The 72,089-nt window shown below is 40.4% G+C and overlaps 1 pseudogene; it reads right to left on the reverse strand.

Annotated features, from left to right (window-relative positions):
- On the reverse strand, window positions 29,352-56,608 carry LOC102185997 (annotated as a pseudogene).

The following is a 72,089-nucleotide window of genomic DNA, read 5'->3' on the forward strand; positions in this document are numbered from 1 at the left end:
CAGCCTCTCTCAGAGAGCTTTGGAAAGGCTTACTGAAGGCAGAACTGAGGTTCCAGCTCAGATGAGGTACCTTTCTCCAGAATACACTGCACGTACTATTGGGAGAGCTCTAGATGGTATAGTGACTTCAACAGGGAGCACGTTTGGACTGGGAGCCAAGAATTGGAAGCAGAAATGGCTTCACTCATCATCATCTCCAATATCTCACTAGGGAACATGATGCATCTTATCCTCACAAATCTCATCTTCTCATCGCTCCACTATTCCAGAACTCCTGGTCTCCAAAGAAGGAGCACTCTTGCCTGATAATACAGAAAAGGTCCCAGTGATCTACAAACTATGGTGGCCACTAGGGCACAAAATTCCTGCTTGACATTACTCTCCAGTTGCCCTCAGTGGTTTCTGGCTTGATATCTGCTCTTCATTGGTTACTTTGCTTCCCTGTTTCCCTTCCCCATGGTCCTATCGTGGTTCTGTCTACCTCTTAAATGACTTGCATTCGAGCCTCCATAGTCTGCGTTGGCGGCCCCCAAATTAAGCGACCGGCCTAGAGAACACAAGAGATACTGCAATAACTTTTGCTCCTGTTTAGGAATAGTATTATGTCAGATTAAAATCATTCAAAATCTAAATAAATCTAATAGACCTAGACTCCATGAACCCTGAAACAAGAATCCCCAGATATTCTACTTATGGTTGTTCTGCTTTGAACATGAAAACGCAGTGGTCACACTAAGATGACATTCAAGTAGTGCTGATGATCTTGCGTCTCCATAAATTGTTCCATTAATCCAAAAACAAACATGGTACAGAGGAGATTCAAACTCAAGGCATCCGAATTTTACACAGGCCATGATCAGGTACCAAACATGTGGCCAAGACTCTTTCTGCTCATGATAAGATGGGGAAGATGGCACCTAGCTTGGAGCAAGAAGAATGTCTCTCTCTTTGTGTGCATGGACAGCTGATGGGGAGGGACATCTCCCTGGCAACTCTCTCAAGCAGAGACTGAATAGTGATAGAATGTTAGCGAAGCCAAGGAGATTAAGGGGCATGCTGTGAAAATACTCCAGCTATGGGACACCATTCAGCTGGGAACTGGGTTGAATGGTTAGAATGGAAGATAGCAAGGAAGCTGCCATCCACACAGGATGCTGCTCTAACCAAGTTCATTACTGCATGTATAAGTTATTACATGGACAGCTCCACTCTGGTTTCCCATTTCAATGACAGAGCCAGCCTTCTGCTCCGCCAGCCCCTCTTGAATCTATTCTTCTATTACAGAAGGGACACTCTCTCTGGAGGAGGTTGAGAAACAGCTAAAGTGACATTTAATCCATTCCTTTAGAAATGAGGATCTTTGCCTGAAATGATCTTTTGCCACTTTCCCATAGGACAGAGGTCATGGAGGGTCACTGTCCTCAAGACAGCTCTTGCCCAGGGCTGCGGACCTCTGCCTGCTGGGGTACTTGTAGAAGGAGACTCTGCTCAGGACAGTTCTCCTCCTCCAGTGTGCAACATTGCCTCCGCCTACTGAACGCCAAAAGTGCAGTCTGAGCTCCCTGGTTCCTTGTGCATAAGAGAAATTGAGAGAAGTGCCATAGCAGACCAAAGCTGGCTATCTCTCTAGGCAGAATATGGGTGTGTATAAAGAGACCTCATGGAAAAAATAAAGCAATATAAATGAACAACAACAACAACAAAAGACAAACAAGAACAAATGCATTGTTAGAGTAATGGTTACCAGAGAGGAAGGGTGTGGGAAGGGCAAAAATGGGTACAGGTGGTCAAGGGATGGTGAGGTATGGAAGCTACTAAGAAGCAGGAGTATGCAGGAGAACCCTCAGACTATCACTTGACACCTGTGAAAGGAGACAGGGAAGCAAGCATTGGTTAGGAAGAGCCTCTTAGCCTGTAGTACAGCTCTGACAAGTTGTGACCAGGCAGATGTGGTTCTGGAGCCAAAGTTGCCTGTGAAATGAAACCTGCATCCGGCAGGACTAGCTGGCTTCAGAACTCCTGATGTACCCTGTCATCGGCTTGGGAAGCCTCAGACCCCCTGATCTCTGGGTCATTCGCATGGTAGATCCAGAAGGTAGCAGCTGGGGATGCCAGTCAACTATGTTTTCTGCAGCTGGTTTCTTTCTTTTTAAAAATATTTATTTATTTGGCTGCATTGAATCTTAGTTGCAGCATGTGGGATTTTTTCTTTCCTTGTGGCCCGTGAACTCTCTAGTTGTGACTTGAGGGCTTGTTGCTCCGTGGCATGTGGGATCTTAGTTTCCCAGCTGGGGACTGAACCCACGTCCCCTGCATTGCAAGGCAGATTCTTAAGCACTGAACCACCAGGGAAGTCCCCGCAGCTGGTTTCTTGATGGAACATCAGAGTGAGGCACCTTCATGGCCATCACACCCTCCTTGCCTGGATACAATCCAGGTGACTCACAACAAAGCTGGAGTTTGTTCTCTAGATGAGTGACAGCATTTGGTGGAACCTAACAAATTATGTTTTTCTTTCCTGCCTGAATTCTTAATATAGAAACATAATAAGGTCCAGCAGGCAGTAGGCAAAATACCATCTTTCCTACTGAAAAGCCTAGTATGGGAGAAAGTGGCTTATATCTGCAGGGAAGTTAGGCATCTCAAAATGAGGCCCAGGATTAGACACTTAGCTATTCCAGCAACACTGATCACTGCTGCTGCTGCTAAGTCGCTTCAGTCGTGTCCGACTCTGTGCAACCCCATAGAAGGCAGCCCACCAGGCTCCCCTGTCCCTGGGATTCTCCAGGCTCTAAATCATGAGTTACTGCTAGAAAACAGACAGACGCAGGAGTGGGGGAGAACACGTTTCCTGAGGGCAGCCTCACTCCCAAATGGAAAGAGGAACAAGCTGGGCTACTCATCCCTAGTCTGCCCTCTCAGGGAGGAGGGAAGGAGTGGTGAGAAAAAAGTCAAGAGGGCTTGAGCTGCAGGAGACATGGAGAGATAAGGAACAAGGGAGGACCCTTCTCTTTCCTTCTGGTTCTAGTTTGATTTCCCACCAGACTGGAGTACAGGGTGGTGTGGTGTATATTTGTGGTGTCTGAAGCAGAACTGAACATGTGAGGAGGAAGATGGGGAAAATGTTGCAGATTGTTTTTTTCCTAGAAGCAGGCTCTAGGCAGAGTTTGGGGTGTAAGATGTTTCTTAGGTATCAATGTTTGCGAAAGGGAAGGGGACATGGGGTTGGGCAGTCACACTGGATGCAGGCCTAACAAAGCCAAGCCCAGCCTGGGAGGGTGTTCTGGAGCAAATGTTGCCCAAAGCCTTAGCCTGAATGGCACCAAAATGGTCACACTTTTGTACACTCATCTCAATAGTCGTCAGACTCTAGGCTTCCCAGGAAGAGCATGACCTCAAATGAGACAATTGTGAGACTAAGGTAGATCCCGAAGGTGCTGACATCTGGAGCTGCTGGTCTGACTCTCTGGCTCAGCACACTGTGTTATCTACCACAGGAGGAAAGCCATTACGGTTGAGCAGCATACTGGTGTAGCAACCATGGTTCAATTCCCCTGTGGACTCACTGAGCATCCGCCAATACTATGCCTCAGAAGTATCCTACCCAGGGATGGGAGGGCTGTAGTATTTCTCCATTGACTTCCATCTGTAATCGGTTGAGGGATACCCTTAGTATTCAGTCCTTGGTGCTTCCAGGCAAGCACCTTTAGCACTGGAGAAAACCCTCAGGCAGAGCAGCTCAGATAAGATGCTTGAGGTGGGAGGCTCAGACCACCCACAGACCAGCTTGGAAGAGATCAGGCGATGCAGAGTGGGATCTAAGACCAGCATCTGCCATATCCCTGAATATGCCTAGTAACACCATCTGTTCTAAGGTGAAGTTAAGTAGCATCCTGAGTTTCTGCTGCATTTTGGGGTTGTAACCAATGGGTCTGTCATTCTGCGATTGGTCCATTTCCATAAAATGTGAGCTCTGATATTCATTTCAGTAGCAGAGAATGAAAAGAGTGTGAATAACAACTGACTGGGCCATGGGTGATACGAGATCTTGGCCCCATTGAGGGCAGGAGTCTGGGCAATTCAGGCTGCATTGAGGAAAATCTTTGATTCTCTGTAGGCTGAATCAGGCTACTCTATAAGAACACATGTTTGACTCTGGGAGGTGTTTGGCCTCTTCCTAGTCATCTAGGAGTTCAGTATTAGCCATTTTGCACCACACAGCAAAGAAATCCTGAAAGGGACTGAACCTGAAGTGCTCAGCTCACTGGGGGTTGTCCTGCAGCAGCCCTTCTCTCCCCAACCTTGCCATGGGTGGTGTTATCCACCAAAGTGAAAGTTACATGTGCAAATGCCTATAAGTTTCCAGAAGCCGAGCTTCTTGCGTGGCCCACCACTCCTATGTCTAAGCCTCTAGAATTTCTATCCATTTAATCCACATCTCTAGTGATTGAAATATAAGTGATTGTTGGCCTATAGCTGATGCCAGCAGGATTGTTGTCTTCCCTAGTGCTGAAAGGGAACTCTTTCTTTCTTGTGAAATCAGGATACCATGGATCCAGTGGAGAGGGAGGCTTAAACAGCTGGCTGGGGAGGCAGACTGCTTGAAGTACTTCTATGTTTTGCCTAGAAAGCAGTGGTTTCTGGACTGTTTTCCAGTGTCCTTCTGCCCTGTGGGGTTAATAATGTACAAGCATCTGTGCTATCCAGGAAACTGACTGTTCTTCTTCCTGCATGAAGAGAACACGGTCAACTTGTAATTATTTTCCCATTCTTAGAATATGTACTTCCAGTAGTCTGTGCGGAATAACTTGGCTAAGAGTCAGTTTCCAACTATTTTTGTCCTGAAGAAATTGTAATTATGTAATTACATGAACTTGGGAAAGGCAACTGTGTCTTATCACTATACCTAGGAAGTAAGTGGGACAGAAAAAAAAAAATATTAACACAGGTATCTGCAGCCCACTTAACTCTCCACCTTGTGAAAGAAGTTCAGGCAGTGTCCACTGAGCTCTTGTGGTTGTTGTTGTTGTGTTAGTCACTCAGTGGTGTCAGACTCTTTGCAACCCCATGGACTGTAGCCTGCCAGGCTCCTCTGTCTATGGAATTCTCAAGGCAAGAATACTGGAGTGGGTTGCCATTCCCTTCTCCAGAGGGTCTTCCTGAGCCAGGGATTGAACCTGCGTCTCATGTCTCCTCTTTGGCAGGCAGGTTCTTTACCACTAGCACCACCTGGGAAGCCCCACTAAGCTCTTACACCCCGCCCAACTCAATCTGGCCAGAAGTTCCTGGATTCTGGACCTATTTAGGCAGAAAAGTTAAAGAATAGAGAAGAAATATTTAATCTGAAGCATACCCTGTCCCATCTTCCTCATTTAAATGAATGGCACAGTCTTTATCCCTCAGTTCTCATAACCAATCCATCAGCAAGTCCTGTAGAATTTAACTCTAAGGTATTTGGGATCAGCTCATTCTTTTCTCTCCGCTGCCACTTTTCTCACTTAAGCATCTTCATTTCTCCATAACTGGCCCTCCAGCATCCACTATTGTTCCATTGAAACAATCCTCCTCAATGCTGCCAGCATAATCTTATTTTAGAAACTTAAATTTACTCATGTCATCTGTCTATTGAAAACATATCCTGACTTCCCACTGCTCTTAGAATTAAATGCGAGCTTTTAGAACACTACAAAAAGAATGTGTACGTGTATAACTGAGTCATTTTGCTGTACAGCAGAGATTGGCACAACACTGTGAATCAAATAGAAAATGAAGTACTATACAACCCAGCACGATCCTACCTGCTTCTTCACTTCACCTCATCCCATTTCCCCTCCCTCACTGAATTCCTGACACCACGAGCTTAGTCTTAGACCGGGTGCTCCTGAAAGCAGAAGTCAGGACAAGGATTTGAAAGCTCTGGTTTATTTTGGAGGGGATCCCATCAAGCACAGTGAAGAGAGGAGAGATGAGACAGGGAAGTGAGTAAAACAAACAAACAAACAAAAGGTGCTTTAGCAAGTGGGTTACTACTGTGGGCAACTGGGGTTGAGTCCCACTGGAGACCCTCAAAGAACTGCCTGGGATGCACTTGTATTGTCTACTGAGGGACAAGGAAACTGGGGGTATTCACCCATCTGCTCCTGTTCCTCGCTGGTTGAGGACCACTGCTGGGAATGCTGACTCTCTGGTACTTTTGTCCGTCCCCATGTTACAGCCAACCTTATTCTCATGGCAATGGGATGAAGGCCCAAATCTGAATTTGCTACAGAGCCTTCTCTTGCTCTGGCTCCTGAATCATGGGCAGTACCTCCTTAGTTGAGCCATGCTGGCTCTTGATCCTCATTATTGGTCTAGAAGCCATGAGGAGAGATGGGATCAACATTTAGGAGAAGCATTATCTTGCAAGGCGTCTGCCTCAGGCGAGCCCTTTGCATGTTTCCAGCTAGTGGGGGTCCTATATGCTCCACCAGGGAGCCATGGGGCAAATCTACCATCCTGAGTTTTCAGGGGAATGCGGGGACTGGAGTTCTTAAATGCATCTGTCTAGATGTTCCTATCACAGGTCTTTTTACTTCTTTCTCATAGGACTGGACTTTAGCATATGCAATTTTCTGGGACTGTAAGTTTGTAATAGAGAAGAACCCTTGTGTTCTGTTACCAGTTAATCGCTAAGCTTTTGGGGTGTTGTCTCTAAGCTTAAATTATACATAATAGCCCATTTCTGGGAACCTTGCTTCCCAGGTAATGAGCATTAAATCAGACCCACCTGTGATCACTGCAGGCAGAGGAAACCGCCCTCCAGAGGCTGATAGGTACCAGGAATTGTTTGATTTTACTCCCTCCCTTTTTAGTACAAAAGGAGTCTGAATTCTAACTCAGGCAAGAGGGTTCTTTGGGGGCACAAGACCCCAAAGAAAGTTTGCTGCCTTTCCAGATAAGTCGTTATTTCTTATCCCAACAACTTATCTCTTGATAATTGGCCTATTGTGTGGCAAACAGTATTCTCCCTAAGAAGTTTATAATTCTGCTCTTGTATAACCAAATGTTGGATCTGGTGTTCATCACAGTTTGCTCTCAAACTGCAGGAAATGACCTTTCTTTAAAGGCTGCTTGGGGAGGCCCTTTAGCTTTCAGACTAAGTTGATAGTTAGCTGAACTGAATCTGTCATTTTCTTCCTTGAGAGCATCAGTGTCACTTAACCAACAGGTTCCATGGTCCCTAAACTTATCATTGTCCTGATATCTCTGTCCATTGCGTGAGCCAGTGCATCCCCTCTTACCTGTATCCCTGCCCAGGGGGGTCACAGATGAGAGTCTTAGTGACTGTGATGCTACAGCACAGCCATCCCACTCACCACAAGCAGTGAGGTTAGAAATCACTGCAAAACTCTGAGTCTGCTGTATTTTCTTTTTAATTTTTAAAGATTTAGAAACTGAGGTCAAACAACATGGCCAAAGTGGTCCTCCAGCTAGCTAATAGCAGAAGTAAGCCTGAAATAAGTCCTATGACTAGTACTGTTTCTGATAGTCCAGGTATAATTGTGGTGTTGGGTTAGTCACTCGGTCATGTCCAACTCTTTGCAACTCCATGGACTGTAGCCTGCCAGGCTCGTCTGTCCATGGAATTCTCCAGGCAAGAATACTGGAGTGGGTAACCATTTCCTTTTCCAGGGGATCTTCCCAATGAGGGATCGAACTCGGGTCTCCTGCATTGCAGGCAAATTCTTTACCATCTGAGCCACCAGGGAAGCTCGGGTATAATAGAAGCCCTCTGTTTCAGTCAAACAGATCATTTCTCTAAGGTGGGTGGTGTTATTGATCCTCTTGGTGCTCTGTCCTTTTACTGGCTGGTGCACCCATTCGCCAGATGCTCTGAATGTTGGCCAGCGAAGTTCCTGTCTATTCCTTCCTCAGAGAATTGCTTCTGGGCAAACAGAAACCCTCAGGAGGCTGCACTACCCCTTCTCCCTCTTTCCAGCCCCTGACCTGGGCCAGACCTTAGCCAAAAACAAGCTCAGGGCATAAAAGGCCAGTCCCCTTGCCTTGAGGTGCAACCAGTTTTACAGTGCATTTTATGCTTCAGAATTCCTGTAGGATTGCACTTAAGTGAGGCTCCAGTGAGATCGCATTCTTGCTTAGCTTTTTCATCTGCTCTATCTTGCTTCCCTCATTCTCTTTTTCTTAAGAATACTCACCCAATTAATCACATAAGAATCCCCACCATAGATCTGTTTCTAAGGAACTCAAACTAAGACAGTCGGCAGAGGAAGCAGACCCTAAGGATAAGATTCAGAAGTTGGATTGCTCACTGTCTGTATGGCACCGAGTATGTGACATGGTAATCGTTCCTGGCATGCTGGAGCTATGGGATTGCTAAAACTAACTAGAATGAGGTGGAGATGGAAGGGGATGCTCCAGTTGGCACAGTGCCTTGGGCGTTTGAGGGGTTATGGTAGAGACAGCAACAAATATTCATTCCACGTAGCTCAGTCATTAAAGAATCTGCCTGCAATGCAGGAGACCCAGGTTTGTTTCCTGGATTGGGAAGACCCCCTGGAGAAGGAAATGGCAACCCACTCCAGTATTCTTGCCTGGAGAATCCCATGGACAGAGGAGCCTGGCAGGCTACCGTCCATGGGGTTGCAAGAATCGGACACAACTTAACAACTGAAAAAAAGAGAAAGAAAGACAGATTCAGATATATTCATCAATGATTTAAAAGCAAGGTTCAAGAGTCAGATGGCCTCAACAACATTTAAAAAGACCCATATCTTCTGCAGCTGAAGGGCAGATACAGGTGAACAGGGTCAGGGCCAGGGTGGTAATAGAGGTCCACAGGGCACAAAATTTACACTCAAAGTCATTCATCAGTACTTGCATGACCTTGAGTATGAGCACCTCCTTAAATTGTATCCTAGGAGCTTCATTTGCCTCAGCCTAGTCTTGAAACTATAGCTGAAGATCAAACACAGGAGTTAATTTTATCAGAAGCAGAACTTCAGAAAAGTTTGAATTCCTGCCTAGTCAAGAATCTTATGTCAGGGACTTCCCTGGTGGTCAGTGGCTAAGTCTCCATGCTCCCAATGCAGGGGGCCAGGGTTCAATCCCTGGTCAGGGAACTAGATCCCACATGATGCAACTGAGAGTTCATGAGCCACAACTAAAAGATTCCACGTGCTGCCATAAAGATCGAAGAGCCTGTGTGCCACAACTAAGACCCAGGACAACCAAATAAATAGTTAAAATTAAAAAAAGAATCCTGCACCAAAGTTGGGCCCCTAATATGAAAGGATGATTAGTGGTGCTAGTGTTAAGAACATGCCTGCCAATGCAGGAGATGTGAGAGACACAGCTTGGATCCCTGAGTCAGGAAGATCTCCTGGAGGAGGGTCTGGCAACCCACTCCAGTATTCTTGCCTGGAGAATCCCATGGACAGAGGAGCCTGGGGGGCTATAGTCCATAGGGTCTCAAAGAGTTGGATATGAGTGAAGAGACTGAGCATGCACATAAGACTTTGAGGTTTGAAATGAGAGTATCTGTGGAGATGGACTTGAGAAACTTGAATCTTCTGTTCCCTCTGAGCCCTCTGGGCTTCCAGAAATAGTTTATGCCCTTTGTTCAAAGGTGGAATTCCCTCCCTTCCTCGAAGACTAGGCAGAAGCCTCAAATGAGATGCATGCCTGATAAGACACTTGCCCTCCTCAGCATCTGTTCCCATCTAATTTCCTGCCCACCAGACCTGTGGTGGTGTAGTCACTAAGTCATGTCTAACTCTTGTAACCCCACGGACTGTAGCCCACCAGGCTCCTCTGTTCTTGGGGATTCTCCAGGCAAGAATACTAGAATGGGTTGCCATTTCCTTCTCCAGGGGATCTTCCCAACCCAGGGATTGTGTTGCAGGCAGGATTCTTTATTGTCTGAGCCACCAGGGCCAGCTGGGGAAGAATATAAATCTGGATAAAAGGGATTTGGTCAAAATAAACAAACTCTCCCTTGACACAGGACTTAATGTCCTAGAAAGAACACTGAGTGACAGTGCTAGATGGCTTTTGGAAGCATAGAAAAAGCGATGGCCTATATTGAATGAAGTAGGGATGGCAGAACTGCCCAGAGAGCCTATTGAGGAAGCAATAGTGCTAAAACAGATCTACTTCAAAAGACTTGACAACGACAAAGGTCTGTCTAGTCAAAGTTATGGTTTTTTCCAGTAGTCGTGTATGGATGTGAGAGGTGGACCATAAAGAAAGCAGAGTGCTGAAGAATTGATGTTTTTGAACTGTGGTGTTGGAGAAGACTCTTGAGAGTCCCTTGGACTTCAAGGAAATCAAGCCAGTCAATCCTAACAGAAATCAGTCCTGAATATTCATTGGAAGGATCGATGCTGAAGCTGAAACTCCAATACTTAGGGTGTTTTGATGCAAAGAACTGACTCATTGGAAAAGACGCTGAAGCTGAGAAAGATTGAAGGCAGGAGGAGAAGGGGGCGACAGAGGATGAGATGGTTGAATGGCATCACTGACTCGATGAACATAAGTTTGAGCAAGCTCTGGGAGTTGGTGATGGACAGGGAGGCCTGGCCTGCTGCAGTCCAGGGGGTCACAAACAGTCAGATGTGACTGAGCAACTGAACTGATAAGAGTTAATCATGTTCCTAAGCCAGGTCTCCAGGACATTCTGTTTAACAAAGTGATAATGAGTGTACCAGTAAAAGGGCACCAACCTTGATGAAAATGCATGCTCTATGAGTTGGAACTGACAGTAAGAGATTCTGTTATGGATTCCTGAAAGTGATGGGGATGATAGGATCCAAGAAGAGCAGAGGTCAAGTGACCACACTTAACCCTCTAAACAAAGTGGGTATAATGACCATGATGGGCAAAAGATTGGATGACCATCAGGGAGACCTGACCCACAGTCATTTCTGGGGATGATTCAGACAAAATAGCATACCCATGAGGATACTCTTTAACATAGATAATGAAAAAGAACCAGGAACACATGAGCAAAAGTGTGATGTCAGTTGCCCTCACAGGAAACCATGATCTCTTGCTACCCTTTTCATAATTTGTTGGGTTGGCCAAAAAGTTTGTTTGGGTTTGGCCAACTGAACAATATTCTAGGGCTTCAGTTAACTTGGGAGTTGGATGTGGTACCCTAAATGATACTATCTTTTTCTTCCAGATAGAACAGTTTTTTATGCTCTTCCACCAGGGATGTACACTCACTCCTAGATGAGCCCTTTCATGTTTGGAGGAGTCCGTGTGCCCACCACTACATTTATATGGTCTCATGCAAAGAGTTTATATAGTCTAATGGGGTCCTTTTCAAGTTGCCTCGGTTTGATCGATCAATTTCTCCCGAGTATTCTACCCTATGAAATCTAATTTCTCAAAGGATTGGAAGCAACATTTACTTCTTTGCTGCTCTACATAAGTCTCTGGATAGACAATATTCAGAATGAAGATTTGGGGTAGAAACTAAGGTTATGATATGTTAATGTAATATCGTAATTTCAAATGTTTAGATAGTGACTCAAGCAAGGTTTCTTTTAAACTCATTGGGTCTCATGACAGCTAAGATGGCAGAGGAATAGGATGGGGAGACCACTTTCTCCCCCACAAATTCATCAAAAGAACATTTGAACACTGAGTAAATTCCACAAAACAACTTCTGAATGCCAGCAGAGGACATCAGGCAACCAGAAAAGCAGCCCATTGTCTTCAAAGGGAGGTAGGAAAAAATATAAAAGACAAAGAGACAAAAGAGGTAGAGACAGAGATCCATCTTGGGAAGGGAGTCTTAAAAAGGAGAGAAATTTCCAAACACCAGGAAACACTCTCACTGCTGAGTCTGTGGCAAGCCTTGGAACCACAGAGGGCAACATAACCAGGAGGAAAAATAAATATATAATTAAAACCCACAGATTACGTGCCCAGTGGTAACTCCCCCAGCAGAGAAGCAGCGCAGATGCCTTCATCCGCCACTAGCAAGCGCGGGCTAGGCAGGGAGGCGCGGGCTGCATTGCTTAGAGTAAGGACTGGGCCTGAATGCCCCGAGGGCCATCTGAGGGAACTAACTCGGGATAGCAAACCAGACTGTGGGATAGCTACCATTCGAAAAGCCCTAACCTAAGACACTGGCAGGTTCACTCACAGAACAAAGGACTGAGCAGAGCTAGCCAGCTGCAGATTGGCCCTTCCCCCTCCAGGCAGGCGAGGGCAGCCAGAGCCGGAAGTGGGCAATCACGGCCCCAGAGAGGCATTATCTACCAAACTGCAAGCAGGCTTCATTGCTAACCAAGACTTTTTGGGATTCTGGACAGTCAACATCTGCCTGAGAATGTGCGCTGGTTGTACACCCAGAAAACTGAGCGGCAGGGATGGGGGAGGTGGTAATTTGAGCAACTGCGCTTGCCAAACATCTGGTCACCTGAGCTGCTTGGATCTGGGAAGGGCAAAAAACGCAGGCCCAACTGAGTCTGTGCCTCTGAGGACTACCCGAGTACCTGAACCTGAGCGGCTTAGACCTGGTAAGTGCATATAACCCAGGGCTGGCCTCAGACAGTTCCCAGCAGAACAACCTAGAGCCTAAACAGTGTAGACAGGGAAAGCACACACGCTGTGGGTGGGGGCAAACCCAGTGTGGCTGAGACACTGCAAGCACACGCCAGTGTTACTTATTTGCAGCGTTCCTTCCTCCCCAGAGCACGACTGAACAAGTGAGCCTATAAAAGTGTCCACCACCCCCACCCCCCCCCCCCCCAAGTCAGGGCAGAAATTAGACACTGAAGAGACCAGTAAACAGAAGAAGCTAAAACAGAGGGAACCGCCTTGGAAGTGACAGGTGCAATAGATTAAAACCCTGTAGTTAGTACTGACTACCAGGAATGGGCCTATAGATCTTGAGAAATATAAGCCGGATCAAGGAACTATCTGAAAATAAACTGACCCTCCACTGCCCACAACACCACCAGAGAAAGTCCTAGTTATATTTTTACTATCATTCTTTAATTAAAAAATTTTTTTAAAGTCCTCTATTACTCCTTTAATTTTCATTTTTATAACCTACTATTACTTTGCAAAAAAAAAGACCCCATTTTAAAAAGCAAACTTCATATATACATTTTGTAATTTTTTGTGACTTTTTTTCCTTTAATATTGTTTTTTTGAAAATCCAACCTCTACTCTAGATTTTAATCTTTGCTTTTGGTATTTGTTATCAATTTTGTACCTTTAAGAACCCAATCTTCAGTACCCATTTTTACTTGGGAGCGAGATTACTGGCTTGATTGTTCTCTCCCTCTTTGGACTCTCCTTTTTCTCCACCAGGTCACCTCTATCTCCTCCTCCTCCTTCTCTTCTCTACCCAACTCTGTGACTCTCTTTGTGTGTTCCGGACTGTGGAGAACACTTAGGGAACTGATTACTGGCTGGATCTGTCTCTCTCCTTTTGGTTCCCCCCATTATCCTCCTGGCCACCTCTGTCTCCTTCCTCCTTCTTCTCTTCTCTGTATAACTGTGAACATCTCTGAGTGGTCCAGACTGTGGAGTGCACATAAAGAAGTGATTACTGGCTAGCTTGCTCTCTCCTCTTTTGAGTCTACCTCTTCTCACCCTGGTCACTTCTATCTACCTCCTCCCTCTTCTCTTCTCCATGTAACTCTGTGAACCTCTCTGGGTGTTCCTCACTGTGGAGAAACTTTTCATCTCTAACCTAGATGTTTTATCAATGGTGCTGTATAAATGGAGAAGTCTTGAGGCTGCTGTAAAAATAAGACTGAAAACCAGAAGCAGGAGGCTTCAGTTCAAATCCTGAGAACACCAGAGAACTCCTGACTCCAGGGAACATTCATTGACAGGAGCTCATCAAACGCCTCCATACTTACACTGAAACCAAGCACCACTCAAGGGCCAACAAGTTCCAGAGCAAGACATACCACGCAAATTCTCCAGCAACACAGGAACATAGCCCTGAGCTTCAATATACCAGCTGCCCAAAGTCACTCCAAACCCATTGACATCTGATAACTCATTATTGGACACTTCATTGCACTCCAGAGAGAAGAAATCCAGCTCCACCCACCAGAACACCGACACAAGCTTCCCTAACTCGGAATCCTTGACAAGCTACCCATACAACCCCACCCATAGGGAGGAAACTCCACAATAAAGAGAACTCCACAAACTGCCAGAATACAGAAAGGCCACCCCATACACAACAATATAAACAAGATGAAGAGACAGAGGAATACCCAGCAGGTAAAGGAACAGGATAAATGCCCACCAAACCAAACAAAAGAGGAAGAGATAGGAAATCTACCTGATAAAGAATTCTGAATAATGATAGTGAAAATGATCCAAAATCTTGAAATCAAAATGGAATCACAGATAAATAGCCTGGAGACAAGGATTGAGAAGAGATAAGAAAGGTTTAACAAGGACCTAGAAGAAATAAAAAAGAGTCAATATATAATGAATAATGCAATAAATGAGATCAAAAACACTCTGGAGGGAACAAATAGTAGAATAATGGAGGTGGAAGACAGGATTAGTGAGGTAGAAGATTGGATGGTAGAAATAAATGAATCAGAGAGGAAAAAAGAAAAACAAATTAAAAGAAATGAGGACAATCTCAGAGACCTCTGGGCAATGTTAAACGCCCCAACATTCGAATCATAGGAGTCCCAGAAGAAGAAGACAAAAAGAAAGACCATGAGAAAATACTTGAGGAGATAATAGTTGAAAAATTCCCTAAAATGGGGAAGGAAATAATCACCCAAGTCCAAGAAACCCAGAGAGTCCCAAACAGGATAAACCCAAGGCAAAACACCCCAAGACACATATTAATCAAATTAACAAAGATCAAACACAAAGAACAAATATTAAAAGCAGCAAGGGTAAAACAACAAATTACACACAAAGGGATTCCCATAAGGATAACAGCTGATCTTTCAATAGAAACTCTTCAGGCCAGGAGGGAATGGCAGGACATACTTAAAGTGATGAAAGAAAATAACCTACTGCCCAGATTATTGAACCCAGCAAGGATCTCATTCAAATATGAAGGAGAAATCAAAAGCTTTACAGACAAGCAAAAGCTGAGAGAATTCAGCACCACCAAACCAGCTCTCCAACAAATGCTAAAGGATCTTATCTAGACAGGAAACACAAAAAGGGTATATAAACTCAAACCCAAAACAATAAAGTAAATGGCAACGTGATCACACTTATCAATAATTACCTTAAAAGTAAATGAGTTGAATGCCCCAACCAAAAGACAAAGACTGGCTGAATGGATACAGAAACAAGACCCCTATATATGTTGTCTACAAGAGACCCACCTCAAAACAGGGGACACATACAGACTGAAAGTGAAGGGCTAGAAAAAGATATTCCACACAAATAGAGACCAAAAGAAAGCAGGAATAGGAATACTCATATCAGATAAAATAGACTTTAAAACAAAGGCTGTGAAAAGAGACAAAGAAGGACACTACATAATAATAAAAGGATCAACCCAAGAAGAAGATATAACAATTATAAATATCTATGCACCCAACATAGGAGCACTGCAATATGTAAGACAAATGCTAACAAGTATGAAAGGGAAAAATAACGATAGCATAATAATAGTGGGAGACTTTAATACCCCACTCACACCTATGGATAGATCAACTAAACAGAAAATTAACGAGGAAACACAAACTTTAAATGATACAATAGACCAGTTAGACTTTATTGATATCTATAGGACAGTTCACCCCCAAACAATGAATTTCAGCTTTTTCTCAAGCACACATGGAACCTTCTCCAGGATAGATCATCTCCTGGGCCATAAATCTAGCCTTGGTAAATTCAAAAAAATTGAAATCATTCCAAGCATCTTTTCTGACCACAATGCAATAAGATTAGATCTCAATTACAGAAGAAAAACTATTAAAAATTCCAACATATCGAGGCTGAACAACATGCTACTGAATAACCAACAAATCACAGAAGAAATAAAAAAAGAAATCAAAATATGCATAGAAATGAATGAAAATGAAAACACAACAACCCAAAACCTGTGGGACACTGTATAAGCAGTGCTGAGGGGAAGGTTCATAGCAATACAGGCATACCTCAAGAAACAAGAAAAAAGTCAAATAAATAACCTAATTCTACACCTAAAACAACTAGAAAAGGAAGAAATGAAGAACACCAGGGTTAGTAGAAGGAAAGAAATCTTAAAAATTAGGGCAGAAATAAATGCAAAAGAAACAAAAGAGACCATAGCAAAAATCAACAAAGCCAAAAGCTGTTTCTTTGAGAGGATAAATAAATAAATTGACAAACCATTAGCCAGACTCATCAAGAAACACAGGGAGAAAAATCAAATCAATAAAATTAGAAATGAAAATGGAGAGATCACAACAGACAATACAGAAATACAAAGGATCATAAGAGACTACCATCAGCAATTATATGCCAATAAAATGGACAACTTGGAAGAAATGGACAAATTCTTAGAAAAGTACAAGTTTCCAAAACTGAACCAGGAAGAAATAGAAAATCTTAACAGACCCATCACAAGTATGGAAATTGAAACTGTAATCAGAAATCTTCCAGCAAAAAAAGCCCAGGTCCAGGTAGCTTCACAGCTGAATTCTACCAAAAATTTAGAGAAGAGCTAACACCTATCCTATTCAAACTCTTCCAGAAAATTGCAGAGGAAGGTAAACTTCCAAACTCATTCTATTTGGCCACCGTCACCCTAATACCAGAACCTGACAAAGATGCCACAAAAAAAGAAAACTACAGGCCAATATCACTGATGAACATAGATGCAAAAGTCCTTAACAAAATTCTAGCAATCAGAATCCAATGATACATTAAAAAGATCATACATCATGACCAAGTGGGCTTTATCCCAGGGATGCAAGTATTCTTCAATATCTGCAAATCAATCAATGTAATACACCACATTAACAAATTAAAAAATAAAAGCCATATGATTATCTCAATAGATGCAGAGAAAGCCTTTGACAAAATTCAACATCCATTTATGATAAAAACTCTCCAGAAAGCAGGAATAGAAGGAACATACCTCAACATAATAAAAGCTATATACGACAAACTCACAGCAAACATTATCCTCAATAGTGAAAAATTGAAAGCATTTCCCCTAAAGTCAGGAACAAGACAAGGGTGCCCACTTTCACCACTACTATTCAACATAGTTCTGGAAGTTTTAGCCACAGCAATCAGAGCAGAAAAAGAAATAAAAGAAATCCAAATTGGAAAAGAAGTGAAACTCTCACTGTTTGCAGATGACATGATCCTCTACATAGAAAACCCTAAAGACTCCACCAGAAAATTACTAGAGCTAATCAATGAATACATTAAAGTTGCAGGATATAACATCAACACACAGAAATCCCTTACATTACTATACACTAATAATGATGAAACAGAAAGAGAAATTAAGGAAACAATTCCATTCACCATTGCAACAAAAAGAATAAAATACTTAGGAATATATCTACCTAAAGAAACTAAAGACCTATGTATAGAAAACTATAAAACACTGCTGAAAGAAATCAAAGAGGACACTAATAGATGGAGAAATATACCGTATTCACAGATCAGAAGAATCAATATAGTGAAAATGAGTATACTACCCACAGCAATCTATAGATTCAATGCAATCCCTATCAAGCTACCAATGGTATTTTTCACAGAACTAGAACAAATAATTTCACAATTTGTATGGAAATACAAAAAACCTCAAATAGCCAAAGCAATCTTGAGAAAGAAGAATGGAACTGGAGGAATCAACCTGCGTGACTTCAGGCTCTACTGCAAAGCCACAGTCATCGAAACAGTATGGTACTGGCACAAAGACAGAAATGTAGATCAATGGAACAAAATAGAAAGCCCAGAGATAAATCCACACACCTATGGATACCTTATCTTTGAAAAAGGAGGCAAGAATATACAATGGAGAAAAGACAATCTCTTTAACAAGTGGTGCTGGGAAAACTGGTCAACCACTTGTAAAAGAATGAAACTAGAACTCTTTCTAACACTGTATGCAAAAATAAACTCAAAATGGATTAAAGATCTAAACATAAGACCAGAAACTATAAAACTCCTAGTGGAGAACATAGGCAAAACACTCTCCGACATAAATCACAGCAGGATCTTCTATGACCCACCTCCCAGAATATTGGAAATAAAAGCAAAAATAAACAAATTGGACCTAATTAAAATTAAAAGCTTCTGCACAACAAAGGAAACTCTAAGCAAGGTGAAAAGACAGCCTTCAGAATGGGAGAAAAATAATAGTAAATGGAGCAACTGACAAACAACTAATCTCAAAAATATACAAGCAACTTATGCAGCTCAATTCCAGAAAAATAAACGACCCAATCAAAAAATGGGCCAAATAACTAAACAGACGTTTCTCCAAAGAAGACATACAGATGGCTAACAAACACATGAAAAGATGCTCAACATCACTCATTATCAGAGAAATGCAAATCAAAACCACAATTAGGTATCATTTCACGCCAGATAGAATGGCTATTATCCAAAAGTCTACAAGCAATAAATGTTAGAGAGGGTGTGGAGAAAAGGGAACCCTCCTACACTGTTGGTGGGAATGCAAACTAGTACAGCCACTATGGAGAACAGTGTGGAGATTCCTTAAAAAACTGGAAATAGAACTGCCATATGACCCAGCAATCCCACTGCTGGGCATACACACCAAGGAAACCAGAATTGAAAGAGACACGTGTACCCCAATGTTCATCGCAGCACTGTTTATAATAGCCAGGACATGGAAACAACCTAGATGTCCATCAGCAGATGAATGGATAAGAAAGCTGTGGTACATATACACAATGGAGTATTACTCAGCTATTAAAAAGAATATATTTGAATCAGTTCTGATGAGATGGATGAAACTGGAGCCTATTACACAGAGTGAAGTAAGCCAGAAAGAAAAACACCAGTACAGTGTACTAATACATATATATGGAATTTAGAAAGATGGTAACGATAATCCTGTATGCAAGACAACAAGAGACACAGATGTATAGAACAGTCTTTTGGACTCTCTGGGAGAGGGCGAGGGTGAGATGATTGGGAGAATGGCATTGAAACATGTATAATATCATATGTGAAATGAATTACCAGTCCAGGTTCGATGCATGATACAGGATGCTCCAGGCTGGTGCACTGGGATTACCCACAGGGATGGTATGGGGAGGGAGGTGGGAGGGGGGGTTCAGGATGGGGAACATGTACACCTGTGGCAGATTCATGTTGATGTATGGCAAAACCAATACAATATTGTAAAGTAATTAGCCTCTAATTAAAACAATAATAAAAAAAGACCCAGCACAGCCAAAATAAATAAATATTCAAAAACTTAAAAAAAAATAAATAAGCTCATTGGGTCTGACTTTCTTTGCATCTCTTTTTTTGTGTGTGTTTAAATATTTTTGAAAAAATGAGGATGTAGCCCCTTGATTGACAAAGAGTTGGCAATGATTGAAGCAGAAGTTCAACCATACAACCAGCAGTTGACAGACCATCATCTGAGCATGCTTGTATAATCCAAAATTTAGGGTCATTCCCTTTATTTTCCTTACCAGAAAATGAATAAGGCTTCCTGCTAACAGTTACCTCCAAGAGTCCCATTCCTGCTGGCAGACACAAGGCATCCAGAGCCTGATTCAGCACATTCGTGGTCAGGACTTTGAACCAAATCAAGAGCCTCCTTTTGAATTGGGGGCCAGAGGGGACTTCCAAATGCCTTGAGGTTGGTCAGTGTCCTCAGCTAATTATACTGTTGTTTCAAATATGTAAAAGAGGAACTAGGCTCATGCAAAAAGAGTGGGATTCCCCTTTTGCCTCACGGTGGAGTTTTAAGCCTTTGTTCTAAACAGAATGTTCTGTCCTCTCAGTTCTTCTGTTTCAATCCTTCCTGCCTCTTTCCTTTTATAAAATAAATAAAGCAAGATTGCACTTATGGGCCTGTCCCTGTCCAGTGGTTAGATCATTCACCAAACATCTTGGTGTGGACACCCCACTCATGTCACCACAGCTTTGGGTGCTAGAAGGGGGCTAAGATGGAGTAGGGGTGGGGAGGAGGGTATGTAAGGGTGTCCTGAGGCATCTTGCGAGGAGCCTATTGTATGGTCCTCTCTATCTATGGTCCTACTGTACTTGGTTGAGAGAGAGACTCTCAGAGAAGACCGATTTCTGGCCAGTAAACTTTTCAGAGAATCACAGGAGACTCTGTTGGCCTGGGTATTTCAAGCTCTATCCACTCCAGCTATCATTTTTTAAGCAAGGATCCTGAAATCCTTGACTGTAAATATAAAATGCAAACTTAACAAGTATGCATGGCTTGATCCTACGTGGGTTCAAGGGGACTCACCTGAACAAACCCAAATAGCTCCTGGCAGAGCTGAGACCAGCAAACAGATCTCCCTAGGCAAGGTTCTTTCTTGCAGACTACAAGCCTGTTTGTTTTTGGATGTTCCTGTTGTGGCCCAGCTGACCTCTAGATCAAACAGATGTAGGCTCCAAAAGTCCCCAAGCACTTATTTCTAGGACATCATCCCCATTCACAGGCTTCTGAGCACAACGGGTGCTGAGACATCGGGTGTGGGCTTTTCCACCCTTCCCTCCCCCTCTCTCTACCCCCTACAAATTCAGTCTTTGAGGACAAAATTCTGTATTCCAAACCATCAGGCTTCTCTGTGAGGGCCTTATCTAGTTGACCCTTATCTCGTTCAAACAACACAGGTTTGAACTGCATGGGTCCACTTACACATGGATTTTTTTCCCACTAAATAGTATTACAGTACTATTAGTATTATATTAGTATTATTACAGTACAGTCTGTGGTTGGTAGAATCTAAGACATAGATACAGAGGGTTGACTGTAAAGTTAAGTGTGGATTTTCAACTGGAGGGAGGGTCAGGGTTCCTAACCCATAGTTGTTCAAGGATCAACTGTATTATTGGCCAAGTGGGTCCCATCTATACTACTCAAGCTTGCAATTGTTTCTGCTTGGTTTTGTGCCTCCAAAAATCCTGCAAAGAGGCCTGCTTGGTGGTTAAGAAAAATACTTTTTATAAAGTTTTAGAGCTGATACCTGCTGTGGGTAAGACTGGTCCCGTACTTTCATTACTCACCATCCATACTTCCAACCCCAGGGCATTCAGTTGCTATAGAAGCAACTATTAGCTAAAGTGACAGTCTTCCCTTTTCATTCATATATAACATTTCTCCTCCAAGTTCTGGGTCATTCCTAAATGTGCATAGAGTTCAGTTATTTCCCCCCTGCTATTATGACAATTCAGTTGATCCTCACAACGATGTGAAGTCCTAAGTCAAAAAGATCTTAATCTCTCTGTTAGTTTCCTTGTTTATTAAAAAAAAAAAAAAAGGAATAAGTGGTTTCTCAAGGTAACTCAAGTTGTCTAACTAGAATTCCAAGTCCGACCTATTCAATGTCTTACATAAAGATGTAAGTCTGACTTATATCAAATCCAGGGTTTTTTCCCAGTTTCATGCTATCTTACTACATGATTTCCTCCCACGTGTTTAAGAATATATTTGTGTGTGTGTACACTTAGTCGTGTCTGATTCTTTGAGGCCCAGTGGACTGTAGCCTGCCAGGCTCATCTGTCCATGGGATTCTCCAGGCAAAAATACTGGAGTGGGTTGCCATTTCCTACTCCAGGGGATCTTCCCAACCCAGGAATCAAACCTGCATCCCTTGGGTCGCCTGCATTGGCAGGCAGATTCTTTACAGTTGCACCACCAGGGAAATTTAAAGTTAAAAGATGTTTTCTCTATGGTATTTACTAAAAAGTATCTTCAGGATCAGGCTTCCCTGGTGGCCCACTGGTAAAGTATCTGCCTGCAAGGCAGGAGTCATAGGAGATGCGGGTTTGATCTTTGAGTTGAGAAGATCCCCTCGAGGAGGAAATGGCAACCCACTCCAGTATTCTTGCCTGGGAAATCCCAGGGACAGAGGAGCTTGGCGGGCTATAGTTGATGGGACATGACTGAAGTGACTGAGCATGCACACACCTTCAGGATTATGGATTATTGACCACTTCCAAAATACCATCTTCTGCCTTTAGTATTTATATTGTATGATCCTTAAGGTGAGACCCATGCATTTTTTTTTTCCTGTGGTATCAAGACTGCCCAGTCGGAGATCTCTGTTGGTGAAGGAGTCAGTATCACCTCTGTTCTTAATGTCTGTGTGGTTCTCCCTTCCTTCCAACCTCTCCTTCACCTCTCTTATCCGAACTCCTCCTCTATGAGACACAGGTGACAAACTCTTGGGAGTTAGACTTAACTGTTCCACGTTTGATTTCTCTTTCTAGGTCATCCTTTGCATTAAATGGAAATCTAATGTAAGGACAGGATAGACTCAAATCCCACTGCCAACCTCAGTAATCACCAGAGTTTCCTGAAAACAAAGCTATGTTAAGTCATATCATTTCAAATGTTTCCGATTTTAGTGCTATAATAGATAACTGTGTTGTCTGCATGCTGCCGCTGCTGCTGCTAAGTTGCTTCAGTTGTGCCCAACTTTGTGCGACCCCATAGACGGCAGCCCACCAGGCTCCCCTGTCCACGGGATTCTCCAGGCAAGAATACTGGAGTGGGTTGCCATTTCCTTCTCCAATGGATGCATGCATGCTAAGCCACCTCAGTCGCATACAACTCTGTGCAACCCTATGGACAGCAGCTCACCAGGCACCTCTGTCCATTGGATTCCCTGCTGCTGCTGCTGCTGCTAAGTCGCTTCAGTCGTGTCTGACTCTGTGCGACCCCATAGACGGCAGCCCATCAGGCTCCCCGTCCCTGGGATTCTCCAGGCAAGAACACTGGAGTGGGTAGCCATTTCCTGCTCCAATGCATGAAAGTGAAAATAGGCAAGAATATTGGCATGGGTTGCCATTTCCTTCTCCAGTGATGTCTGCATAGCACTTAATAATCCTCTTCTCCTAAACTGTCCCTTCTTCCCACTTTAGGAATAAACTCATAGAAGCCATTCTTATATAATTCTGTCTCCCTGGCATTAGTAGAGGTTGGATAGACCCTGTCTAACCCAAAGAGGATCAATAAGATATTCTCCTAGGACATGGAATTAAGTCAGCATGTGAGTGAATGGTTGGAAATATAACAATGTAAACTTAAGAAGTGTGGAGTGTGGAGTAGCTGTATTCCATCAATAAGCCTAGGAGAGCAGAGAAAAATGATCTGGACATACAGAAACAGAGATAGGAGAGTTCTGGCACTTTATCAGGCTTAGATTCTTGTCACTTTCTGAGGGCCAGCTGACTTCTTAGGGCAAGAGTCTATTCAACATCCTCTCACTTTAAAAAACAAACAAAAAATTACAGTTGGTTTACTTGACACTAGAGGGTCATAACTTATAGAGCTGGTTAAATTTATCCATAAGCTTCCTCTTTATCCTGACTTCTCATGCTCTTGAACTCTTGCCAGGGTCTGGAGTAGAAACCTTGCCGGAAATTGATTTTTACCCAGGTGTTTATCCTGGTTTCCTTCCTGCCTGCTTCTCTCTACACCATCGAAGCCACATCTTCTTTATGATATTGTTCTTTCAATCACACCCACTGCTGACTGGAACTCTCATTTTTCCTATAAATAAGCTCTCCTATATACATCACAGCAAAACAGACTACCTCTATACTTTTTTCCTCGAACTGAAACCTGGACATGCTAATTTCTTGGTCATTCATTAGAGAGGAATCTGCTTATTCTCCCAGAAGACCTCAGAATTTGGCATTGAACTCAGTATTAACATCCTGGCTCTGCCCTGTCCACAGATAGAGCATGGATCTTTAGCTGTTCTGATCACCTTCATCAGCAGTATCATGTTATGCCTGTCACCATTTCTATCATCTTATGAAACCTCCCCCTGCCTCAATTTCCAAATACTCACAAACTCATTGAGGATTTGGTAATCTAGATATGGTCCTACTCTTTGACTTGACTCCACTCATCCCAAGAAATAGTCATCATCCAAGTCACTGTCTCATCCTTTATTTCAGTCTATTTTTAACCATATATTCCCATGAATTTCATGCAACAAACATGAATATGCCTTTGTGGCAAAGACTGTAGATTGCCTGCCCTGTGGGTACTTACCTCCCCTACAGATTCTTTACTCATTTGAGGCTGATACTTGATTACCCAGCCTCTTTGACAACTAGCTTATTAGTGGCTAAGTGACCCAGTCATGATCAAGGAAATGTAAGAAAAAATTTCAGAAATGTTTCCTTAATTGATAAAAGGAGAGAAGCCAGGGAGGAGACCCTGAGTCTCCTTTTCTGCTTTTGGATTTTGTCATGTTAGGATTACCACGCTTGGAGCTACTGCAGTCACCCTGTAGCTCTGACCAGCCCCTGCGGTTGGTAGAAAAGACAGAAAGCTGTAGTTCTTGATGATATTGTGGAGCTTTCAGACCAACACTGCAACCAGCTACTTCTGGGTTTCTTGTTACTGGGCAAAAGTACACTCCAAATATTTGTCACTTTTAGATCAGGACCGCTGCTACTTGTAGCTGAAATCAACTTTTTACACTATTTAGTATACCAAGAAAAACAGCATCAAAAACACTCAAGTCTTACAGTAGAGGAGGTTAGATATATAATTGTTGAAGCATTAAAATCTCAAAGCAATAATTTCCCTAGTTTTATTAGCAAGAAGATATACAAGAATAGCAATGCATGGTAACTTGGCATTTCTGACTCTATTAGCTATTTGTAAGTTGCAAAGCACCATAAAATAGCGGTTAACTGGAGTAGGCTAAAGGGCTACCACATGGACACCAGAAGACTCTGCTACAAGATTTTCCTTTGTTCCAGATATTATGCTAGGCTCTGCTGCTGCTGCTGCTAAGTTGCTTCAGTCATGTCCAACTCTGTGTGACCCCTTAGATGGCAGCCCACCAGGCTCTGCCGTCTCTGGGATTCTCCAGGCAAGAACACTGGAGTGGGTTGCCATTTCCTACTCCAGTGCATGGAAGTGAAAAGTGAAAGTGAAGTCACTCAGTTGTGTCTGACTCCTAGCGACCCCATGGACTGCAATCTATCAGCCTCCTCCGTCCATGGGATTTTCCAGTCAAGAGTACTGGAGTGGGATGCCATTGCTTTCTCTGATGCTAGGCTCTGGAGGTATCTATTAACTTGCTGGTCTTAGGATTCCTTTAAACTCAAAATTTATCGAGGACTCAAAAAAACTTTTGTTCATATAGGTTTTATTCATTGGTATTTCCTAAACTGATAGTGAAACTGTACTTTTTGATAGTGAAAGCGTTAGTCGTTCAGTTGGGTCTGACTCTTTGTAACCCCATGGACTGTAGCTCGTCAGGCTCCTCTATCCACAGAATTCTCCAGGCAAGAATACTGTGAGTGGGTAGCCATTGTCTTCTTCAGATCTTACAACCCAGAGAGTGAACCTGGGTCACCTGCATTGCAGGCAGATTCTTTATCATCTGAGCCACCAGAGAAGCCCCTTACTTCTTGATAAAGCACATGCATTTAAGAAAGAAGAGCAGACAAGATTACACTTTCTTCATGAAATTCATCAGTCTCCTACAAGGTATTCCTAACTGGGAGCTTTTGCTCTCGGTATATAGGAAGAGGAAACTAATACCAATATCACCTGTATCTCAAAGTAAAGGACCCTATTACATGCTAGAAGGGAACTCCAAGTTTGTTTTCCCTGGAGCTACCACATCAGTTCCAAGATTTGAAAAGCTATGCCTTTGGTGCAATGGCTTCAATGAATAGCTAAATACCCAACGGACTTAAACTATCCCTTTTCTACTACCACAGACTGGGTACTCTCGGTATTTCCAGCTTGGAGAAATCTAGGGATAAAAAGTTGATTACATACATACTTACATAAATTATATTTAATTCAAACTTAAGGTAAACACAGAAAGTATAAGTGTCTTAGCTGTCAAAACAACAGACTATGGCAAAGTTTGCATGCAAACACAATGCTGAGATTGCCATCCCAGGGCAACATAGGGACATGAAAAAGAAAATAGGGAAAGAAATACTAGAAACTGGTACATTAACAAGCAAGCTATAAATTCACAAAAATGCATAGTGAGTCACTTGGATACAGAAGACATCTGTGAGAAGGCCATGTGAAAAGAGCCACTGGGTCCGATAAATGTCTTATAGGGAATCTGGAGGAAGGACGTAGAATGCGTCAGCTCCCTTCTACCTCCCATTGGTCAAAATTTTCTTACAGAAGAGTAACTCATCCACACCACCAGACTGTGTTACTTGGCCACTCCAAGTACCTGCCAAGTGAGCCAGAGCCTCCACGGGTCTGGTTAAGTTAAACCTTGACAAGAGAGCTTCTATAGGTGCTGTTATGATGGCACCATGGAAGCTGTGCCCCAGAAGAGGATGAGATGACTGGTAGTATTTAGAGTTGAGGCTACAGTAGCAGTGACCACTGAACAAGGTTGGGATTGGAGTTGAGCAGTCTGGAAAGATGCATAAACAATCTGGTATAAATGTCACTTGACTAAAATGTGACTTCATGCATACATCCGGATGTTGGGGCTTCCCTGATGGCTCAGGCGGTAAAGAATTGGCCATGCAGGGACCACAATTTCTACAACATTTTATATCTAGGTATTTGCCAGTTGTTAGAAACACACAGGGACAAGCCGTCTAGGATGGACCAATAGCCTAATCAATACAGCCATTTTTGCACTCTCCTTCAAAAGCCACTCTGCTTTACTTAATGCATTAGAAGATAACGTCCTTATAAATTGTTTGAAGCTTATTTGTTGCCAAACAAGAGAAAAACTGGGTATCATTTTCCTTTAGTTTCTTTTCTTATTTTTGAGTCCTGTGATGACTGGTACTATTCGAACACTGTTGGGTTTTGTTTTAAGTTTAAAAAAAAAAGAAAAAGGAACAAATATTAGCAGTCACAATTAATGGTCAAGAGACTGCTCACTGCTTAGTTGGTGGTCCCTGGGGCATCTTTACTTTGACGGATGGTTCTTAATAGTCTGTGTTGTGTAACTTAGAAAGAGTTCAAAAATCCCCCAATGTCACAATACATCAGCATTTCAAGGCTTTTTTTTTTTTTTTCATCTAGGTTCCAGAATATGGCACCAACATAAAGCAATGAGCTTTTTAATGAATCTGGGATTCCGAATAGCCATGTATTGTCCTTACTTGAAACAGATAAAGCTTTTCAAAAAGTGGCTGATTCTTTACACTACCATGACATACACAGTAGGACTCCTTTAAGAATGCCAATCATCTACCACTCACTTTCACTTCAGTACACACCATCTTTGAAGATCTAGAGTCTAAATATGGTTTAACCTCTCCATCTGCCACCCCAAATTCTTGAATAGCAAAGAAGAGAAGGAGAGGGTCAAATGCCCATTCCCATGTGGGTGATTTTTTTTTTTTCATAATCATTTAATTCTTTAGAGAATTAAGCACCAATCTTAAGCACCAATTTGTAGTTGAAAAGGAACAGTCTTCTAAAACTTGGCAATTATTCACATTTTACTTCTTTTTTTAGTCTTAAAAATGAAGGGACGCTATCTTTTATTTCACAAGTTCTCTTTGAAACTTCTTTGAGTTAGCTTCCCAAACACTAATATAAACTTACACAAATTCAATCAAATCTAATCCTACCACAAATATAACCACCACCTGTGTCTTAGAGAAAGTGACTCCTGGATGGGTGGGAATTAGCAAGGGCATGGATTGATTCCACAGAATATTTCATTTATTTTATGATTTTATTGTGACAGGTTCAGGTCTGAGATGAGGGAAATGGAAACAGCTTTGTTATAAAGAATCACACATTATAACACTTCTAATTCAAATTAAGCTTTTTTACAGGAAAATTACAAATGTATGAATGTTCTAAGAGCTGACTATACACTTTCAAGTTCACATTTTCTCCCAACAGATTTAATCTTTTGCCATAAGGTAATCCAGAGAAAAAGAATCATTTGTCCCATATCAGACATAATGGGAAACTACACAACCCCAAGAATATGGGGGCAAGGAGTGCTCTTCTTTGACCAACCAGCAGGTCAAAGGTGACCTATGTTACCACTCCTATGAAATAATGTGTTTCTCTATGACATGGAAATCAGACTTGATTTTAGACCACATAGTAGGGCTTTCCTCTTGATGTGAAACTAGTAACACCAGCAACAGTGTTTTTTTTTTCTTTGTTCTTTTTTATTCTCAAACTGATTGTTAATGAGAAAAAACATGGAGCAGTTAACAATGCAACTCAAATATTAGTCTTCTCTTTCCAACTCAAGCACCAAAATAGGATACTCCTTTTCATGATATTCTGGCCATCATGTTCATCCTTTCTGTTTTGGCTTCAGAGTCCTTTCCTAAAGGAAATATGCTACCTGGCATTCTATATTACTCTGAATTTCCAGGAGGAAGAATAAGACAAATGAAGTGACATCTAAAAACACCAGGGATTATGTTTTTAAAAACAAGACAATAATTTGACCTTCTTGCTTCAATTCTTCTCTATAGTAACTTGATGAAATATTTATCAAAGTCCAAGAGATTATTGATATGCAATAATGACTACACATTAATGGAGCTATTCATCATAAACTCATCACTGAAGTAACTGGAAAAGAAATTTATTCTCTTTATACAGTATTGAAACAACCAAATCATTCACAGATCCATAAAATGCAAAACTCTAAGTATTATTAAATAATAACTGATAACTCTTTAATACTGCAACATCTTGAAATACCTTCCAAATGACCAAAAACAGATTAAATTTTGTTCAGAAATAACTTGTTTTTTTTACACAGAATGGTATATTTAAAAAAACTAGTAATCCATGTAGGATATACATAAAACCCTGAACTGACTGGATTGCTCAATGAATAATACTCCACACTGTTTTGCTATTATAGATAAATGAGCTGATAATTCAATGAAACCCATTTAAGAAGCTCTAGTCTATAGAATGACATGTTCAAATTGTTTGGTTCTATTAGTTTTATTAACAAAAATCTCCGCTTCCTTTATAAGATGTTTAATTCCTCTGAATATCACCTTTAAAAGGCTTGACTTGATTGTTGTCAAAATAAACCACAGGTCAAGTGCAACCCTCCAGTCTCCAGTCTATAGGCTTGACATGAGTTTCAGCTTTGCGTAAGCCAGACCTTCTCATGAGTTTTTCATTGGAGATTTCACAGTCTAAGGTTAATACTTTCCACAAAGTATCCCTCCCTTTTCTAGGCTCTGGGTAGAATGTCAAATTAATAATGACATGTGGTGTTCCTCAGCATAACCTGCTAAAATGTGATAATTTCCTTGGAAGAAAAGCCATGGGCTGCAATTACATGTCTGAGCTGACAGACATCCAAATGAATCCTATATAAAAAGAAAAGGTTGGTGTCTTCTGGAATATGAATGTCCACTTTTAATAAATTTAAACGGGTCCCAACATAAACATCTTCAAACTTGATGGGTTTTACATGACTCATCATTTCATAGATTCTCAGCACCAAATCTCTGGACATTATATAAGGCAACCCACTGCAGTAAGGAGGGAATACCTTGAAGAGATATTCCTGGTATGAAATAGGGGTTTTTTGGTAAAATCCTCTATAGGAATAATTACCAACTAGAGGATAGGGCAATGGCACCCCACTCCAGTACTCTTGCCTGGAAAATCCCATGGATGGAGGAGCCTGGTAGGCTGCAGTCCATGGGGTCGCTAAGAGTTGGACACAACTGAGCGACTTCACTCTGACTTTTCATTTTCATACATTGGAGAAGGAAATGGCAACCCTCTCCAGTGTTCTTGCCTAGAGAATCCCAGGGATGGGGGAGCCCGGTGGGCTGCCGTCTATGGGGTTGCACAGAGTCGGACACGACTGAAGCGACTTAGCAGCAGCAGCAGAGGATAACCTGCGAAAAACTCTGAGTGGTTTAAATCTAAAAGATACTTCACTAAATTGCTGCATTGATGAAAACGTCAGTGTCTGTCTTCATGATATACCTGGCATTGGGGCAAAATTCAGTTACCCACCTAAATGCCATAATGGTTTTCAAGGTCAGATTATTGTATGTGTCTAAAAACTCCTGTCGTATTATGTCTCCATAAAGCAGGTGTTCATCCTCTAAGGATAATGCTAACACTTTGTCTTCCTTTTCAGCCTGTTGGCTTAATAAGAAAAACGTAAGAACTTTATATCCCCACCAAGACTTCTTTTCACCCTAAGTAACTCTAATGGCCTGCCTGACTTTCACATCTGAGGGGTGTGAGGTCACCAGGATGACAAGAAATGGGTTTTAATGAGAGCAATTTGAATGCTCTTGAAGTGTGAAATGGAAGTCTTGTCTGTAAATGGGTTCATACTCATAGAAGTACATCCAGTTCACACACTTGATCACATTTGTAGACTGATACCAGCAGACTGAGGTACCACATCACCAGGAAACTCAGCAGGGACAGCAGCAGGAGGCTCCATTTCAGGGATCTCAGTGACATCCTAGCCGGAAGGGTGGTCAGGAGTGCCGGGGTCGTTCACAGCAGCTCAGAAGCACGCAAGCCTCAGGTTCGCCTTGATTTTGATCCTGAGTGAAAGACCTTCAATTTCACCAACTGAGCATTCAATATGAGCAACTGAGCTTTCAACTGATGCTGAAGCTGAAACTCCAATACTTTGGCCACCTGATGCAAAGAACTGACTCATTTGAAAAGACCCTGATGTTGGGAAAGATTGAAGGCGGGAGGAGAAGGGGACGACAGAGGATGAGATGGTTGGATGGCATCACTGACTCAATGGACATGAATATGAGTAAGCTCTGGGAGTTGGTGATGGACAGGGAGGCTTGGCGTGCTGCACTCCATGGGGTTGCAAAGAGTCAGACACGACTGAGTGACTGAAATGAACTGAACTGAGCATTTGACAGCAAGTAGCAGTCAAAATAATGCTTGCAATTTCTACTGAAAAACAGAGACTCTCAGATTGGCTTAAAATTCTGCTTATAAGAATTCTGCTTATTCTGCTTATAAGACACATGCCTGTAGAATTTCAGATGAGACTAAAGTACCAGCTGAATTGTTCTGTTTTTCACATTCCATGCTTTAATTATAAGATTTGTCCTGGTGGGGCAGCTGAACATTGCCAAGGCCAGAGCCCCAGGGCTTGGCTGATCACGGCTCCACCCCAGCAGGGCTCAGGAGGGGGTCTGAGGAGTAGGTGGCACCACCCTGCCTGCCTCCCTGCCAATCAGCCCTGGCCTGGTGTCCCTCCATGAGGGTATTTTTATCAGAGCTTTCAGTGTGTCCTTTATCTCCTCCTCTATAGCTATTGCCTCCACATTTCCTGTCTACCCACAGCTTGATCCACTTCTGGCCCTTGCTGGATGCTTCAGGAGGACACATTATCAGACTAATTGTTCACAATGCATAAAAGCACATCATCTGACATGTGTGAATGCCTAAATAGCACTCTGCAGCACTTCACTGGCTCAAAGCCTACTACTCACACATCAAGGATGGTCAGCAGGCCCAGAGGCTGCAAAAAAGAGAGAAACTGTTTGAATACATGAACATTCAACAGCTCCAAGGCTGGAGGTTCATGTTAGTGATGATTTCCATGCTAGTGATGGTGATATGTGAGGCTTGGAAGAAACAGCGCCCCTCCCTCCCAGCTACACCCACTCAACTCATGCAACACAGTAGTCCCTGACTAGGCAGCCTTGGGAACTGACATCCTAATGTCAGAGATGCCTTCTCCGAGTTAAGGGGCTGTCCTTTTCAAGGTGGAGATTTCTGCAGGGCAAAGGCTACTGCTATTGCCTAGTGGGTTTATTAGGACTAGAATCTTCCATTCTCTTGTCTAAGTCCACGTAGATAAAAAATCTAAGTGATCCTGGGTGAGACATGGAAGGAGAAAATTGAGGGCAGGGAAAGATAGTCCAGGTGAGTTGGGAAGTAGGGTGAGATTTCTTGGAGTCAGCCCTGTTGGATATGGGGGAAAAAGACCCATGACCAGTTTTACCTTCCCCTCTTTGCTCAGGTTCATCTGGGAAACATGATTTCTGAAACTGAGAATGGGGTGGGCCATATACAACTACTCAAATTCCATCACTTCATTCTCTCATGTCATCTTTTTCAACAGCCACAACAGTCTCAGCTCAAAAGCACACTTATTGCCTAAGTCATGAGCAACAACTTGGTGTTACAAGTTAGTTATTATTAAGACAAATACTTCAAATCTTCAGCCATTTCCTCTTGCTTGGTTAATAACTTTGAACTTTGAACAGGATCACAGCCTGCCCTGTTTCAGATATATTCTTGGATAGAACAGAAAGGGTGAATAATAGCTAACCTACCTTGCTTTGCATATAAACCTAGTTCACCTATGTCTATGGAATCGCGCCAGACTCCCTTGGATGCTCTAAAAGGCCTTTCGCAGTCTGAGTTCAGCGGCCTCTTCAGCTTTGCTTCTTGTCACACTTCCATTTGCGCCACTTGCTCCTGCCATACCAAAAGGCTTGCAACTTTCCCATATACACATTTCTTCAGCCTGAAATGCTACCCTTCATCCAGTGCCTTAATTTCAGAGTATTTCACGTAATTATACTCTGATCAAGTATTATTGCTTTTAGAAAGTCAGATTTTCCTGACAAGCTCTCTGCTATTAACCCCATTTTCATTTATAGAGTTCCCTTCTTTAGGGTTTTTCTCATTTATTTACTTTTCCTATTAGTTCCCGGAGGTCAGAGATCATCCTCTTGTCCTATTTTCTCCATATCTCCAGTGTCTACTACACAGTAGGTACTCTTATTTGCTGATTACAGGGATATAAACAACTTGTACTTTCAAAACATTTCTTTCCATAAGTTGTCTAGATTCCATCATCAAATATTTATTAAGCAACAAATTTTAATGGCAGAGTGCAGACAATTGCACGGTTAGACTGTTTCCACCTTTATTTTCCTCCATCATCTTTTCTTGGAATGTAAAACTCAGTAAGTAACTGATTCCAGCTCCATGAGTTGTTTGGATATCCATGCTGCTTCAATTCAGAGGTTCCACTCGGCTTTCTCTGTGCTTGGTAATTGAACACCAACCTCATCGGTAGTAAGAAATGAACTGTGATTTGATATGATTACAGTGAACCATGTTTATTTTGTGTGTATGTATAAGGCTTCTCAACTTGCTTGGTCTTTTACATGGCAAACGAATTTTATGTTTGTTTTCCCTTAGTGCCAAGTGAAGGATATTTATGTCTGAATGAAAAGGAAAAATATTTTAGTAAATATAACTTCACCCAGGAGAAAGAATTCTGAGCAGAGAGAAGAGCAGGGGACCCTAGGAATCTGTCTCCTAACAATTGCATAGGCAGAATCTTTGTGATGTAAATATTTTATAACTCTGGGGTCTGTAGAAGGCTTAGACTTTCAGGATAAGATGTATAAGGTAAATTGTGATTAATTTTGGTCATTTTCAGCTCTTAGCACAGGAGCAACTGTCACCTACCCACACCCCCACCTTCCCTCTACATGGCATGGTATATGTGTTCTTTTCACACAGCTTGCAGGAACCAAGATGAGCAATGAGTACCTTATCCTCCAAATATTGAAGATCTGTGCTCTGGTTGCTGAGTGCTGCTTCTGACCACAGAGGATCAGATAGTCTCTCACCTTATAAGTAACTACTTTAAATGGAAATGGATTTACATTTGTAAATGTAAACTCTCCAGTCAAAAGACAGAGACTGGTAGAATGGATAAAAATGCATGACTCAATTACATGCTATCTATAAGAGATACAATTGAGACCCAAGGACACAAAACAGATTGCAAATGATGGAAAAAGATATTCCATGTAAATAGTAACCAAGAGAGCTAGAATGGCCATAATAAGATCAGACAAAATAGACTTAAATCAAAAGTATTTACAAGAGACAAAGAAGGACATTGTATATTCATAGAAGTTTCAATATAGCAAGAAGATACAACAATTACAAATGCACCCTTACCTAATGAAAGAGCAATAAAAATATATGAAGTAAAAATTGACAGACTTGGAAAGAGAAATAAGCAGTTCTACAATAATAGTCGGAGAACTTAAATAGCTGTCTCATAATAATGAAAGACAGAAGATAAGTAAGGAAAAGAGAATTTGATGCAATAAATCAACTAGATCTCACAGATTTATACAGAACATTCCATTATATACATTATTCTTAAGTGCACAGGGACATTTTCCAAGATAGACAATAAGTTAGGCCATAAATTAACTCTCAATAGGTTAAAAAAGATAGATATCATACAGAATATCTTCTCTGATCACAATGGGATGAAATTAGAAATCAGTACCATACAGAAAGCTGGAAAATTCATGAAATTATACAAATTAAACAACACAGTTTAAACAACCAAGGCATCAAAAAAGAAATCACAAGGGAAATTAGAAAATACTTAGGAACGAATGAAAACACAACATCTGAAAACTTATAGGACACAGCAAAAGTGGTGTTGAGGAGTAAGTTTATAGCTATAAATACTTTGCATCCATGTATGTTATTAATTAAATTCTCCCAATACCCCAGTAGGTTAGTCATTAGAAAAACATTAAAAAAATTTAAAAGATCTCAAATCAACAAACTAACTTTAAACTATGGATCAAACTAAACTCAAAGTTATCAAAGGGAGGCAAATAAAAAGGTAGAGCAGAGATAAACAATACAGAGAATAGAACAATAACAGGAAATTAATAAAACCCAAAGTCAGTTCTTTGAAAAGATTTTTAAAATTGGCAAATCTTTAGCTAAATGGACTAAGAAAAAAGAGACAAGATGAAAATACTGAAGTAGGAAATGAAAATGCGGGCACTACTATCAATTTGGGTGCTTCTCTGGTGGCTCAGATGGTAAAGAATCCGCCTGCAATGCAGGAGATCTGGATTCGATTCTTGACTTGGGAAGATTCCCTGGAGAAGGGAATAGCTACCCACTCCAGTATTCTTATCTGGAGAATTCCATGGACAAAGGACCGTGGTGGGCTATACAGTCCATGGTGTCACAGAGTCAGACACAAGTGAATGACTAACACACTCATACATACTATCAATTTACAGAAGGATTGTAAGAATACTATGAACAATTCTATACCAAAGGGGAAAAAAAATGAGGATAATCTAGATAAAATGGACAAATTAATAGAAACACAAAACATAAAAAATTAGAAAATCTGAATAGACCTATAACTAGTAAGGAGATTGAATCAGTAATCAAAAATCTCCTGACAAAGAAAATCCCTGGACCAGATGACCTCACCAGTGAATAAATTTAAATGCTACACATTTAAACAACTAACACCAATCCTTCTCAGACTTTTCCAAAAAATTGAAGAGGAGGGAGCACATCCTAACTCATCCTATGAGGTTATCATAACCCTGATACCAAAACCAGATAAAGACACCTCAAGAAAATTGCACAAAATTTCTTTTGAATATTGATTCGAAAATACTCAACAAAATACTAACAAACAAAATTCAGCAGCATATAGAAAGAATCATACACCATGACTGAGTGGGATTTATTCCTCAAATGCAGAAACAGATTAACATATGAAAATTGGGCAACATAATAGGCCACATCAATACAGTGAAGGGGGAGAAACACATGATCATCTCAATTGATACAGAAAAAGCATGTGACAAAATTCAACACACTTTCATGAAATAGGAGGAATACAAGGAAACTACCTCAATATTATAAAAGCTATATGTGAAAAAAACACAGAAAACACATACTCAATAGGGAAAGACTGAAAGCTTTTTCTTTAAGAATGAGACATTCATGTTTGGGAACGCATGTAAGAATTAAAGATTTTAAAATTTAAAAAAAAAAAAGAATGAGACAAACATGCCTGCTTTTGCCACTTCTCTTTGACATAGTACTGGAAGTTCTAGTGAGAGAAATTAGGCAAGAAAAAAATATACATCCAAATTAGAAAGAAAAAGTTTAAATTATCTGTTTCCAGATGATATGATCTTTTGTATAAAAAGAATCCTAAACATTTCACAAAAAAGTTCTTAAAACTAGTAGATGAATTCATCAAAGTAGCAGGATATGAAATTAACACACAAAAGTCAGTTGCATTTCTATACTTGAACAGTGAAAAATCTGAAAGGGAAATTACAAGAATAATTACATTTATAATAACATCAAAAAGAACAAAATGCCTAGAAATTAACATAATCAAGGCGGTGAAAGACTTGTACAATGAAAACTATGAAACTTTGCTAAAAAAAAAAATAAATAAGTGAAAACATCTCATGTTCATGGACTAGAAGCCTTAATACTATCAAAATTTCAATAATGCCCAAAGTAACTACAGATTCAATGCAATCCCTCTCAAAATCCCAATGATGCTGTTGGCAGAGACAGAAAAATCAATTCTAAAAATACGTATAGAATGTTGAGGGACCCTAAATAGCCAAAGCAATCCTGAAAAGAATAAAACTGGAGGACTCACACTCCTTGGTCTCAAAGCTTATCACCCAGCTTCAGTAATCAAAACACTATGGCACTGGTATACAAAACATAGACCAATGGAACAGAATGGAAATCCCAGAAATAATTAATAATGGCATATATGGCCAAATTATTTTCAACAAGGGTATTCAATGGAGAAAAGACAATCTTTTCAACAAATACTGCTGGGAATACTAGATACCACATGCAAAAAAAAATAAAAAAGAAAAAGAAATGGAGCTGGACTTTTACTCAACACCAAAGACAGATGGCTCAAACACCTCAATTTAAGACCTAACGCTATATACCTTTTAGAAGAAACCATAGAGTAAAAGTTTCATGACTGAATTTGATAATGATTTTTTGGATATTACACCAAAGACACAGGTAACAAAAGAAAAACTAGACAAACTGGCCTTTATCAAAATGAAAAGCTTTGTGGATCAGAGGACACTATCAACAGGATAAAAAAGCAATTCACAGGATGGCAGAAAATATTTGCAAATCACACATCTAATATAGGATTCATAGCTAGGACATACAAATAACTCCTAAAACTCAACAAAAGAACAAACCATTCAATCTAAAATAGGTAAAGGACTTGACTAGACATTTTCCCAAAGAAGATATACAAATGGCAATATGCTTGTGAGAAGATGTTCAACATGACTAATAACTGAAAAAATGCAAATCAAATGTATGAGATAACATCCTACCTACCTGCCAATGCAGGAGACATAAGTGAAGTCGCTCAGTCGTGTCCAACTCTTTGCAACCCCACAGACTGTAGCCTACCACCCTCCTCCGTCCATGGGATTTTCCAGGCAAGAGTACTGGAGTGGGTTGCCATTTCCTTCTCCAGAGGATCTTCCCAACCCAGGGATCGAACCTGGGTCTCCCACATTGTAGGCAGATGCTTTACCATCTGAGCCACCAGGGAGATAACATCACTTTTTAAAATTTAAAAATATAAATTTAAAAGCCCTATGACATTATTTTTTAAGAAACAGAGCCATCTGCATGCTACACATATTTCTTCATTGATATTACACATTACTCTGACAACTGTATAATTAAACTGATGTGAGGAATATTAATTGAATCATTTTATAGTTACATTTTCTTATCAATACTATACAAATGTGGTACTGGCTTTTTCATTGTTTTTTTTTCTCTCTTTTCTTTTCTTTTTTTTTTTTAATTTTTATACATATTTTCACTTTATTCATTTCCATATTCTCTTTTCTTTTAAATGAGCCCCTACATCTGAGAATTATAATATATTCACCCATTAAGATGACTAGAGCTTCCCTTGTGCTCAGATGTTAAAGAATCTGCCTGCAATGCAGGAGACCTGGATTCGATCCCTGGGTTGGGAAGATCCCCTGCAGAAGGGAAAGGTTACCCACTCCAATATTCTCGCCTGGAGAATTCCATGGACTTCAGTCCACGGGGTCACAAAGAGTTGGGCATGACTGAGCAACTTTCACGTTCAAGATGACTACTATCAAAAAACAGAAAATAACAAGTCTTGGTGAGGATTTGTGGAAATTGCAACACTTGTGCACTGTTGATAGGAATATAAAATGGTATAGCTGCTGTGGTAAATAATATGACAAAAATTTTTAAATGGAATTATATGATTTGGCAATTTCACTTCTGGGCATACACTCAAATAAATTGAGAAGCAATGTCTCAAGGAGATATTTTTACACCCATGTTCATGGCAGCATTATTCACTGTGACAAACATGAAAGCAACCCAAGTGTCCACTGAGAAATGAATGGATAAGTAAAATGTGGTATACACATTGAATGGAATATTATTTAGCTTCAAAAAAGAAGTATACACAACCTTGAGGATGTATATACAACCTGAATAAGTACCAGGTTGTACTTATTCAGAAGTATATACAACCTGAATAAACCTTGAGGACCTCATGCTAAGTAAAATAAGCAAGTCACACACATAAAGCAAATACATTATGATTCCACTTACATCCACTCATATGAGGTACTTAGAACAGTCAAAATCATCAAGACAGAAAGCATAATGCTGGTTTCCAGGGCCTGGGGGGAGAACAGTATGAGGAATTACTATTTAAAAGCAAATGTATAGTTTCACTAGATCACTTTCTAACACCGCACACAAAAATAAACTCAAAATGGATTAAAGATCTAAATGTAAGATCAGAAACTATAAAACTCCTAGAGGAGAACATAGGCAAAACACTCTCAGACATAAATCACAGCAGGATCCTCTATGATCCACCCCCAGAATTCTGGAAATAAAAGCAAAAATAAACAAATGGGATCTAATTAAAATTAAAAGCTTCTGCACAACAAAGGAAACTCTAAGCAAGGTGAAAAGACAGCCTTCTGAATGGGAGAAAATAATAGCAAGAAGCAACTGACAAACAACTAATCTCAAAAATATACAAGCAACTTATGCAGCTCAATTCCAGAAAAATAAACGACCCAATCAAAAAATGGGCCAAAGAACTAAATAGACATTTCTCCAAAGAAGACATATGGATGGCTAACAAACATATGAAAAGATGCTCAACATCACTCATTATTAGAGAAATGCAAATCAAAACCACAATGAGGTACCACTTCACACCAGTCAGAATGGCTGTGATCCAAAAATCTGCAAGCAATAAATGCTGGAGAGGGTGTGGAGAAAAGGGAACCCTCATACACTGTTGGTGGGAATGCAAACTAGTACAGCCACTATGGAGAACAGTGTGGAGAGTCCTTAAAAAATTGCAAATAGAACTACCTTATGACCCAGCAATCCCACTGCTGGGCATACACACCGAGGAAACCAGAATTGAAAGAGACACATGTACCCCAATGTTCATCGCAGCACTGTTTATAATAGCCAGGACATGGAAACAACCTAGATGTCCATCAGCAGATGAATGGATAAGAAAGCTGTGGTACATATACACAATGGAGTATTACTCAGCCGTTAAAAAGAATTCATTTGAATCAGTTCTAATGAGATGGATGAAACTGGAGCCAATTATACAGAGTGAAGTAAGCCAGAAAGAAAAACACCAATACAGTATACTAACACATATATATGGAATTTAGGAAGATGGCAATGACGACCCTGTATGCAAGACAGCAAAAAAGACACAGATGTGTATAACGGACTTTTGGACTCAGAGGGAGAGGGAGAGGGTGGGATGATTTGGGAGAATGGCATTCTAACATGTATACCATCATGTAAGAATCGAATCGCCAGTCTATGTCTGACGCAGGATACAGCATGCTTGGGGCTGGTGCATGGGGATGACCCAGAGAGATGTTATGGGGAGGGAGGTGGGAGGGGGGTTCATGTTTGGGAATGCATGTAAGAATTAAAGATTTTAAAATTAAAAAAAAATGTAAAAATAAAATAAAATAAAAGCAAATGTATAGTTTCAGTATTACAAGATCAAAAGAGCTACAGGATGGATGGTGGTGATGGTGGCATGACAATGTGAATGTATTTAATACCACTGAACCATATACTTTAAAATGGTTAAAATGGTAAATTTTATGTTATGTGTCATTTACTACATTAAAAAAAGGGAAAGAAAACCTTCCCAATATATAATTGCTTGATACGAATCAACAAAATTAACTTTTTAGAAAGTTCAATGTTTATCAGCTTTGAAACTCAGTGAACATGGAGAACAGTATGAAAGTTCCTTAGAAAACGAAAAATAGAGTTACCATATGATCTAGCAGTCCCACTCCTGGGAATATATCTGGAGAAAACCATAATTTGAAAAATACACGCACCTCAGTGTTCATTGCAGGACTATTTACAATAGCCAAGACATGGATAAAGATCCATCAACAGATGGATAAAGAGGATGTGGTACATGAAAACAACTCATCCATAAAAAGAATGAAATAATGCCGAATGAAATAATGCCACTTGCAGCAACATGGATGGACCTAGAGATGATTATACTATCTGAAGTAAGTCAGAGAAAGACAAATACCATTTGCTATCTCATATGTGGAATCTAAAAAAGATGATACAAATAAACTTATTGACAAAACAGAAAGACTCACAAATACAGAAAACAAACTCATGGTTACCAAAGGGAAAGGGGCAGGGGGGAGAGAAAAGGGGTGATGTGGAATTTAGGATTAACAAATACATACTACTAAATAAAAACCGATAGACAACAAGGACCTATTGTATCACACAGGGGACTATATTCAATATTTTGCAATTACTTATAATAGAAAATAATCTGAAAAAAAGTATATGTATAACTGAATCACTTTGCTGTACACCTGAAACATTGTAAATCAACTATACTTTAATATAAAAAAATTTAAAAGACTTCAATGAGTAAAAGTTCCTGCATCAGACAAGATTGTTCTCTGCTCTTGTTAAAGAACAGTTTTACAGTATTCTAAGTTTCTCATAATCTAATCCCAAAATGCAAATTTTTAATATTTTCAATTCTATATTTTTCTCTTTATAATTGTAATATCAGAACTTAGTTTTCCTTTTAAAAGCAATGATTGCTCTCCAGATTCACTGAATTACAATTCGTTTTCCATCTCTTAAAAATGAAAGTTACGAGCAGGCTCATTTTTCACTGAAGTGATTATGATGAATTATTCATACAGCTAGAATGAACAGTAGGGTAGCATTTGTTAAAAAGGGTTTATGTCCTAGAATTATTGCTGCTATTTGAGTCACAGGTTTGAAAAAGAAAGGCTATAACCAAAAAAACACCACCAAAAACATTAACCTAATGGAAATTACAGATTCATCCTTGTAGATATACTTACCATTTTGAGTTGCATTCATAGTTATTTCAATAGAAAATTATTTGGATATCTATCATCTTAAAAATGAGAAGACAAACAGGAAAAATGTTTTTACTTTTTGCACATACTTCCCAAGATTGATAATACAAGTTCCTGTAAATATTCATTTCCCAAAAGCCTACACACACAGATATACACACACACACAAAATATCTTCTTCTCATAGCTATAGAAATGTTTCATTTATTGGTAGCCAATTAAGCTTGAATTTAAGGAACCATCAATGAAGTGTTTTTGAGCATCTTGACTTGCTAGTTTACTTGGGAGGCGCATTATTTTAAGTTCTCCCTTGGACGTCACTTAGCTATTTACTAGTAAATGATTATTGCTTCCTTGAGTTTCTCAGATCTAACTCTTGCAGTTCACCAGGAAGATACATTGCATAAAAGAGTGGTTTCTTGGGTTCAGTATGAGGAGCTGAATGGAGACCAACCACTGGGAAGTGGTCTAGGCCAGGATGCTTTGGTAGGAAGGGGAGTCAAGCTCTGTTCTGAACTCCCACCTCTGTGGCCAAAGCTGTTCTTGTAACATGTCAACCAATCAATGGTTCATTTAGTTTTTGTTTCGTGGTCTTTTTTTAAACCTGTACATCTGTCATTATTATAAACTCAAAATCAATTCTGTGAACTTAATCATGGTAAGGAACATCACTAGTTACTGAAATATCACCAATTCAGTGAGATATGGCAAATTTTAACTATAAAGTTTGTCCTCTCTTGACATTATGACAGGCTGTTTTCTTCTAAATTTTGACATACAATATTAATAATTGTTTTCAGGCATATTTGCTATTTTTCAGGCTGTCTTACAGGGACATGCCATGCCTAGCAGAGAACAGGAAATGCACAGCAGAAGAGACTTTGTCATGGGGAAACACACCTGCAGAGTACCTTGATAGAGCATCAGACTTCGATATTGTATTGTCTCCTGATCCACTGAGTCCTTTCCAAATTGATCTGAATTTATGTGATCATCAATCTGTGGGAGGTAGGAGAGAAGATATTACGGTTATTCCTAAGATATTATGGTTATTGCTCCTAAGCAAGTCCAGTTGGTATGACCGTGGAAACACAATTACCTTTAACACTTGGAGCTTTTAACAACTCTGGGAAATACTGGACTTCAACATGAGGTCCCTAAAATCCTAGGGAATAGTAGAGCTGTTGTGGACACACAGCTGTTCAATGAAAGATTTGCTTTCTCAGCTGCCCAAGTGCCATTGGCAGACAGTAGGGTACTCAGCCATTCTGGTTTGCTTGGGATTTTTCAGTGCTGAAATCAGGATAGTCCTGGGAAATCTGGACACCTTATAACACAGTCTTTAGCTGTCAGGACCTTCAGCAGTTCAGATGCAGAGACCCATCTAGCATAATGATGTTCCTTCTCTGCATGGCTCACATCCCATGACTGATCTGTGAGGGAGTACACAGACCTGGTCATCTGGCCCCCAGTTAGGACATCCCTGAAGAACATTTTAGCTCTGGAGGTTCCCTGTGGGACCATCTGAGCCTGTATCACAGCTAGACCTCTCCCTCCTCTCAATCTTGCTTCCTCCCCTCCCTTCCACACTTTTGAATCTCAAGAGTGCTTCTTAATAAACATCCTGGATGTTAGACTCCATCTCTGAGTTTGCTTCCCAGGGAACCCAAACTGTATTGTGGTCCATCATCTAGGTTTGAAACAGAAGAGTGTATGAATTTATTAGCATTTATAGTGAAGGACAAGGAAGCTTGGTGTGCTGCAGTCCATGGAGTCACAAGGAGTTGGACATGACTTAGCAAATGAACAACGACAGTTTTTTCATAAGTAACCTCAAATATTATTTTTGCCTGGAATGATGGGAATACCTTGATAACAGTGATTCTATTGAGTTGACCAGAAGTAATGATGAATAATTAGGTATTTTCTCATTTATTTTCCATTTAAATGTTTAAATGTGGTTTTATACATATATTTAAAAATCTGTACTCCAAAGGTATGGTGAATATCTAATTTAAGAATTCCTTGAATTACCGGGTACTTTGGGTAAGACAAGGTGACATAATGTGGCTGGCTCAAACTAATTTCACTTTGTGATTTTTGTGGGGGGTGAGAATGGCTGAATAGTTTGCAGAAACCATCTGTTAAAGCCTCTTGCTTTTTTTTTCAGGCCATATTTTCCATTTTTAATAGTTAAAAATGTTTAATTATACCCTAGAAAATATTTGCTTAAATGCTGGAGAGGGTGTGGAGAAAAGAGAACCCTCTTACACTGTTGGTGGGAATGCAAACTAGTACAGCCACTATGGAGAACAGTGTGGAGATTCCTTAAAAAACTGGAAATAGAACTGCCATATGACCCAGCAATCCCACTGCTGGGCATACACACCGAGGAAACCAGAATTGAAAGAGACACATGTACCCCAATGTTCATCGCAGCACTGTTTATAATAGCCAGGACATGGAAACAACCTAGATGTCCATCAGCAGATGAATGGATAAGAAAGCTGTGGTATATATACACAATGGAGTATTACTCAGCCATTAAAAAGAATACATTTGAATCAGTTCTAATGAGATGGATGAAACTGGAGCCGATTATACAGAGTGAAGTAAGCCAGAAAGAAAAACACCAATACAGTATAATAACAAATATATATGGAATTTAGAAAGATGGTAATGATGACCCTGTATGCGAGACAGCAAAAGAGACATAGATGTGTAGAGCAGACTTTTGGACTCTGAGGGACAGGGAGAGGGTGGGTTGATCTGGGAGAATGGCATTGAAACATGTATACTATTATGTAAGAAACGAATCACCAGTCTATGTTTGATGCAGGATACAGGATGCTTGGGGCTGGTGCATGGGGATGATCCAGAGAGATGATATGGGGTGGGAGGTGGGAGGTAGGTTCATGTTTGGGAACTCATGTACACCCGTGGCGGATTCATGTCAATGTATGGCAAAACCAATACAGTATTGTAAAGTAAAATAAAAAAAAAAGAGAGAGAGAGAGAGAGAATCAGAGGACTAAAATAATAATGAGATAGAAAAAGAAAACCAAAATAACTGATATGATTCCAATCACATCAATAATAATACTTACAATGTAATGAACAGCAGAGACTGGATGAAAAATAACAATATCCAGCTGTATGTTGTTTATGGGAAATATACTTTAGACTCAAAGGTATAAATTGATTGAAAATAAAAGGATAGAGAAAGATATATTCACACATCAACCACAAGACAGAAAGTGTGAGTACAGAAATGTCTTGCAAAATAGACTTTAAGACAACAAAATGTTACTAAGGCAAAAGAAGGACATAAGATCATAAACAGGTCAATTCATCATGAAAATAAAATAATTATATTAACAACAGAACCCTAAACCATACACAGGAAACATAATCTGATAGAATTAGAGGGAGAAATAGAAAATTCAACAATAATAGCTGGAAAATTCAATATCTTACTTTATATAATGGATAAAGCAATTACTTAGAATGTCAGCAAGGGTATGGAAGACTAGAACAATACTCTAAACCCACAAGACCTAACAAGTACAGAACATTACACCTAATATATCACAAAACATATTCTTCCCAAGAATTCATGGAACATTCTCCAGAATAGATCACATATTAGACATTAAATAAACCTTTATACACAGTAAAGGACTGAAATATTACAAAAGAATAGTATCTTGCTTTGACCCTTCTGACTGCTAAGGTTACCTCAGGTTTATAAAACAGGTAACTCTGGTAAATATGTAGAGTAAACTCTATCTATAGCTTCTAACTCTAACCTTTCCACTGCTGCTACTGCTGTTTATCCCCTCCACTTGGTAGTAATTCCTAGTTCAAATTCCCAAGAGAGACCATGATTATAACATGGCCTGGATAAAAGATGAACTGTATCAATATCTAGCTCGTGGATTGATGGCCCTTTCACTGGGTGTCCATCTTTGTGTACTCAGCTGGCCATGGGATACCACGCATGATCACCTGAAGCTGCCCAGTCATCATGGGCTATAAGTAGGGCAGGTACTGACATTTTCAGTAGATGAATTTGATACATGGTTTGAATTACTTCTCTAATCCTAATTAAGTTCCACCTTGGAACACGGCCTGAATTTTTAAAAGCACATGTCCATTAGGCTACATACCCTGGCCAGATTGAAGATTTAAAAGACACCTTCAAATGAGAAATGTAGCATGTTTTGAAATAAATATACCAAGCTTTAGTCCAGTGAAGAGTGATGCTGGTACCATCACTCCTCTCCCCAGTCCAGTACTGAAATAACATAGAAAGGAGCAGTAGGAAAGACTTTCTTTAGTGTTTTGAGCCCTAGAAACTTAGAAAATCTTACTGAACTCATGATACTCACAACACAAAGTAGGCAAGCAGGCTGTGCTTCCCCAATCACAAAAGGACCACCTTGCGTTAATGAAGGAAGCCGAAATATTCTCTAATACCCTAGCATTAGGGCCAAACCTGATGGTAATAGGTTATCTAAAATTTACATACCTGCTCCTTGAATTCTGTTTTAAAAGATCATAAGATACTCTAGGCAGAATGAAGAAAGAGCAAAAAAAAAAAAAAAAGCAATTTATTGAAAATAATTGTGCAAATATGTAACAATACATGGTAATGAAGTGTGTGTTAGTTGCTCAGTCATGTCTGACTCTTTGTGTGTAACTCCATGGACTACAGCCCACCAGGGTCCTCTATCCATGAGATCTCCCAGGCAAGAATATTGGAGCAGGTAGCCTTTCTCTTCTCCAAGGGATCTTCCCAATCCAGGGATCGAACCCGGGTCTTCTGCATTGCAGGCAGATTCTTTACTGTTTAAAGCACCAGGGAAGCCAAATACAAGTGTTTTACTTGGAGGTAATAAAGGCAGTTTCTAAGTAGCGAATGAGAGAAAGTGAGGAAATTAAAATTTCTATCTTGGGACTTCCCTAGTGGTCCAGTGACTAAGACTCTGAGCTTCCAATGCAGGGGCCCTGGTTTCGACCCCTGGTCTAGGGAACTAGATCCCACATGCTGCAGCTAAGAGTTCGCATACCTCAACTAAAGATCCTGTAATGCCAAAGGAAGATCAAAGACCCCACGCGTTGCAGCTAAGATCCAGCACAGCCAACTAAATAAATCATAAGCTTTCTGTCTTGAATTCTTTCCAGTTTGGCATATATATTGGGTGTCTTTAGAATACTTTAGAAAAGCTCTCTATAACATTGGGCCTCTGCAATACTGTCATTAATGCTGTTTTTCAAGTAATATTTCTCATTAGCTTTCAGTCTTTCCAGTTGTAGATATTTCTCACTTGCCACAACAAATGTAGCCTAGGAAAGCTGACTATATTTAAAAAATTCCATTTTCTTTGCTATAACAAATAATCCTATGATAGGCAATCTTCTTCTGATGAGGGAGGAAAATAACCTCCAAAATTGGAGAGTAACATTTTGGTGATCAATGTAGAGGTTAGATTTGTGGTATAAGGGACATTATGGTCCTGGTAGCGCCTTTCAATTTGTACTATCCCTAAAATTAGACTCCTCCTTTACCTACCACCTCTGTTTTCCTCTCCAGAGGTGATTTTTTCTTGCTTGTGGATTTATTGGTCCACAATGCAGCTCTAGTAACACTGCAGGTACAGTCCAAGAGTAAGACCTTGACTTTCTCCTTCTCTGGTCTGCTTCCTGTCTTTCAGTCGACACTGTCATTTCTTACCTTGGTTACTGCAAAGCCTCCTTGAATAATCTTGCTGCTACTGTCAGAGAGACCTGCTGCTGCTGCTGCTAAGTCGCTTCAGTCGTGTCCAACTCTGTGCGACCCCGTAGATGGCAGCCCACCAGGCTCCCCCGTCCCTGGGATTCTCCAGGCAAGAATACTGGAGTGGGTTGCCATTTCCTTCTCCAATGCATGAAAGTGAAAAGTGAAAGTGAAGTCGCTCAGTCGTGTCTGACTCTTAGCGACCCCATGGACTGCAGCCCACCAGTCTCCTCGTTCCATGGGATTTTCCAGGCAAGAGTACTGGAGTGGGGTGCCATTGCCTTCTCCAGTCAGAGAGACCTAGTGTGGGAGAAAGGCCCTTCAATGGTGCGGATGCCTCTCACTTCATCATTCTCACCTGGCACTCCTCACATTTGCTCCAGCTCCACTAGACATCTTGCAGTTCCAATGCGTCATTCAGGTTCCCCAGGAGATGTGGCATGTCCTGCCTTGACCTGGTGTTTCACAATGCTGTCCACAGATCCTCTGTGTATGAGCCAGGGTCCTAGCAAATACAGATGGAAATTTGAGGCAAATTGAATCAAAGCACAATTTATTAGAGTGTTGGGCTTCCCTGATGGCTCAGTGGTAAAGAATCCTCCTGTCAATGCAGGCAATGTGGGTTTAATCCTGGAGTCAGGAAGATCCCCTATAGAAGGAAATAGTGGGAAGAATTTCCCCACTCAAGTATTCTTGCCTGGGAAGTCCCACAGACAGAGGAGCCCGGCAGACTGCAGTCCATGAAGTCATGAAGTCGGACACAACTTTATGTCTAAACCACAAGAACATTAGGGTGTGGACAGGTATAGAGAAATCACATGGATAAAGTAATATTCTGATAGGGCATTGATACTGGCCCTAGGCTGGAAGGAGTGAGAGGAGGGAATGTTTATCAGAATCCAGAGACAGAAAGGGCTACAGAGAGCCAGCAAAACTGCAGGGTGGTAATTCTGCCTGCAGGTGAGTCGGGGGACAAAGTGTCGGCTCCTCTGTCTCCTCCTTTCCATCCCCTCCTCTTACAGCCTTCAGGAATGCCCACCTTTGCCTGAACCCCACTTGAAGCCACAGGCAAAGAAGCTTCCATCTTCTCCGTGGAGCACAGAGTGACCCAAGGTGGATGTACCAGCTTGGGAGAGTAAATAGAAAATATTCAGAGAGCCCTGTATCATGTGGGACTTACTGAGGAAGCGGCTTGCTGAGGCTCACTGTACCTACTACACCAGAATCCCTGGGGGGTTGGAGGAAGCTTCCCCAGGAAGCCACCTGGGGCAGAGACAATGAACCATCCACTAAAGAGCTTTACCCCATTTTCTTAGTGTAGAAGCTGGGAAGTGACTGTGCCCTCAGGAACTACTTTGTATCTAGATGATGCCAGAGGACACCTTTTTTGCTAATGGGATGTCCTTGAAAATGAGCCTGTGAATTTCACTGCTCTCTTTTTTCCTCTACCCATTTAGATGCAAAAAATTCACAGGCCCTATGGCACAGCAGAACCACAAGATGAAAGCGTTATCCACAGAAAAGCAACCCACCGACAATGGAAACACAAGCAATGAATTTGCGGTGCGGGGGTGGGGAGGGGAGGGTTATTATAAAACATTTTAAACATTAACAAAATTAGAATAATGAATTACACTTACCCACCACCCTAATTGAACAATTATCAAAATTTTCCATCTTAGCTTAACTATCCCTTTTGTCTTTTTCTTTGCCAAAGTAGTTCAAAGTAAGCACCAAGCATTGTGTCATTTCTCCTTTGCATACTTTAGTTTGCAGCTGTTAACCACAGTACAGGATGATACCTAATCAAATTGTTAATAATTCTTTGGCATCAGCTATAAAGTCTACATGTCACATTTGATTACTGTCTTTTGTATATAACTGGTCTTTTCCCAACTTTTCCCCATCATATTTTTTGCGGAAAATGAGTCAGTTCTTCAAAATGCTCCCCGTTTTGGATTCATCTGTTTCCTTCTGTTGGTGTCACTTACTCCTTTTGTAAGAAACGCCGCAGGAAGAAGGAGCCACCCCTATGGACCATTGATCAGGGCCTTTTATTGGGCGGTCGCTCTCGGGCAGAACTCCCGGGGGCAGGTAAGCAAGGAAGCGAGGGGGGACGGTCTGCGAAGCAAAGGGAGTCTGCGAAGTCTGCGAGGGTGGGGAAGGGTTTTATAGCCGGAGCGGGCCTCCCATATAAGGAAGAAAACACGGGCTCAGCGGTGATTGGTGTCCAAGGGCTCCGTGTCAGCTCCTGATTGGACGGCGCGGGCTTCGTGTCGGCTCCTGATTGGTCGGCTTGGTTGCCCGCCCGTCTCTGGGGCGTGTCTGCAGCGCTCTCTGCCAGGACATGTCCGGACATGCCTGGACATGCCCAGGCATGCCTCAACATGCCTGACCCTGCCCTGACCTTTCATCCTGACCTCGCCCTGACCTTTCACCTTTATCCTTGGACTTCCTTTAAATAAGCCTAAGACAGTATATATGGTAGAAATAAATTGTAATTAAGTACATATTTAATCCTTTGGACCTCGATCTCAGATGAATCTGCTCCCCACTTTGTCAGTTCCAGAGGACTGTGAAACAAATACCTGTACCTGCGCACACCGAGGAGAGGAAATAATTTATCAAAAGAGTAATCACTGAACAATATTCACTGGTGAGATTGAGTTACTCGTCAGTGATAGTAGAGATTTCTCCAACTGTTAATCAATCTCTTTATATTTTCCAGATGTAGTACTGATAGGATTTTAACTTCTAGTCCAAAGTCGTAAGATAAGCAATTAATTTTGGAACATCCCTTAAATGTATTTCCCTCTGAGATCTTAGACAAGGCCTAGCAAGGGAATCCAAAGTGCTGTTCACAGCATGAGAAATGTTAGGCTTGGTACGTCTCTGAGGAGTCTTTATCTCTAACTTCACACTGAGGTAGACTGCTATAAATATTCTCAATGCACATGTTTGAGCACTGTGAACCCTGCTCTGAGCATTTTGGGGTCCTAGTTTTCTCCCTTGTGAAATGAGGATTGGCCCAGTTGATGAAAGTCCTTGAGTCCAACAGATATTATCTGATCATCTTTGGCTACTCTTGGACAGTTATATTTCTTCAAGGAAGTGAAAGATGTATGACCAAACCGACCCTGCTAATGAGGTGAGAGGTTAAATGTGTCAGTCCCACGTACTCACTGCCTGGTTGACTTCCAGAGCCGATGTCCATCATCCCTCTTGGCATGGGCAGCCGGGCCTGGAACTTGTTTCCAAGTAACTTGTAAGGAACGTATATGGTTAGTTTGTTCTGGGAGCCTCAGATCAAGGGTCTGAGGCTCCACACATCATCCCTGGAGCACTGTGCCGCAGACTACACTGAAGATCCTCTTCCAGGTAAGGGATGCAGCCCTTTTTACCTGGGTGATCATGTTCTGGTCGGAGGACCAACCATTCAGTAGCACATTTTCCTTTGACCAAGACTTTAAAGGCTTAAGCAACTTTGTCTATGAATTTGATTTTTTATTTTCATATTCCTCAATGACAAGGCGGGGATTACTTAGCCAATTTGTTTCTTCTTCATTTATCATTTTCTCATTTGTTTCATCTCAGACCAGCTCCATCTATCAGCTCAGGGCAGGGTAGCATTAATACAGTTTTAATAACAAAATTTGTAGATAATTTTATAGAAATTAAAAAAGAGAATCAAATAGTAAATTCCCATAATTCTACCATCACATATTGCTGCTATTACCACTTGCATCAGTTTGATAGGGCCACCATAACAAAATACCACAGGCTGAGTGGCATAAATAACAGAAGTTAATTTTCTCAGAGTCCTGGAGGTTCGAAGTCCAAGATCAAGGTGCTGGCAGGGTTGTTTCTTCTGAGGCCTCTCTCTCTGGTATGTAATTAGTTGTCTTACCCTATGTCTTCATGAGGTCTTCCTTCTGTGTGTATCTGTATCCAAATTTCCTCTTCTTATAAAGACACCTGTCATATGGTTTAGCACCCACTCTAATGACCTCATTTAACCTTAAAGTGAAAGTGAAAGTCACTCAGTCATGTCCGACTCTTTGCAACTCCATGGACTATACCGTCCATGGAATTCTCCAGGCCAGAATACTGGAGTGGGTAGCCATTCCCTTTTCCAGGGGATCTTCCCAACCCAGGGATGGAACCCATGTCTCCCACAGTGCAGGCAGATTTTCTACCAGCTGAGCGACCAGGGAAATACCTCTCCAAATACAGTCATATTCTGCAGTATTACAGTTAGGACTTCAACATATAAATCTGGGGGTGGGGAGACACAATTCAATCTATGAAACTAAAGTGTATATTCCTATATACCTCAGTCATATATAAACATTTTGATTTTATGAAATTGTATTGTGCACCAGATAACATAAGTGTGTGCATGCTAAGTCACTTCAGTTGTGTCTGACTCTTTGCGACCTCATGGACTGTAACCCACTCCTCTGTCCATGGGATTCTTCAGGCAAGAATACTGAAGTGGGTTGCCATGCCCTCGTTCAGGCTATCTTCTTGGTCCAGGAAACGAACCCGTGTCTCTTATGTCTCCTGCATTGGCAGGCAGATTCTTTACCACTAGCACCACCTGGGAAGCCCAAATAACATACATTAATACACTAAATAAATTTTTTCTATGTTAAATATTCATGAAATACATTTAGTGACTAAGTGCCAGCTCAATCTAAAATAGACCTTCATACTATTAAGTGTTTTATATGGTAAAAGATGATGTATGTTTTAGCTTAATCCTAAGGCTGGTGATGGTGATGATTATAGGTGAATAAAAAGGGGAAATGATAGAAAATACATTGAAGGGGGAAAAGTCTGTGGTAACTTGAAACCTGGATAAAGTGACACTGACATGTACCCATTCATTCAGCAAATCTACAGATTTATTACACACTTGGCACTTAGCCCAGATGCTGAGGCTTCGACTGAGAAAAGACACAAGGTCCCTGGACTGATGGAGTTTATATAAGATGATGTAGGCAAAGACAGCGACAAGCAAAGCGATAAGTAAAACTGAAGACTGGGGTTCATATCGGGGGAGGAAAACCAGAGCTACAAGAGAGACTAACAGAGAATCAGCTTAAGGAATCAAGGGAGATCTTTCTGAAGAAGTAGTCTTGAAGCCAAGACTCAAAGTTGAAAAGAGCCAGCCACGTGGGGAAACAAGCAGATTGGTTGTAGAGCTATTTTGTTTGCTTGCTAGTCAAATATGAAGAGTTTGACATGCTAGCAATGCCGACAGAGGCCAGTGGGGCTGAAAATGGTGACCAAGTTTGTTTCCTTTCGTGAAAGAGGAACTTTGGCAGACAAGACCCTAAGGATGAATGGAAGAGTGGGTAGATACACTGCTCGTATTAAACATTTTGGATACATTTCACCAAAGAAGAGAATCAGATGGCTAATAAGCATATGAAAAGATGCCAACAACATTAGTCTACAGGGAAATGCCGATGAATACTACAAAGAGATAGCACAACACATCTATGAAAAAATAGCTATGATATCAGATGCTGGTGGCAATGTAGAAAGACTAGATGACTCATACATTGCTGGTGGGGATGTAAAAGATACAGCCACTCTGGAAAACAGTTTGGCAGTTTCTTTGAAAAACTAAATATGCAACTACCATATAACCCAGCAATTGCACTTCTGGGCATTTAATCCCCCCAAAAGGAAGGTTACGTTTACACACAAAAACCTGAATATGATGTTTACTATATGTTTATTTGTAATAGCATGAAACTGGAAACAACCCAGATGTTCTTCAACTGGTGAATGGTTAGTGACACATTCACACCATGGAATACTCAGTTCGGTTCAGTTGCTCAGTCATGTCTGACTCTTTTACCACCCCATGGACTATAGCACACCAGGCCTCCCTGTCCATCACTAACTCCCCGAGCTTACTCAAACTCATGTCCAATGTGTCGGTGATGCCATCCAACCACCTCATCCTCTGTCGTCCCCTTCTCCTTCCACCTTCAATCATTCCCAGCATCAGGGTCTTCAACTGAGTCAGTTTCTCCCCATCAGGTAGCCAAAATACTGGAGTTTCAGCTTCAGCATCAGCCCTTCCAATGAATATTCAGGACTGATTTCCCTTAGGATGGACTGGTTGGATCTCTTTGCAGTCCAAGGGACTCTCAAGTCTTCTCCAACACCACAGTTCAAAGCATCAATTCTTTGGAGCTCAACTTTCTTTATAATCCAACTCTCACATCCATACATGACTACTGGAAAAACCATAGCTTTGACTAGATGGACCTTTGTTGTCAAAGTAATGTCTCTGCTTTTTAATATGCTCTCTAGGTTGGTCATAAGTTTTCTTCCAAGGAGTAAGCATCTTTTAATTTCATGGCTGCAGTCACCAACTGCAGTGATTTTGGAGCCCACAAAAATAAAGTCTGCCACTGTTTCCCCACCTATGTCCCATGAAGTGATGGGACCAGCTGCCATGATCTTAGTTTTCTGAATGTTGAGTTTTAAGCCAACTATTTTACTCTTCTCTTTTACTTTCATTAAGAGGCTCTTTAGTTTTTCTTTGCTTTCTGCCATAAGGGTGCATATCTGAGTTATTGATATTTCCCCTAGCAATCCAGCTTGTGCTTCATCCCGTCCAGCGTTTCTCATGATGTACTCTTCATATAAATTAAATAAGCAGGGTGACAAGATATAGCCTTGACAAACTCCTTTCCCAATTTTCAACCAGTCTGTTGTTACATGTCCAGTTCTAACTGTTGCTTCTTGACGTGCATACAGATTTCTCAGGAGGCAGGTCAGGTGGTCTGGTTTTCCCATCTCTTGAATAATTTTCCATAATTTGTTGTGATCTACATAGTCAAAGGCTTTGGCATAGTCAATAAAGCAGAAGTAGATGTTTTTTGGATCTCTCTTGCTTTTTCAATGACCCAACGGATGTTGGCAATTTGATCTCTGGTTCCTCTGCCTTTTTTAAATCCAGCTTGAAAATCTGGAAGTTCATGGTTCACATACTGTTGAAGCCTGGCTTGGAGAATTTTGAGCATTACTTTGCTAGCCTGTGAGATGAGTGCAATTTTGCTGTAGTTTGAGCATTCTTTGGCATTGCCTTTCTTTGGGATTGGAAACAGTGGTAACAGTGTCAGACTTTATTTTGGGGGGCTCCAAAATCACTGCAGATGTTGACCGCAGCCATGAAATTAAAAGACGCTTACTCCTTGAAAGGAAAGTTACGAACAACTTAGACAGTGTATTAAAAAGCAGAGATATTACATTGACAGCAAAGGTCCATCTAGTCAAGGCTATGGTTTCCCCCATGGTCATGTATGGATGTGAGAGTTGGACTATAAAGAAAGCTGAGAGCCGAAGAATTGATGCTTTTGAACTGTGGTGTTGGAGAAGACTCTTGAGAGTCTTTTGGACTGCAAAGAGATCCAACCAGTCTATCCTAAAGGAAATCAGTCCTGAATATTCATTGGAAGGGCTGATGTTGAAGCTGGAACTCCAACACTTTGGCCACCTGATGGGAAGAACTTACTCATTTGAAAAGATCCTGATGCTGGGAATGATTGAGGTGGGAGAAGGGGATGACAGAGGATGAGGTGGTTGGATGGCATCACTGACTCAATGGACATGAGTTTGAGTAAACTCCAGGAGTTGGTGATGGGCAGGGAGGCCTGTCATGCTGCAGTCCATGGGGTCACAAAGAGTTGGACATGACTGAGTGACTAAACTGAACCAAAATGGGACTGGAATGAAAACAGACTTTTTCCAGTCCTGTGGTTACTGCTGAGTTTTCCAAATTTGCTGACATATTGAGTGCAACACTTTCAAAGCATCATCTTTCAGGATTTGAAATAGCTCAACTAGAATTGCATCACCTCCACTAGCTTTGTTCATAGTGATGCTTTCTAAGGCCCACTTGACTTCGATTCCAGGATGTCTGACTCTAGGTGAATGATGACACCATCGTGATTATCTGGGTCGTGAAGATCTTTTTTGCATAGTTCTTCTGTGTATTCTTGCCATCTCTTCTTAATATCTTCTGCTTCTGTTAGGTTCATATCATTTTTGTTTTTTATTGTGCCCATCTTTGCATGGAATGTTCCCTTGGTATCTCTAATTTTCTTAAAGAGATCTCTAGACTTTCCCATTCTATTGTTTTCTTCTATTTCTTTGCTTTGATCACTGAGAAAGTCTTTCTTATCTCTCCTTACTATTCTTTGGAACTGTGCATTCAAACAGGTATATCTTTCCTTTTCTCCTTTGCCTTTCACTTCTCTTCTTTTCATAGCTATTTGCAAGGCCTCCTCAGATAACCATTTTGCCTTTTTCCATTTCTTTTTCTTGGGGATGGTCTTGATCACTGCCTCCTGTACAATGTCACGAACCTCTATCTATAGCTCTTCAGGCACTCTATCAGATCTAATCCCTCAAATGTATTTGTCACTTCCATTGCATAGTCGTAAGGGATTTGATTTAGGTCGTACCTGAATGGTCTAGTGGTTTTCCATACTTCCTTCATAAGTCTGAATTTGGAATACTACCGTGGAATAATGCTTAGTGATAAAAAGAACAAATTGTTGATTTACAACAACCTGGGTGAATCACCAGAGAATTATGCCAAGTGGAAAACACTGATCTCAAAATGCTCACTTACTGTATGATTCCGCTTAAGTAAGATTCTTTAAATGACAAATAACAGAAATGCAGGACAAATTAATGGTTACCAGGGGCTAAGAAGGGGGAGGGGCAAGAAGCAGTGTGTGGTTATTTCAGGGCAACATAAGGGACCCCTGCAGTGACGGAAATGTTCTGTATCTTGACTGCATCAGTGTTAATATCCTAATTATGATATTGCACTGTAGTTTTATAAGATATTATCACTGAGAGAAACTGGATAGCATGAGATTTCTACTATTCTTTTAGCTACATGTGAATTTAGCATTATCTCAAAATACAAAGTTTAATTTAAAATATGTACCTCCGAGAATGGTGGGGAGTTTGAGTTGGGACCTATTTCAGCTTTGTCATAAATGGCAGAAGTCCAAGTAGTGTGGACCTTCGGTGTGTCACTTAACCTCTCATTTCCAATTTCCATGCCTATAGAATAATGGGGTTGGGCCCATAAATAGGTCCTAAATCTCTTTTTGCTTCTATAATCTCATACCTAGAGTAAGCTATATACATTTGTGGACCCTTGTTTTCAGGACTTTCATATTTATTGATGACCTTCTGAAAATCTTCATGGAAACACCAGTTTCTTTCTAGTATTATTCCAGAAGAAGTAGATCTCGCCTTCTTACCCTCAAAGACTGCTTTGCATACTGTGGCAAGATTACTGCAGTTGTAAAAGGGGAAGCACTGACCAATTTCTTTCCTGTCCCAAGAGATTTTTCCACCCATGTTGTCCTCACAGTATCCTCTTCCAGAGGGAGTGAGCCAGGAGCAGGGAGGAAAGAAGGACTTTCAGAGGACACACAAAGTTTGGTCAAGAACCAGAAGAAGCCATCTGTATGTCTTCTTTGGAGAAATGTCTATTTAGTTCTTTGGCCCATTTTTTGATTGGGTCGTTTATTTTTCTGGAATTGAGCTGCATAAGTTGCTTGTATATTTTTGAGATTAGTTGTTTGTCAGTTGCTTCATTTGCTATTGTTTTCTCCCATTCAGAAGGCTGTCTTTTCACCTTGCTTAGAGTTTCCTTTGTTGTGCAGAAGCTTTTAATTTTAATTAGATCCCATTTGTTTATTTTTGCTTTTATTTCCAGAATTCTGGGAGGTGGATCATAGACATTTCTCCAAAGAAGACATACAGATGGCTAACAAACACATGAAAAGATGCTCAACATCACTCATTATTAAAGAAATGCAAATCAAAACCACAATGAGGTACCACTTCACACCAGTCAGAATGGCTGCGATCCAAAAATCTGCAAGCAATAAATGCTGGAGAGGGTGTGGAGAAAAGGGAACCCTCATACACTGTTGGTGGGAATGCAAACTAGTACAGCCACTATGGAGAACAGTGTGGAGATTCCTTAAAAAACTGGAAATAGAACTACCTTATGACCCAGCAATCCCACTGCTGGGCATACACACCGAGGAAACCAGAATTGAAAGAGACACATGTACCCCAATGTTCATCGCAGCACTGTTTATAATAGCCAGGACATGGAAACAACCTAGATGTCCATCAACAGATGAATGGATAAGAAAGCTGTGGTACATATACACAATGGAGTATTACTCAGCCATTAAAAATAATTCATTTGAATCAGTTCTAATGAGATGGATGAAACTGGAGCCAATTATACAGAGTGAAGTAAGCCAGAAAGAAAAACACCAATACAGTATACTAACACATATATATGGAATTTAGGAAGATGGCAATGACGACCCTGTATGCAAGACAGGAAAAAAGACACAGATGTGTATAACGGACTTTTGGACTCAGAGGGAGAGGGAGAGGGTGGGATGATTTGGGAGAATGGGAATTCTAACATGTATACTGTCATGTAAGAATTGAATCGCCAGTCCATGTCTGACGTAGGGTGTAGCTTGCTTGGGGCTGGTGCATGGGGATGACCCAGAGAGATGTTGTGGGGAGGGAGGTAGGAGGGGGGTTCATGTTTGGGAACGCATGTAAGAATTAAAGATTTTAAAATTTAAAAAATTTAAAAATAAATAAATAAATAAAAGGTAGAGGAGAAAAAAAAAAAAAAGAACCAGAAGAACTGTGGGTTATTTTAGGGACTCTGTTCTAAATGCAATTATTTATTTATTTTTAAGCCCTGGGTGCACCTTGAATAACAGTTTTATAATATACTATTTCTTTTACATTTTCATAAATTCTATAATATACTTCTATCCCTGTTAAGCATGCCTTTCTAATTAAGCTATATTTGTGTATACAGACTTAGTCCTCAGATCTCACTCTTGTGACCTGTTATTTTCCAAACAGGATTGCAAAATCTTTCCCACCCCTCATGCTTTTCTTACAGTCTGACCTTGATATTTCTTCCATAAAGGGTTGGCATCTATATTCTGTCTTGTTGAATCTGGGCAGAACTTTGTGTCTGCCTTGACCAACAGATGGAAGTGGCAGTGCGCAACTCCCAAAGATAGAATATAAAAATACCATGCACTGTTTTTTCTTTTTAACATCAAAAGCATTTTTTATTGGGGTATAGTCGATTAACAAAGTTGTGATAGTTTCAGCTGAACAGTGAAGGGACTCTGCCATACATATACATATATCCATTCTCCCCCAAATATGTTTCTATTTTTCAGGATCCTCATTATTAGAACCCAGATGCTATACTCTGAAGAAGCCCAAACTCACCCAGGTGGAGAGGTCAATGGTGAAGCAATATGGAGGTATTTTGGCCATACATTCAGCTGAAGTCCCAGCCAATAACTAATATCAGCTGCTAGACACATGAGTGGACATATCTTTAGATAATAAGCTCCCAGCTGTGAAGCCACATTAACCACCGAGTCCCAAATAAGACCGTAAACATAGTGGAGCAGAGACAAGCCATACCTGCTGTGCCTCTGTCTGAATTCCTGATTCACAAAATTAGTGAGCCTAATAAAATAGTAATTTTATACCACTAAATTTGGGGTTGTTTGTTAAGCAGCAATAAATAACTCTAGAGCTTGTTAGAATACCCTGGCTTCACTCTCTTCCCTGAATCTTCTGCTTCTACCCACCCCTGCAATGGTCAAACTCTACTGGAAACAAGGCAAGGGATCCCTCTGAAGCAGCCTGTGTACATCAGCTTCCTGGGGCAGTAAGCAAGGTGGAATGTGCATCTGGGGAGATTGGCAGATAACCAGCACAGTTGGGAGTCTCATTTATACACTGCCTTCTTTCAGTAATGATAGAAAGTAAACAGGATGAGAGTTGGGATGCCTAAATTTGAGCCAGGATAGGATAAATAGTAAACAGTAGTACTTTCACCATCCGTTAGTTGAATCTATAAAACAAGGGGTTTGAAGCAAGTAACTTCAGAGTTATCTTTCAGCTCTGGCATTTATCATGAAAAAACACCAAAGCTTAATCATTAAGGGCATAGACTCCATACTGCCCAAAGCCATCCTACAGAATCAGTACAATCTCTTTCAAAACTCCAATGACATTTTCATAGAAAACAACAACAATCCTAAAAGTCATATGGAACCATGAAAGACCACAGTAGCCAAAGCCACCCTGAGAAAGAACAGAAAGTTGGAGGAATCACACTACCTGGTTTCAAACTATACTACAAATCTTTGGTAATCAAAGTAATATGGCACTGGCATAGACATAGACACATAGACAAATGGAAGAGGACTAAGGGACCAGAAATAAACCCTTACATATATTGCCAACTAATATTTGACAAGGAGCCAAGAATATTCAAGGGAAGGGATAGTCTCTTCAATAAGTGGTGTTGGGATAACCACATGCAGAAGAATGAAACCTGACCCCTGTCTTATGCTACTCACAAAAGCTAGCTTGAAATGATCAGAGAGAGAATTAAAAAAAATACCTAGAGATAAATGAAAATGAAAACACTATGATCCAAAATATATGGGACACAGCAAAAGCAGTTCTAAGAGATAAGTTTATATCAATACAAGCTCACCTCAGGAAACAAGAAAAATTTCAAATAAAAACCTAGCCTTACACCTAAAGCAACTAGAGATAGAACAAACAAAACCCAAAGTCAATAGAAAATTATCATAAAGATCAGAGCAGAAATAAATGATATACAAATGAAGAAAACAATAGAAAAGATCATTGAAACTAAAAGCTGGTTCTCTGAAAACATAAATAAAATTGAGAACCTTGAACTTTTAGCCAGACACATCAAGAAAAAAAGGGAGGGCCCACATCAATAAAATTAGAAATAAAAAAGGTGAAGTTACAACTGATATTATATAAATACAAAGGACCACAAGAGACTATTACAAGCACCTACACACCAATAAAATGGACAACCTGGAAGAAATGAGCAAATCTTAAAAAAAACACAATCTCCTCAGACTCAACCAGGAAGAAATGAAGTATGAACAGATCAGTCATAAATAATCAAATTCAAATTGTGATTTTAAAATTTCCAGCAAACAAAAGTCCAGGGCCAGATGGCTTCAAAGACAAATTATATTAAACATTTAGAGAAGAGGTAACGCCTATCCTTCTGAAAGTCTTCCAAAAAATTGCAGAGGAAGGAACACTTCCAAACTCATTCTATGAGGCCACCACATCCTAAAATCAAAGCTAGACGAAACCATAAGAAAAGAAAATTCTAGGCCAATATCACTGATGAATATAGATGCAAAAATCCTCAACAAGTTACTAGCAAATCAAATCCAACAACATATTAAAAGGATCATACGCCATGATTAACTGGGATTTATCCAAAGGATGCAAGGATTCTTCAATATACACAAATTAATCAGTGTGATACACCACATTAACAAGTTGAAGGACAAAAAAACAAATGATCATCTCAATAGATACAGAGAAAGGTTTTGACAAAATTCAACACCATTTATTATATTTAAAAAAAGTCTCCAGAAAGTGCTCATATAGAGACCACATGCCTCAACCTAATAAAGTCCTTATATGACAAACTCAGAGCTGACATCATACTCAACCATGAAAAGCTGAAAGCATTCCCTCTAAGATCAGGAACAAGACAAGGATGTCCACCTTCACCACTTGTATTTAACACAGTTTTAGCAATAGCAGTCAGAGAGAAAAAAGGAATAAAAGGAATTCAAATTGTAAAGGAAGAAGTAAAATTGTCACTGTTTACAGATAACAGACTCTACGTAGAAAATCCTAGACATGCTACCAGAAAACTATCAGAGCTCATCAATGACCTTAGTAAAGTTTCAGGATACAAAATTAGTACACAGATATCTGCTGCATTTCTATATACTAACAACAAAAGATCAGAAAGAGAAATTAAGGAAATATCCCACTTATTATCAGATCAAAAATCCTGAGGGTTAAAAAAAAGCAGGAGGCATAGCTCTCCCAGCCTTGTTCAAAGCTACAGTAATCAAAACAGTGAGGTATTGGTACAAAAACAGGCATATGGATAAATGGAACAGAATAGAGAGCTCAAAGTAAACTTACACATCTACAGTCAATTAATCATTGACAAAGGAGGCAAGAATATAAAGCAGGAAAAATACAGTCTCTTCAGCAAGTGATACTGAAAAAGGTGGACAGTTTAATGTAAATAATGAAGTTAGAACACAGCCTGACATAATATACAAAAATAAACTCAAAATGGCTTAAAGATTTAAACAGAGGACATGACACCATAAAACTCCCAGAAAAGAGCATAGGTAATACATTCTCTGACATAAATTGTACCAATGTTTTCTTAGGTCAGTCTCCCAAGACAATAGAAATAAAAGAAAAAATAAAGAAGTGGGACCTAATCAAACTCACAAGCTTTTGCATAGCAAAGGAAACCATTAAAAAAAAAGAAACTGAAAAGATAACCTACAGAATAGGAGAAAATATTTGCAAATTTTGCAATAAACAAGGGCTTAATCTCCAAAATATACAAACAGATCACACAGCTCAACAACAACAACAAAAGCCCAGTTGAAAAATGGGCAGAAGACCTTAATAGACATTTCCCCAAAGAAGACTACAGATGGCAAGTAGGTACCTAAAAAGACTGTCATCATCACTAATCATTAGAGAAATGCAAATCAAGACTACAGTGAGGTACCATCTCACACCAGCCAGAATGGCCATTATTAAAAAGTTTACAAATAACAAATGCAAGAGGGGTTGTGAAGAAAAGAGAACCCTACTACACTGCTGGTGGAAATGTAAGTTGGGTTAGCCACTATGGAAAACAGTAAAACTAAAAGTAGAGTCACTATATGATCCAGCAATCACACTCCTGGGCATATACTTAGACAAAACTACAATTCAAAAAGATACACGCACCCCTATGTTCATAGCAGCACTGTTCACAATAGCCAAAACATGGAAACAACCTCAATGTCCATTGACAGATGACTGGATAAAGAAGCGGTGCGTATATACAATGGAATACTACTCAACCATAAGAAAGAATGAAATATAAATAATGCTATTTGCAACAACATGGATGGACCTAGAGATTATCATACTAAGTGAAGTAAGCCAAAGAAAGAAAAACACCACATTATATCGCTTATATGTGGAATCTAAAAAAAAAAATCACATGAACTCATACAAAAGAGAAATAGATCCACAGACACAGAAGACAAACTTATGGTTATCAAAGCAGAAAGGGAGCAGAGATAAATTAGCAGTTTTTGATTGCCATACACACATTACTATATAGAAAGTAGATAGCCAACAAGGACCTGCTGTATAGCAAAAAAAAACAAAAAAACAAAAAAAAACAAAACAGAACCACTTTGCTGTATACTTGAAACTAATACAACACTGTAAATAACTATACTTCAATAAAATTTTTAAATTAAAAAATAATAAATTAACTTGAAATAAGTTAAAAGCTTAAAACATAAGCCCTGAAATCATAAAAACCCCAGGAGAAAACATGGGGAACAGCTCCTTTACATTGGTCTTAGTAACAATTTTTTATATAACCTCACAAGCAACAAAAATTAATAAGTATAACTATATCAGAAGAAACAACCAACAAAATGAAAAGGCAAACTATAGAATGGGAGAAAAATATTTGCAAATCATATATCTGATAAAGAGTTAATGACCAAGCCTATAAAAACTCATACAGCTCAATGGCCAAAACCCAAATAATCTGATTTTAAAATGGGCAAAGAACCTGAATAGGTTTTTGTTTTTTCAAATAAGACGCACAAATGGCCAACAGGTACATGAGAAAGTGCTCAACTAATCATCAAGGAAATGTAAATCAAAACCACAGTGAGATATCACGTCACACCTGTTAGATGGCTGTCATCAAAAATCAATAGATACATGTTGGAGAGGATGCAGAGAAAAGGGAAAGCTTGTGTTGATGGGAATGTAAACTGGTACAGCCGCTATGGAGAATAGTATCTGTCTTGCTGATCCTGTTCACGATGCCAATTGTCTTGGTGTTCACACTGTTCGCTGAACCCAGGATAGGCAAGGCTCAAGCTAAGAGGCTGGAAGAAGACTCGAGGAGCCATGGGAAATGCAGACACGTTTATTCTCTCCTGGCTGGCACAGCAGCCATAACACAGCCTCTTTCCTGGCTGACACAGCAGCTCTAGCATAACCACAAGGTAGCCATAACGTGGCCATAACATAATCTCATATACTATAACCATGATGTTGCTCCAGTGTAGCTCTGATGCAGCAGCAGCCAGGGCTTTCATGGTGATGCTAATACAGGTGTACCGCACAGAGTAGCCTGGGAGCAAGCGGGTACCTCATGGCACTCATGTACTGTGCTATAAGAAATCTCATCTGTTACATAACCATGAGGGTGTGACAACCCACTCCAGTATTCTTGCCTGGAGAATCCTAAGGACAGAGGAGTCTGGTACATGGGGTTGCAAAGAGTCGAACATGAAGTGACTTAGTCTGTGTGCTGTCAGTATTAATGGTGATGTTCAGTATTTGCCAAGCTAGACACTGTGCAGGTTTGAAGCTCAATATGGCTTAAATGAGGATTAACGAACACAAATGACCATCTTTCCTGGTTCATTTTATCTCCTCTTGGAGACCGAAAGCCAACTAAGACGTATTTTGTTTTGCAGCGGTTTCTCTCCATCCTCTGCAAAAACTGGGATGTTCTTTCTTTTTCTTCTTGTTTTCTTCTCTATTTAGATCTTGAACACAAGGGTTCCATGAAATTGAATAACACTGAACACACAGTTCATTCACTAGAGAGGGAAGCAGGCAGTAGCATGAGAGTTACCCATGCAGGCTTTTCCTGGAAGGAACAAGGGAAGACTTTCTCTCTCTAGATCACAGCACTATTTCACCCTCCCCTGGTCAGCAACACAGTCATTCTTTCCATTCTTGGGCAGTACATTCTTGGACTTGGCTCATGGCTGACTTGGGCTGCCCTGGAAGCTTTCATAAAAAGAGTTCTATCCCTGCTCAGTCTTATTAAACATTTTCTTATGACTCAGTGAAGAATGACTCATGACTTTGTTTACCTTGACTATGTAACAGTTGAATTGCCGAGAGATTCATTTGGTATCTTGTGCACTTTTTTTTTGTTTTTCTCTCCTTTTTTGGGTAGCTAGGTCCGTCTAGTCAAGGCTATGGTTTTTCCAGTAGTCATGTATGGATGTGAGAGTTGGACTGTGAAGAAGGCTGAGTGCCAAAGAATTGATGCTTTTGAACTGTGGTGTTGGAGAAGACTCTTGAGAGTCCCTTGGACTGCAAGGAGATCCAACCAGTCCATTCTGAAGGAGATCAGCCCTGGGATTTCTTTGGAAGGAATGATGCTAAAGCTGAAACTCCAGTACTTTGGCCACCTCATGCGAAGAGTTGACTCATTGGAAAAGACTCTGATGCTGGGAGGGATTGGGGGCAGGAGGAGAAAGGGACGACAGAAGATGAGATGGCTGGATGGCATGACTGACTCGATGGACGCGAGTCTGGGTGAACTCGGGGAGTTGGTGATGGACAGGGAGGCCTGGCGTGCTGCAATTCATGGGGTCGCAAAGAGTCGGACACAACTGAGTGACTGAACTGAACTGACTGATGGACTCTTCTTGGAAAAAATAAATCAGAAAATATTTACTTTTCTCTGCATCAAGCCTCAACCTTCTCCCCTGAACTGCAGAATCCAAAATGTGTAAAGGATAGCTAATTTGAAGAGAAAGATAAAGGCTCTGTTCTTTAGTGAAAGTGAAAGTGTTAGTTGCTTGGTCGTGTCTGACTCTTTGCAACCCCATGGACTGCAGCCCATCAGGCTCCTCTGTCCTTGCAATTCTCCAAGCAAGAATACTGAAATGGGTGCCATTCCTTTCTTCAGGGCTGTGCTTTATAAGTAGGAGAAAAATACTCTGGTTCACTCTGATGAAATTCACTAAAGATGATGGAATCCCTGGTAGAGATGGTTGCCTGGATACCCAAGGAAAGCACTAATCATCTCAGCCTTACAGTCTCCTGTGGAGGGACCATGTCTCAGTTCAGCAATGGGGGAGGGAACAACAAAGTTTCACCAAAGCTGGCAGCTTTCCATTGAGCTGTGGGGGCCTGGGCAATGACATCCAAAAGTACAAAGAACCAACAGTGTCCACCACTTTTCCTGACCATTGGGGCAGGAGGGTCATTAAAACAGAGAGTACTGGTACTCAATTAATCTTGATGAGAAAAGAAACTAACTTGCTATTACTTTTTGGAAAAGTAGGTACATATTTCTTACATTCAGTGTTGCAGAGAAATTGCTATTTCCCTTAGTTTTGTGTCATTTATGTGGCCAATCCTAATGTAGCTATAAAACAAAACAGAAAGTACTCAATAGAATGAGTAAGAGTACAGCAAAATCCAACTATTTGCTGTTTACAAGAAATCTACCATAAATAATTTTGGCAATTTTGGTAAAAGGATTAAAAATTTATACCTTGCAAGATTTATTTTAAGAAAACTAGAGTGATACTTTAGGATAAGAAATATTATTAGAGTTAAAAAGAAAAATCTGAAAATGATAACAGTCATTTCACTATAAATGTGAAATAATAATCATAAAAGTGCATGTAAATAGTTACAGTTTCAAAAATACACAAAGCAAAAACTGACAGAAGTGAAATAGAAATAGATAAACTTACAATAACACTTGGAAAATTTCAGCTCTCTTCTCTCAGTAATTGGTAGAATATAAAGAAAATTCCACTCGAATACAGAAGAATTAAGCAGTAATATCAACCAATTTGATCTAGATATTTATAGAACATTGATAGAACATTCCACCCCAAACAACAGAATACATATTATTTTCAGATGCACATGGATCAGTCACCAAAACAGACCATATACTGGACTATATAGAGTCTGAAGGCATTTAAAGCATTGAAATCATATGGAATGTGTTCTCTGACCACAACAGAAAAATTAGAAGTCAATAATAGAAGGATATTGAAAATGTACAAATTTTGTAAATCAAACAACACACTTCTAAATAACACATGTATGATACAATATGTCACAAGGACTATTAGGACCTATTTTACCTTAAAAATAATGAAAATGCAACACAACATAATTTGTAGGCTACATATAAAGCACTGAGTAGAGGGAAATTTAGAGCTTTAAGGGCTTATATTAGAAAAGAATAGAAGTCTAAAATCAACAATGCAAGATTTCACATGAAGAAGCTAGGAAAAAAGACTGAATCAAAATTAAGTAGAATATAAGAAATAATAAGAATATGAGTGGAATCATGAAATAGAAAACAGACCACGGGAAAAAAATCAATGAAACCAAAATCCAGTTTTTTGAAAAATTATTAAACTTCTAACAGACTAGCCAAGAAAAAACGAAGATACAAATGATCAAGATCAGAAATGAAAGAAGAAACTTTACTGTAAGACCTTAAAAGGATAAAAGGGAACTATTCTGAACACATTTATACAATTGAACAACTTAAGATGAAAGGGACAAATACTCTAAAAGACACAGCCATAAAACATAAAAAGAAACAAACATTTTTAATAGTCCTGTATTTATTAAATCTAAATGTAAGACCAGAAACTATAAAACTCCTAAAGGAGAACATAGGCAAAACACTCTCTGACATAAATCACAGCAGGATCCTCTATGATCCACCCCCAGAATTCTGGAAATTAAAGCAAAAATAAACAAATGGGATCTAATTAAAATTAAAAGCTTCTGCACAACAAAGGAAACTCTAAGCAAGGTGAAAAGACAGCCTTCTGAATGGGAGAAAATAATAGCAAATGAAGCAACTGACAAACAACTAATCTCAAAAATATACAAGCAACTTATGCAGCTCAATTCCAGAAAAATAAACGACCCAATCAAAAAATGGGCCAAAGAACTAAATAGACATTTCTCCAAAGAAGACATATGGATGGCTAACAAACACATGAAAAGATGCTCAACATCACTCATTATTAGAGAAATGCAAATCAAAACCACAATGAGGTACCACTTCACACCAGTCAGAATGTCTGCAATCCAAAAATCTGCAAGCAATAAATGCTGGAGAGGGTGTGGAGAAAAGGGAACCCTCCTACACTGTTGGTAGGAATGCAAACTAGTACAGCCACTATGGAGAACAGTGTGGAGATTCCTTAAAAAATTGCAAATAGAACTACCTTATGACCCAGCAATCCCACTGCTGGGCATACACACCGAGGAAACCAGAATTGAAAGAGACACATGTACCCCAATGTTCATCGCAGCACTGTTTATAATAGCCAGGACATGGAAACAACCTAGACGTCCATCAGCAGATGAATGGATAAGAAAGCTGTGGTACATATACACAATGGAGTATTACTCAGCCATTAAAAAGAATACATGTGAATCAGTTCTAATGAGATGGATGAAACTGGAGCCGATTATACAGAGTTAAGTAAGCCAGAAAGAAAAACACCAATACAGTATACTAACACAAATATATGGAATTTAGAAAGATGGCAATGATGACCCTGTATGCGAGACAGCAAAAGAGACACAGATGTGTAGAGCAGACTTTTGGACTCTGAGGGAGAGGAAGAGGGTGGGATGATTTGGGAGAATGGCATTGAAACATGTATACTATTATGTAAGAAATGAATCACCAGTCTATGTCCGATGCAGGATACAGGATGCTTGGGGCTGGTGCACGGGGATGACCCAGAGAGATGTTATGGGGAGGGAGGTGGGAGGTGGGTTCATGTTTGGGATCGCATGTACACCCGTGGTGGATTCATGTCAATGTATGGCAAAACCAATACAGTATTGCAAAGTAAAATAAAGTAAAAATTAAACATTGAAAAAAATTAATTAAAAAAAAGAAATTGAATGTGTCAAAGTAATTCAATGACAAAAAGATTGCTTTTTCAATAAGTAGTGCTTGAACAATTGTATTATCTCATAAAAAACATGAACTTCAACTCTTATTTCATGCCAAGTGTAAAAGGTAATTGAACTGAATATAAATTGAAATGTAAAAGCAAAAATTTAAAAAAATTTACAGCGAAACATAGAGAAACATCTTCACAAACTGGGTAGACAAATATTTCTTAGATATAATGCACACTCTGTGGATTTAAAAAACAAGCTGAATGAAAGAAGCCAGACACCAACGAATATGTACTTCATGATTCCTTTTATGTGACCTTTTAGAAGAAAACCATAGTGACAGAAAAGAGAGCAACAATTACTTGCATCTGGGTGGATGTGGATAATAAACAGGCATGAGGGAACTTTTGGGAGTGATAGAAATATACCATACTTTGATTGGAATAGCTTCATTGGGTGGTAGATACACAGATGAATATATATCATACTATACCCGGGTTCAGTCCCTGGGTTGGGAAGATTCCCTGGAGAAGGCAATGGCAACCCACTCCAGTACTCTTGCCTAGAAAATTCCATGGATGGAGGAGCCTGGCAGGCTACAGTCCATGGGGTCGCAAAGAGTCGGACACGACTGAGCGACTTCACTTTCACTTACATACATTAAAATAGATATTAAAGCTGATTTTTAAAATCACTGCAAAAATAGGCTTACAAAATCCTAAAATATAAAGTTGAAGGAATCTTTCATATTGTAAAGACATAAAATATGAGAAAATTTAAAGATTAATCTAGAAGATTCTTTCTATCATAGTAAATGGGAAATGGAGGTTCCCTACCATGGCAAAGTAGGGACACTTGAACTCACCTCCTTCTGCGGGCACACCAAAACTACAACTACTTACACAATGACTATCTGTGAGAACGACCTGAAGACTAGCAGATAAGATTTTCCATAACTAATGATATAAAGAAGGATACACAACAAAATGGGTAGGAGAGGCAGAGATGTGATGCAATCAAGACACACTCCCCAGGGTTGGTGTCCCAGAAAGAGGAGGAATATTACAACTCCAACACAACAAACGTTGACGAGGGTGTGGAAAAAAGGGAACCTTAGTGCACTGTTGGTGGAAGTGCAAATTGGTGCACTCACTATGGAAAACAATATGGAGGTTTCTCAGAAAATTAAAAATAGAACTACCATACGATCCAGCAATTTCACTTTCAGGGACCATTATGAAATAAGTTAGAGAGAGACAGAGAGAAATACCATTCAATCTCACTTATATATGGAATCTAAAAACAAACACGAAAACCAAAAACAGACTCATAGACACAGAGAATAAATGGATGTTTGCCAGACAGAAGGAGGGTCCAGGGTTGGGAGAAATAGGTGAAGGGGATTAAGACATATAAGCTTCTGGTTATAAAATAAGTAAGCCGCAAGGATGTAATACAGTTTAAGGAATATGGTCAATAATATTAAAATACCTTTGTATGAGCAAAGAGGGTTATTAGATTTATTGTGTTGATTTTCTTAATGAAAGCAAATGTCAAATCACTATGTAGTGTGCCTGAAACTAACATAATATTGTATGTCAACTACATTTCAAATTTTTAAGAAAAGGTAAATGGAAGAAAGAAATTTTAAAAACATGATTTTCCTGCATATTAGGAAGACACAAATCTTTAGTCTGAAATGATTTATCCATTGAATCCATTTATTACTTGGCTCCCATATAGCTCTATTTTTAATGGAGAAATGATGATGCTTCGGATCTCTGGGCATCATATTAACTCAGAGCCTGTCCAGTGGTCCTCTTTCATAAGGTACATTTGTTTATGTAATGACCTAGAAAGATTAGGGGAATCATCACTGTGTGCACTTGGCACGGTGTTGCAAAATTGTTAGTATCTGACCTCTTTAGCATTGGGGTTCCAGGCCTAAAAAATGGTTCAGACCTGGAAACTGGGTGATGGATCATGACTACACTGGAGAAACTGCTGTCAACCTTGCAACAAGTCAACCTTGACTTCTACTGATTATACAGCTTGAGTACTTGTAGTCAGACACGACTGAAGCGACTTAGCAGCAGCGGCGGCAGGACTATGTGAGTTGCCCCCCTTTTCCCCCCAGGGATACCCTTTTCCTTTTTGGCCATGCCCCATGGCTTGTGGGATATTAGTTCCCTGATTAGGGATAGAACCATGCCCCCCACAGTTGGAGGGCGGAGTAGGCTTTAGATAGTGAAGTGCCACCACTGGTCCTCTACAGTGAACGCGTGGGAGTTGGAGATGTCCTGTTATCAGTGAGCAAAATAATTCTGTAATGGCATTTCCAGCATTACATACTGTACCCACTCTGGCATATGTTGTTCTCTCAGCCTTTTATTTTCTTTGTCTACCAGCTGCCATGACAACTCTGGTATTTCTTTTCCCACTCAGTGTGAGCTATTATTTTTTTTCATGCTTTTCAGAGCTACCCTAGGATAGTGTTTGCACCATCTCATGCTATTCCTTGCCAGAATTTTAAATCACATATCCTAGAAGAGTCTCTCCAATTGATAAATTCTGGGTTCAAGCAATATTCCAGCATCCACTGAAACCAACCTCATCTATAATCTTCCAGTTTCATGTTTATAGAACTTCCCTGGTGGCTCAGATAGTAAAGCGTCTGCCTACAATGCAGGAGGCCTGGGTTCAATCCCTGGGTCAGGAAGATCTCCTGGAGAAGGAAATGGCAACCCACTCCAGTATTCTTGCCTGGAAAATCCCATGGATGGAGGAACCTGGTAGGCTACAGTCCATGGGGTCGCAGAGTCGGACACGACTGAGCGACTTCACTTTCTTTCACTTTTCATGTTTATACAAGATGACTACATCCTGCAGACCCTTTGAGATATAGCCCCTTTCCTCCCTTCTCGTGCCCAGCATGCCTCTGGCTGTGTTGGCTGCAGCCTATAGTCGTAGACCTAGTGGCCAAGTGGGTCAGCAGGGCCAGATCCTGAGGTGCTGTCTTGTAAGGAAAAAGCTTCTGCATTATTTTTGAACAAGAGAACGTGCTAACCCTGACTAGGGATGAGCATACTACTTCTGTAGGGCTCCTGGGAATCTGGAGTTGAGATTGGGAGAGGGGAGTGTATCAGTTCAATGTATTTGCCCATCCCACACGTCAGGGTCTTATTTTCACTCAAGCAGGGCCCTGACCAGGGCATAGCAGGTCTGCCTTGGTTGAGAGTTTAACCTCTATTGAAATTCAGTTACTCTGATGAACTAACCAGTTCCAGGGTCTTGTCTTCAACTTTCTCAGCTCTTCTATTGAAGGACATTAGAGCTTCTCTATATGAGAAACTCTGCCTTTCACCCCGAGTTTATCTTTTTTCCAAAGCCTCAACAGAGTTAGAAAAGTCACCCAGTTCTATTTTCTTTAAAATCAGTATTTCCCTCATATTTCTCCAACGGCGGAAACTGGTACCAGCTAATGTATTTCCTTCTGTCAGCATATCAACCAAATTCATTAGCTGTGATCATCTCCATACCTACACTCCCACCTCGTGCCAAGAGCTACATACCCTCCAGTTATCACCAGCAGTGCCACCTGTCATAGGTTGATTCTCCAGCAAGCAGACTCTAAGATGGAGATGATCATACAGGAGGTTTATAAGGGAGAGCCCTTTGGTGCATCACTTGTGGAAGGGAAGGAAACAGAATTGGGAAGAAGGAGGAACTGAGATGTGATGCCATCTAAATGAAGCTTCAGTCAATCCTGTGGAAATTTCTGAAGATAGACTCATGCTTCAGGGTTCTTCACAGTTGCTCAGCTTACTTCCCTGCACCAACAGTCACTGGATACGGACCACCCCAGAACGGGGTGTGACTGTGAGCAAGGTGGCTTTCTTTGGCTAGAAGGAACCCCTAGTGTGGT

This window comes from Capra hircus, chromosome 6 (assembly GCF_001704415.2).
Source record: "Capra hircus breed San Clemente chromosome 6, ASM170441v1, whole genome shotgun sequence".
In the NCBI taxonomy this organism is placed as follows: Eukaryota; Metazoa; Chordata; class Mammalia; order Artiodactyla; family Bovidae; genus Capra; species Capra hircus.